This window comes from Nelumbo lutea, chromosome 2, assembly GCF_056320005.1.
Source record: "Nelumbo lutea isolate HS-2025 chromosome 2, American lotus-T2T, whole genome shotgun sequence".
Taxonomy (NCBI): domain Eukaryota; kingdom Viridiplantae; phylum Streptophyta; class Magnoliopsida; order Proteales; family Nelumbonaceae; genus Nelumbo; species Nelumbo lutea.
In genome coordinates, this window is record NC_142685.1 from 33,112,912 (window position 1) to 33,168,350 (window position 55,439).

The following is a 55,439-nucleotide window of genomic DNA, read 5'->3' on the forward strand; positions in this document are numbered from 1 at the left end:
TGCAAGTACGATGGCATCTCATTTTCATCATTATAATAGACATCAATATCACTCTCATCAAAGTCACAGCCGAATCTGCTCTCTTCAACATGCTTAGCTGATGTACTATCACGTTGATCACTTTCAGTAGTAGAAGGTAAGGTGCAAGGTCATCATGTTCTTCTATGGTTGACTAACAATCCAAAATATATCCAAATGTGTTCCCTAATTCTCTCCATATATCATCCCCATCAGCCATTCCTTCCTACAATTTTGTGGAAGGTTCTCACTCAATGAAAGGAGATAAAAATGATATAAAAGTAAAAGAAAATCGCGAGAAGACTACAAATCTGACATTACCTTCGAAAGAAGTTGCCGAAGATGATGCCGGCGAGAAGACTATTGGAAGGCGTGAGAGGAAGACGATGCTTGGAGTTGCTGCTCTCGACAAAGTTTTCTCACTTTCCCTTCTCAGTGCATAAAGAATTTTGAGAACCCGTGTCTCATACCTTTCTTGTTCCATCCCAGTGTTTTCCTCAAAACAAATGCATGAAAATTAGAATATTCCCTAAATATTCTTCCCATCCCATCCACTTCTAAGCAACCAAATGGACTGTTAAGGCATGGGGGGCATGGCTCCCCTCTATGGTTCTACTACCTTGGCTCCGCTCCTGTTGGGGATGGCCTTTCGCCAAAGTCTGTAAGCTGTTTTTTCCATAAGTTCTTGTTTAGGAGGATTGAGTGTTCATTTGAGAGGCCTACAAATACCTGGAAGGCCAAAAGTAAATTACAAAGACCCACCTGTACTATGGGGTCTATGACAAAGACCCCCCCATACTATAACCATGAGACAAAGACCCCCTTTCTATTAGCCTTTCATCCGAAAATGCTATTATAATATTTTTTTAATCCTCATATTACCCTTGTAATAACTAGACAAGAATAACAGTGTTCATCTTCTCAGACCTTACCATACCCAATTTCCATCCCTAATGTATGAAACAACGGAGGCAGATTCAAGCTAAGGGTAGGAAAATCACCTCTTTCTTGCCATATCTATTCGAAGAGCTCGAGAATGATGGATCAAATCTTCCTCTGCCTGAGGATACCGGCCCCGTCGGATGTCTTCCACCTCTTTGGCTTCTATTTCATGTATGGCATGCATGGAGAGGGTTGGAGGTCCGACGAGTTGGTTCGTGCACTATGCCGGTTTGTACATAACATGGCTACTAAATGTAAGGATTGTAAAGTAATTATAACGGAGGTAGGGGGTTGCGAGTTGCGACACAGTAAGACTGGAAGAAATCCCACATTGGAAATTATTATCCTGCTCTGAAGACTTGTGGTGCATAAAAGCGTTGAGAAAGGAAGATCAACATACTGTAATGGGATGGACAAAAACCCCAACCACAACTACAAGAGGACTCTTCGTCGACCCTAGAGAAGTTTAATTTTTTATGATTATTGAATCCAAAGGGCAAAGAGACCCTACAACCCAACCCCCACTCAGATGTAAAATCTATGTGCCCACAGTCCATCTCCATCCCAAACCCTCCTTATGGGATGCCTTGCTCTTATTCCTTTCAATTCCACGACATAGAATCTCAAGAGATCTTTCTTTCCATTACTGCGTACATGAAACGGGCTAGGCCAAAGCGTTATAGGTACACATAGAGATGGCTTGAGCATGCCGATAGGAAGGTAGCAGGAGACTATTCTGAGTCCTGTATCTGGGCCAAGGTAGAGGAGCTCTGCCTTGCTGCTGCTGGAGGAGAACCTCCTCAAGAAGTGAAACCCATGGTGATGGAATTGGAGAAATTAATTTCACTTGTACAAAAAAATAAGCAGTTAAAGGATATGTTTTTGGATGAATCTACCCTTGCCAAGTGGCAGAGAAAACAGGACCTTGAGATCAGGTAGGTGGCTACCACTATTGCAGGACACGTAGATGGCAAAGGAAGGATTAGCAGCAGCAATGGGGTCTTCAAGTCGAGACATGATGCCGGCACCGGCTCCACAAGTGTTGCAGGGGATAAAGGGTTAAATAGGTTTTAAGAAAAAGGGGGCAAAAAAAAAAATAGAAAAAATTTAGTGGGGTATTTTGATAATTTAACTCATTCAATCATTTAACTTAACGGTCAAAAGGGGTTTTTGTCTCATGGTCATAATACAAAGGGGTCTTTGTCGCAAAACAAAGTACAGGGGGGTCTTTATCACAGACCCTATAGTGCAAGGGGGTCTTTGTCATTTACCCAAAAAAAGAAACAAAAACAAAATACTTACATTGAGCTAGAAATAGATTGTTTAATAAAGTTAATTTTGGTAGATTCTTTCAATGTTGAAACCCTCCTAAACAAGCTCTTAAGCTTTGGTTGATCTTGCATTGGAGAAGCCATTGTGCCTATTTGGGAGGACTGAAGAGAAGTGGTTTCTCTAGCTTTTCAAAGTGGGCTCACAAAAAACAAATCTGATTATCAAATATTTTAATATTGATGGGGATTGTTGCCAATTAATCATATATTTATAAACTATGATTACGCTAAGAAAATATGGTTAATTAACTTTGGAGCCTAACCTTCCTAAGCCATCAAAAGATTCTTTGGTCATGGACTGGTGGAGTTAGATATCCGGGGCAAATAGACCCACCCGTCCTCCTATTCTCCTTGACAACCCACTCCAATATTTTTTGGAGATTTAATCTAGTTTTGAAAGTGACGACTTAATGAAGACTCATAAAGCTTGGAATCCTATTGTTTGGTCTAATCCAAAGGTTGGATCTATCAAGATTAACTTTGATGCCTCTTATAATGTTGAGGGATGGTACTCCATTGCGTATATTGTTAGGGACCACCTTGGTAGAGTCGTATTGGTTTCTCTACAATTAATCTAGCTGAAGCTTGGCCTGCATGAAAAACTCTCAACATCGCCATCAACTTTAACAACTCTCATATCATCCTCGAAGGCTACTTAAAGCTCAACGTCACTGTTGATCTGCCTTGGAGATTAAAGAATATCATTGAGAAGTGTCATCAAGTTTGTTCTTGCTTAAATTCAGGTATCACATTTCGTCATGTATATCATGAAGCTAACCAAGCTGCTAATTGGCTGGCTTGTAATGCTATATTTGGTGATTGAGTTAGTTCGAATTGTTTGCCGTGGCCTCTAAATTTTATCTATTTTTTGATGTTTGGGGACTTGCTACCCTCATCTTGTGTAGCATCTTCTGATCTATCAAAAAAAAAAATGTGGGCTTTATATGAACAACCTATAAGTTATGTTTGGTAAAAACCCTAGAGAGCCTAAATTACCTTAAACCAATCATTTGAACGACTATCCACTTCAATCTCTTTGAATAACTGTCCACTACAATCATGATGCCACCACTTTGCCAACCATTCATCAACTTTTCTAGGCAAATAAGTGTCAATTCGTGTTAGTAATGCTTAGCATCATCATCATCATCCAAGCCTTGCTACATTCATGGGATTGGCAACATAAATTTTATTCTCTTTAATGCCACATCCATTGCTAAATTACGATCCCCTATATCATCTCTCACTACTACAATCCATGTCCTTAGTTTTCTCCTAACTCTTCCGGCTATCTAAACTTATCCTTTTTCACATCACTGAACTATGTTAATATGATTCCTTCATTTTATCACCCATCGGAGTTATCACTATATTCCTTTGAATAAGTTCTTTTTTAATTCTATACTTCTTAGCTTTCACACTTGATGAGGGCAGATTTGGCCCTCCAGTGAAATTGTGACATGTGGCACCTCGTGACAATTAGGAAAACACCCAGCCAACAAGCTTATGAAGTTGGTGACCCACCTGGGCACTAGTCTGGCCGGCCTGGTGCGACCTACGCGCGGCCTGACGTGCGCCTGCGCGACCTACATGCGGCTAGACGCGTGGCACACGCGACCTGCGCGTGGCGCACGCACGCGGCCTACGCGAACTACGTGCGGCCTGCGCGACCTAGCCGACCTGGACCAGCCTAGCGCATGATCCGGCCAAGCTGCCCATAAGGCGCCCACTGACAAACCTGGCCTAGACACTAACCCGTCGACTGACACAGGCGCCAACTTGACGACCTGGTCTAGACACTGACCCGCCGACAGACACAGGCGCCCCCTGACAACCCGGCCCAGGCGCCGACCTGGCCGCCTGACACAAGTGCCAGCCTGACGACCTCGAGGAGTTCACCACCGTACCCCGGTTCTGATAGGATGCGACGAGTCTTACCGTTTGAAGGCTTTTCACCCACCTAACCCGCGAGGACTCCGGTATATAAAGACCTCACCCCCCAAAGGGGAGGGGGATGAAAAAAGGGAAGTAACCCCTGCTCTCTAGTTCTCTCATTATTATCTTCAAAGCTCTCTACAATAAGAGTGCTAACTTAAGCTTCGGAGAGCCCCCGCCGGGAAAATACCCCCGGGCCCTCTGATTCAGTTCTCGCAGGTCCCTCAGCTCCCGCCGCCTACAAAGAGGAGGAAAAGATGGAGTTCTCGCAAGTCCCTCAGCTCCCGCCACCTACAAAGTGGAGGAAAAGATGGAGTTCTCGCAGGTCCCTCAGCTCCCACTACCTACAAAGGAAAGAAGACCACCTCATGCTGAGGGCAGTCGGATTGCGCCGCACCAGGGAGCTCCACCATTCTCTAAGTCATCGGCCGCCTAGTAGGGAGTTCGCCACCAGGTAGCTCTCCGCTAGGCAGTTCGCCACCGAGCAGCTCGCCACCAGGCAGTTTGCCACCGGGCAGTTCGCCACTGGACAGTTTGCCACCGGGTAGTTCGCCATCGGGCAGTTCGCCACCGGGCAGTTTGCCACCAGGCAGTTCGCCACCGAGAAGTTTGCCACCAGGCAGTTCACCACCAAGCAGTTCGCCACCAGGGAGCTCGCCACCAGGCAGTTCACCACCACATTTTGCCACCGGGCAGTTCGCCACCAGGCAGTTTGCCCCCAGGTAGTTCTCCACCAAGCAGTTCGCCAGTAGGCAGTTCACCACCAAGTAGATCATCACTAAGGCACGCCACCATCGGGTCAAATGATGAGGTACTTAGCCAAAAAATTTTACATCACAAAACATTGGTACGCGGCCAAATACGGTTACATCAACACTCATTCATCTTCGTGCTTGCATTTCTTCCACCGTTATTTTTGATATGTTGTTTCTTAAACCACATTAGTGGCCCTAAACCCGTTTTATAAAACTTTCCTTAAACTGGATGATATTCTAATATTCTATTCACATGAGACTTTAGCCTATGGCAGCATCCTCCTCATTCTCTCCCATATTATGAACCGGGATAACAACCGAAGTTACAGTGATAAATCTTTTGGTGTCTAATCCAAGGTTCAAAGTACCAATACGTATCATGCCGGTGGCTTCCCAATACGCCCCTACAGGAGTTGTATCGGGTCAGCCACTGGTTCAAAGAGTAACTGGGCCTTAAATCGGCCCATTTGAACTGATTTCAAAAAAAAAAAACACAAGTAAAACTAAAAAAAAAAGCACCAACACAGGCCAATACACCCTACCGGCTTATCGGCCAGTGTGGATTGAATCTTGGTCCAATCTAAGCACACACTAATTTACATAATTTGAGTATGTGTTTCATACGTTTTAAAATGTATCCATATCTATTTGAGCCTTAAAATTTGCATTATGTATTTTGAGATTTATGTGTGTTTTCTTAGCATATTTATGTATCTTAGTTTTGCACTGTATTCATGCACCACCAAGGAATAAAATATGTGCATATCAATATGACCAATATTCACTTATTAAAATTTTTACTTTTTTTTTCATTTTATAATCATTGGAGGTTTAGATAGAGGGTTGAGTTGTTTAAAATGTTTTAAAAAAACTGATGTATCGATGTATCCAAACTGACTTGGGTGCACTGACAAATCTTTTTTTTTTTTTTCCTTTTTGAAGAGAACAGACCATAAGGCAGTGTACCCTATGGCTACACACACCCGATACTTAATCAGTTAAACCTTGTGTATTACATCTCATAAAATTGCCTTGGGGAAAATCTCAACCCCTAATTCCTGGCTATATACTTTGAATCTCAACCCCTAAATCCTGCTGAAGGGGGGAATGGTTCCAAGGTCTCTACTACTACCAGCTGGAGACCTCACAAGCTAATGGTAAGTAAGTTTGCATTTTCATACACATTAACCTGAAAGCCCAATGCGTGGGCTGCATGTAACATGTTGGACAACATTTGGATGGTCCAAACAGCCCCTCGTGGTACGCTACGCCCAAGATCCACATCAAGAGAAGCATGGCAGACTCACAAAGCTTTAGGTGCGTTTGCATCAGATTCTGCCATTTCATGCCATTTGATGCATGCCAGCGGAAGAAAGATAAAAAATAGTCATTTACATCATGATATTGGTTTCTTATTGGAGTAGCCTCTCTTTATAAAAGAAAATATGGTAGTCATGCCTGTCATGGATGCAATTATAAATCAAAATAATTTTATTTCTCTTTAATGCATATTCACACTAAAGAGTTTTAACTTAAGAACAAAACAAACTTAAAGCATGTGAAATCTGCTCATTAATGCTTAACTGCTGCTTCCACCTTCAAACCCAACTGAAAACACGTTTCCAGCAAATTATGCTATCAATGCTTTTCCTGCTGACATTGATTCCATTAGTACTCATCTACTGGAAGAAATTGGAGCACTCGCCAATTCTTCAACTGGAGTGGCATAAGGTGAATTCCAATCTGCATCAAATATTGCTTGAAGCTGTAAAACAATGGCAGGATTGTATGTCCCAAAGCTGATACCTGCTGTTGTATAGAAGTAATCCCAGACAAGATTACTGGTTCCAATGTGTGCACGCATATCGCTAACCGCATACTTCCCATGGTTCACCCTCGTGTATCCAGGGTAAACATTCCCTGTTTTCTTTCCGTTTTCTCTGTATGGCCCAGTGAAGTTGAAACCTGGCACCTTATAATACTTGATCTCAACTTTACCAGTGCATTCATTAAACTGGGATGATGCACAGAGTACGTTGGAGTAAAGGAGGGACTTCAAATAAAGATCTGTGTTTTTGATAAAATGTGTCCAGTAGGCTACTAATATCTTGACTGTTGCACCCTTGGAGAAGACAACCTGGTAATCAGATCATCCATTAAGGAATACGAACTTGATACATACAAGAGGTCTCACATTCTCAGCAAATGGAAAGTGCAAGGGGTGATTAGTTGCAACAATAATCAAAATGAATATGACAAATTTGTTAAACCAAGGATCCTAGGAAAGTTCAGATTTGTCTTGCAAGATATTTTTCTTAGGTTCCAACATAAAAACTAGTTAAAGGCAGATTGGTTCCAAATATCCATTGTCCACTGTCCACATCAAGTTTGCATCAGATTCAGCAATAAATTCTCAAGTAAACAACTTTAGATTTAGTAAGGCTCAATTTGGAAGGAGTACAAATACAAATATGTAGAGTGCAAAACCTTATATTTTGTATGTATTTGTACTCTTTCCAAATTGAGCCTAAAAAGCAAGAAAATATTTCAAGGGTGTGCTAAGCACATCCCAGATTTGATATATGGTACAAATCCTATAAGGAAAGACAACAATGCCGCCATTTAGATTTCAAAATGATATATGAAATTATGGATATTTGTCTCTTCAAATACCATTCCAGAACCACCATTCAATTTTTAAACTTGAACTTGTTACCTCTGAGATTGCAGATGAAAGGGATGACCAATAGACTGTCTGATTCATGTATTGAGATTGACCAAGCCAGTCCATAGTACTGATTCTAATGGTGGCCCCAGAACCAACTGATTTTATTGTATCAACCCATCCCTGTTCATCTGTCTGGTACTTCTTAAATGACAGCTGAAAAAGACATGTTTGAAAAATAAATTACATTAAAAGAAATACTAAAAGAAAATGACCAGAAGAAAAGTCATAAGAATTCTTGGGAACTTGTAAGGGCAAAGTGGAGGCCAAAACTTTATTTCAAATTTTCAAGGGGCTTAGAGAACATCTTGCAGTAACCAGTAAGCCCCAGTAAAGTGGGCAAAAGTGAATAAGATTAATGATCGACACTCAGCTAATGTCCCCTCTCTCTGGTTGTATTTATTTATTCACTTATCTTTCTAGATAAGCTCTTCTTTCTTGAGAGGGCATTTCATTAATGTCATAAACTAACTATTGAATTGGTGAGAGCATTTTTTATGATATACTTATCTTAAAGTGCTGATTGATGCAGGAAACAAAGAGGCTGATATTCAATGTTACAATCTCAACATCATCCAATTCAGATATGATCTAGACAAATTATGGCCGTACTCAGACAACATAGACATTAATAGAGCAAATTATTTACCTTTATTGACCTTACCGATATCTATCTTCAGTCCTAAAATCATGTCAAAACCCTCCCTAGCTCATTATTGCCCTCCTAGAAGCATCCTTAGGTCATTCTAATTCTACATAAATTGGTATCTGAGTGGGAGATCCTTTATCAATTTGGTATGAAAGCAAGTGATCCCACCGGTGTTGCATGGACTCTCTCCTAAATGGATGATGTGTGCATGTCAGACACATTGGAATATGACACTCCGTGTGTTCTTGAGGAAATATCTACATAACAATTCCTTTTTTATGTTATTTGACATAAATGAATAGTTAATGTACAAGATGAATGCAATTTTTCATATCAAACACTACTTAGATAGAAAAATAATATTCTTTTGCAGGTATATAATATTAGAATTCAAAATTATATGAACTATTTTAATAGAATATACTTTTCCATAGACATGTCCTCGGGTCCACGTTTTCTCATCTTGCTAAGTCAGACTCTTGGACATTCGTTGGATTCCCACTCCGACATCTGTGTCCATGCAAAACTAGATTCTATATTAATTGGTATTAGAGATATCAGAATTACCTATGCATCAGACATCTTCTCCGTTTTCCCTTGCATATTCTGTTAGGGTGTCCTTGGATCAGGATGAAACTGAAGTTGCCAATTCAGTGATCTCTGGATTGAGCAGTTTGGGTTGTATTAAAGAGGGACTCAGCAAAATGCAAACTTTTAGCCTTTCAATTCTGCATTTTAGCATGGTTCCAAATGAGTGGAATTGCTAGTTATTCCAATTCTACGGAATTGAGGAGAAATCCAAGGAAAGCTAATGTTACACTACATTCTTCCTTATTGTCTTCTACTATTCTCTATCTCTATTTGCTCATAAATCTTCTTGCAATTTATATGCCCCAAATTTCTATTCTTGAATCTAGTGCTGGTTATTATTATTCATGCATATTTAATATTTTAATTTATATAAAAGGAACATAGTTGTCAAGGTGACGCCTAGGCAACATGGTGCCCTTTGAGGCTCGCCTCGCCTAACCACCAAGCAGTTTTGTACTATGCATTATAAAATAGGCACTATTAAACTAAAATATTCATTTTGTGTGTTTATATGCTAATTTCTTTTTATTAAACTACTACTACAACTACTAAAATAAGGGTTCAGCCCCTATGTTTTTTTAATTTTCTTTTCCTTCTTTTTCTTCTCATGAATATGCTGGTTTTCTATACTTTAACATGAACTCTATACTTTTCTTATGAAAGTTATGAATAGTTTATAAAGGAAATATGGCTATGGTACCTAGGGAACTACCCTAGGATCTATGTTTTCTACATTAAAAAAATCCATCGCCTAGGCGACCAGGTGCCCCCCTGTCGCCTAGCCTCACCTTGGCACCTTGAAAACTATGCAAAGGAAACTATTTTATCAGCCCTAACCTTCATACTCCCCCTCATACATCCTGACCTAAACCTTGCATCGCCAATAATTAAAACCATCCAATTTCACCCTAAAATAGTGCCATCCTCCCTACTAATTATTTTACTCCCTCCTCATGTTAGGTAGTTTTCCTACCTATCTGCCATCACTAATAATGCAAATCCCCATAGTAATGGACTATGGAGGACACCAGGTCCAGCTGTCCAGGTATCAATGTAAATCAAGGTGAAATTGAATGTTTTTAATGATACAAGACAGCCTTGAAGCTAATTTTATGTCTCCATTCTATCCTTTTGCCAGGATGTGAGGTTTGTTGAATAGGCAACAGGGTTCAACCATTTAAAGGATTACACATATGATGCATCAATTGAATAACCATAATGCTTGATCTGTGAAATTCAGTTCATAATTTGCATTTTGAAAGCTCAAAATCATCTTAGCAAGCAAAATGGTAGAAGAGTTTAGCAAGTTACCTCTGGTGGAGCAAAAGAAAGATAACTAGCATGAAGCTGTGATGTTGCGTTAGTACATCCAGGTGTCTCCAGTGGTAATTGAAACATAAAAGGGTCATACAATGGTGGATAACCTGTTACATGGGAAATAACCTGGTGATCAGGAATAGGTGGCCTGCCAACAAAAAGAAATCATTATTGTCAATGTCTATCAAATTTCAGTATTATTCGTAACTGAAACAATTCTACTTGGGGATATGGTTAAAAATTGGAAAGAGAAATGGTAATTACAAATTAGTAATGTTAGAAGTCATGTAATGTGAGTGAGTGTGGCAGTAGCTTATTTTTTGCCCATTTATATAAGTTACTAAAGGAGTAGTTTGGTAACTTAATCTGCAACTACAGATCTGGTTTTTCTCTTCACCATTTATTCTATTTTCTTTCTCTTCAGTTCTCTGCTTTTCTCTTCAATTTTCACAAGTTCAGTAAGTTTTATGACAATTGAGGAGAACAGAGATAACTTTATGGTAATGATAATAATTTGTCCACAACTCCGTAAAAGTGTTAAAAAAACTTATGATTGGAAGAGAACGGACTTGCATTCTTCTCATGCTGTTTGATTATTGTGCTGCATCAGATTTCAACATGGAGAATTTATTATCTAAAGGGATATTGATGGATTCCATAGAAAGTCCACTGGTCTGCCATTCAATGGCCATGAAACTGAAAATAAGGAGCTCTTCAGAAGGAATAAGAGAAACTCTGAATTGTCTTTTGAAAAGGCATGGGACATCCAAAAATCAGGGATTCATGAAGACCACGGAGATCAAGAATCTTGAGTGCAAGATTAGTTATGAATCCAGGATAATTACCAATAGAGAAGGTTTTGGTGATAAGGATAGAAGGGCCCTATTCCAAAAACTTGAGGATTTCTAATTTTTGTTTAGTTCTTAAGAGGTATTTAGAGCTGTGGAAGTTTGGGGATGCCTAGCTTCTGATTGTTGATATTGGGTTTTGAATCACCTTTTATGTCAGAAAAAAAAACCCTAGAGTGGCATGGTGATTGTTAAGTCCTTAATTTTTCTGGACTGGGAGCATGTTATTAAGCTACTTCCCAATCACAGCTTAAAGAAAAAAAGAAAAAAAAAAGAAAAGAAAAAGGGGCTTTCTTTCCAACCTGACTTTTTAAGCCTAGTCAGTCCCATGGATGGGCTGAAATAATTTAGGAAAGAAAGGAGACTGCAGTCCAATTTAGTGAACAACAGACCCTAAGTTAATTGGGCCTTATTTGTAATGCAATAAGCATTTAATGGGTCTGGTAGAGCCCATTTAATGGGACAGCAGACCCTAAAAGAATTAAATCTATATTAATTAATTTTCTTGTGAGGTGTCCCACTTATTTATAAGGGGATGCCACTTGTCCTATTCTAACAAGAGGGCTTTTGTTCCCTCCTCTAACCACTTTAAGTGGGGGGACACATGTCACCCTAGGGGAGAGAGTCATTTTCCCATCTCCAACCACTTTAAGTGGGGGACACTTGTCACCTCAGGAATGAAGAGTTTTCTTCTCCCTCCTTACTCACTTTAAGTGGGGGGACACATGTCACCCTAGGGGAGAGAGTTATTTTCCCTCTTCTAACCACTTTAAGTGGGGGGACACTTGTCACCTTAGGAAGGAAGAGTTTTCTTTTCCCTCAACCTATTTTAAGTGGGGTGACACTTAACCATCTCCCTCCTCTATATAAACCCCTCTCCTACAAGGAAAAGGGGCTAATGCCATTTTATTGGTTAATACTAATTTATTTGCAGAATTTCTAGCACTAAGAAACAAGTGGGAAGAGAAAAGAGAAGAAGATTGGTGTGGTGAGAATAAAAAAAAGGAAGAGGAAGGTACGGAATCTTGTTTTCTTCCTACACCCCTTCAAAATGATACTCCTTTGTGCTTCCCACATAAGATGGAAGACCATATTCTTTCTATTCCTCTCACTCCTTTCTTTCTTCCCTTTTTTTTTCTTTTCTTCCTTGCTTCATATTGAAATACATGTAAGGAGATAACCATCTATAGCCTTGTCTATAAAACTTAGCTAATTATGGTTCCTTACTTCATTTTGACCCTGAAAACCATTACTTTATGTGAGGGAGACAATCATCTACAACATTGTTCATGAAACTTGGCTAATTATGGTTCCTCACAGCATGATAATGCACATAACCACAATTTAAAGGCCATTTGTAGCCTTATTGATAAAATATGACTATTTATAATACCTATTTACTTGTTATGTATAAAAAGTTTGTTTATTTATATTTGCTAGTTTTCTCTCAAACAAAGAGGGAATATATACCAGGACTTTCAAAGGAAAATTCTGTAGAAAAATGCTACTTTGTTTAGTCTATTCATTTGTACGTTTAAATCAAAATCAAAAGGTTTTCTCTACCCCTAGCAGAGATGTAATTAAGGGAACATCTACATGATTTCCTGAATGGGATTTACCCAAACATAAAAGAAAAACCCAGTTATTAGTTTAATTGGGTGAATTATGTTATGTGAGAAATTAAACTAAAAAATTTTCCACTAACAGTGATCAAGGTGACACCTAGACACTTTTAGACTACTATCTCCTAGGCTGCACCCAAGGCTCGCTGTATAGACAAGATGACTGCCCGACACCAATTACTTTTCTTTCTTTAATAGAGGGTCATAAACAATGTTGATCCTGGCTCTCCAGGGTCTTGGGAGAGCATACTGGGGGTGGACAGAATACAGATTTAAACTTTGGCATTTTTTTTGTACAAAGTTGCTGTTCTCAGATTTGAATCCGTGTTCTCATGCTTGTCATCAGCTCATCCCAAGATTTCACCATTGCGCCAAGCAATGCAACCAAAAATTTTATCATTCAACAAGGGAGACATAGAGGTTTGCGGAAAACTTAGCACCATTTAGCGGGAGCATATGACCAAATCAATTAGATAGTAACTTGCATTATCTTTCTATGACCAAATTAATCAGATAGTAGCTTGCATTATCAACTCATTCTTGAGACTCTAGGAGTAACACAAATAGGTGATAAAGTGAGAGAGGAAATGGACTAAAATGGATTAAATGTGCATAGGACACCTACTGTACCAATTAGAAACAATGAACTAATGCAAACTGATGCTTCTAGAAAAAAAAGGACATAAGTTGGGGCCAATGTTTTAAAATGTAGACGCGTGACACGAGGTGTGCATGAGGTGCATGAGGCATATGCCTCGTGAAAAAAGTATATGAGGCGTACGGCTCTTGCATCTCAGGTGCATGCTTCAAAGGTGCCAGTGCCTCTGGCATACGCCTCAGGACATTTTGGGGGTGCATGCCTCCAGGCGTACACCTCCCACACCTTTTAAAACACTGGTTAAGGTAGTGAAGAAATTATTTGAGGGTCACCATTCCACAAATGATATGGTCCTTGATAGAGTGGAATGGCACTGAGAAATGATTTATGAGGTCCCATTTTCCAGAACATATGATCCTTGATAGATAGGAACAACAGTGATATGATTTGAGAGTCACTATTTGATAGAAGATATAACCCCTGATAGAATGGAATGACAAAGCATATGGTCCTTGATAGAGTGGAATGCTGAAACAAGATTCATGTATCCAACCCCATATAGTTCATATAAGGCTTTGTTCAGCTGAGTTCAGTTTGTTCAGTTGAATTTGTTTGATCAAGAGTTTAGTACTCAAATGTTAATTAGTGTTTGCTATGTGCTGAAAATCAACTCTCCTACTACATACCTGCACCTCTCTTCAACTTGGAGAAAATGTGACCAACAAGGAACATTTCTTTGAGTCTGCCATTGTTGATCCAAAACTGTTTTTGTGTAAGATGAATTAAGAGAAGCTAGAGCCCATAGGTTGTTAAAAAAGACATCCACCTTCTTTGCTATTTTTGGACAATCAGCGAGATAAATTCCAAGTTCTTTAACCTACATACAATAAAAAACATTGGCTAGTAAAGTACTGCATATTAATTAGTAAATGAATTTCATTTCTAACTAAGAATAATAGACAATGGATGATACGTGTAAAGCTTACTCTAGAGTAATATTTTAAAGGCATTCGAGGCATATGCCTGGAGCTGCACCACCAGACAAGGTACACTCAAAGCACCCTGAGGTGTATGTTGGAGGAACACATGCTTCAGTATAGATATCAAACACCTTTTGCATGAGGCATACACCTCTAGTATGTTTCATGCAGCTAATGCATGCCTCAAGAAAGAAAGAAAGAAAGAAAAAAGGAAAGAAAAAGAAGGAGAACTCCTCCTCTAGACCTCCAACCTCCTCCCCTTGAGGAGGCTTATACCTCCCTTGTGCTAAGGAGGCTTATGCCTCTTGCATTCTAAACTATACATCATGATTCCAGGTAGTGGAACCCCTCACATCATACCTCCACGTTTTAAAACTTTTCTCAAGAGTACGACAGTGTCCCACCTCCAATTCATTTCATGAATGTTTGACACTTTAGTGGAGGCTATAATCAAAGAGAAACTTAAATACATATAGTTTGAATGTAAAACACTAGAACCATGCATGATATCAAAGATGGTCTTTGATGGCAGCTCAAGTGCTTTTTACTTCAGCATAAGGAAGCAGCATTTTCACACAGCCTTGACATGAATTAGATGGTGCCTAAGGAAATTGTGGCATAGACCTAAACTAATATATTTCCAATTGATACCAATATTTTAAAATGCAGAGGTGTGACACAAGGCATTCCACTATCCTAAGGCATGAGGCATAAACCAAAATGGCATAAGCCTCTTGAGGATGGACTTTTTAATCTATAAATAATTAAAACCAAAGAAATAGATAATAAACAAATATAGTAAATATCCCAAAATAGGAAAGTTAGAAAATACACATTTGCAATTTATAATAATAAATCCATCACATTTAAATACAAAATTGAAATATCACCAATATGAAGTATCATTGTCCATAATTATATAAGTATCACTGGCTATCAACATATCACTTCCAAAGCTGCAAATTAAAATTTTAGAATTAACAATTCACATAAATTGCATATTATTGATAGAACCAAGTCTATCGTATCATATTGAAATGAATGTAAAGCATTGAAAGAAGTCAAAGCAATGGTGCCCACACTTCTATTTATAGTATTTGATTATAAATATGCATGGCAGTTGGGGAGATTGCAAATGTGCATGAGTTGGCTGATATTTTGGGTTGCAAAGTAGGATGTTTGCCTTCAAAATACTTGGGTTTGCCATTAGGGACTAAGTGTACATCAAAAGCCATTTGGAACCCAATTCTAGATAGGATAGACTTGAAGCTGGCAGCTTGGAAGGCTTGGCATCTTTCTAAAGGAGTTAAGGTGACTTTAATAAAAAAATGTGTTGGCAAGCATTCCGGCTTATTATATGTCCATGTACTCGATCCCCTCACAGATTGAATGGAAAATGAGACCTATTTGGAATGGTTGGAAAGACTCAACCAAATATCGTTTCATGAACTGGGATCAGGTTTGTAAACCACAATCACATGGAGGCTTAGGAATCAGGAAGGAAAATCTCTTTAACAAGGCACTTTTGAGAAGATGGTTTTGGAGGTTCTCTACAGAACCCAAAAATGTTTGGAAGAAGGTCATAGCTGAGAAGTATGGAATAACTATAAGCAGTAATGGCTAGGAGCCTGGGATGCAGAAAATTCTCAATTGTCCTAAGGGTGTGGGGTGTGGGGTGTGGAAAGGTATTTCTAGAGATTTTAGCAGTTTCAATGAAGGTTTAAAGATCAAACTGGGAGATAAAGGAAGTTATGGTTCTGGATGGACCCTTGGTGTGGTGAATTGGCATAAAGGGCAGGTTTCCAACCTTGTTTAATATTACTGAAAATAAAATGGCCTGGGTTGGAGCTACTACAAAAGGCACTTCAATGATGGGGAACTTGATTTGGCGGCTTACCTCTTAGCTTTACTACAAAATTAGGACTCAAATCTGAATTCTCAAGATTCAAGGTGCTGGAAGTGGATGTCCTCAGGGGAATTTTCAGTTAAATTCTTCTATAAAGGCTGAGTTGGAGATAAGGGATCAATGCCCTAGTTTGGCTGTTTGGGAAACTTCTATCCCTTCAAAAGTGAAATTCTTCGCATGGATAGCAACTTTGGAGAAGTGTTTGACTAAAGAAATGTTAGTAAGGAAGGGGTTCAATGTTCATGACAGCTTGTGTGTGCTTTGTAATGCTGAGGATGAATCAGTTAGCCATCTGTTCTTGCATTGCAGGGTTAGTACTGTTGTTTGGCTTCACTTTATCAGGGCACTCAATCTGCAATGGTGTTTCCCATTTTCAGTTAAAGCACTCTTACAAGAATGAAGTCTCCCGGATATGTCTAAAAAAGGGAAACTTTGTTGTCCAGTTATTCCCCCTAGCTATTATGTGAGCCATTTGGAATAAAAGAAACAATAGAATTTTTGAACAGAAGTCAGCACCAGAAGCAGGGGTGATAAATATGGTCATCATCATCATCCATGCCTTATCCCAACTATATGGGGTCAGCTACATGAACCCTGTTTCATCAATTTGTTCTATTTATAGCCATATCCACTGTTAAATAATTAGTGCTTAAATCATTTCTTACTACTTCTACCTGTGTCCTTTTTGGTCTACCCCAAGCTCTTCTAGCCCCTTCAATGTGTACCTAATCACTTCTTCTAACTGGAGGGGTGATAAACAAGGTATAATGGTAGTTGAAGAAATTAGAAGCTGGTTGTCTATACATAATGTATTTAAAGATGATACCTTCTCTTCTTTTTTGAAGGTGAACTTTTTAGGAGATCCCTAATGGATTATACATGTACACCATCTCATTGTACAGAGGACCTATTTTTATTTAATGAATTATACTTAACCAGTTTACCTTTTTCAAAAAGAAATCAATATTATAATAAACAAGTTTGGAGGGAAATCCTCACCAATATTATGTTAATATGTAATGGGAAACATGATGAAACAGCTCCCTACTTTTATTTATAATATTCTATTATAAAAAATTGGCTTAAAAGGTAAGAGCATATGAGGCATAAGCCTCCAGGCTAGATGTGGTGCTTCATGTGTGTCCCTCCTCTGTACACCTCTCCACGTTTTCTCAGTGCCTCACCTTTAGGTGCACCTCCAGGCATAAGCCTCCAGTGCCTTTTAACACTGGCTGACGTTGTAAAATTCCACTTTGTTATTTACCCTTCTCACCAAAGGTATTCCTAGTTTCCATGAATTCACCAATGAAAATACTAATTTATCTTCTGGTTCACAACCAAAATGCTGTTCACTACTTGACATCTACTTTATGTCTGTAGCAGGGTAGATTCCCTATATATGTCATATGGCACTGTTATGCCACTGTAAAACTCTCTAGGGAGTAGGGATCTCTTTTTCGTTAATCAACCTCTCACTTTCTTTTGGTATGTTCCGTAAAGATTTTTTGGCTATTAATGAAATAAAATGCTAATAAGTCCAACCAAAGAAATGTCATGAAGCAGTATTCCCATCTTTTGATATATAGAACCACTAGATGTAGAAGTGGCTATTAAGCATACTTGCAGGAATCAACCAAAGAATCAGAGAATTTGAATGACCATAAACCAAGTCAGAGTTTACAAAATCCCTAAAAACAGTTGATACTTTCCAGAAGTTTCCCATTTTAAGGGTTCCAGAACATTTATCAATGAAATTCCTGCAACTATAAAATTTAGACAAATACTTGCAATACTCTGCCAAAAGATTCCATATGTTGATAATAAGGGAAATATAAAAAAAAAAGGAGATTTAGGAACTGAAAATTTAAATGTTCATGGAATTGAGAGAAATTTGACCCTAAGCACATTGGTGTGAATATTATTTTGCATGTCTATCCATCCTACATTACCATAATGGGCAATTTTATTCCTTGATCTTTTTTGAGAGTATTTTTTTGTTAGTTTGTTAGTATTAACCATGTTTATGTAATCTTTCCTCATTTTTACTTCAAGGTTCCATAGTCCATGATGCTTCCATTAAACTTAAAAACTTTATACCATTCTAAAATTTCTTCAAAAACGTTCTATGAAATTTTTCATTTTTCAAGACTGAAATTTCCCTCAAAATCAAAATTGCAAACCTTGCACCAAGAGTGTCCAGATCCAAACTGTTCTCTTGTTGTAATTTAATGTGGCAAGAAAATCATTTACCTATCAGCATCTACACAAGACAAACAGAAATAAAATAAAAATCCATTAATTGGTTGGTACTTGTATTTCCTCAGTAATTGAGGTGCCAGGGCAACTGGATTTTGACAAAGCACTAGCTTTGGGACCATGAGATCCCTGGATAGAAGCTTAAGTGGAAAAATGCATGTTGCTGGAAATTTGGAATCAGCACTAGGAATATCAAGTGGGATTGGCTCTAGAAGTTGGTAACAGTATACGAAAGTGGATCTGAATGAAATATGAATGTGTACCTCATAGCATAGTCTTAGTAACTCAAATTTTCCTTGAAATAAAAATTTAAGTGGTGAAAGCTAGATTAACTAGTATATAGGATTCTATTGATATTAATCCAGTAAGTCGGAAACATATTATACCATTAGTAAGAAAGACATTTTCCATCACTTTGGCGCAACAATAAATATTTAATGTAAAACTGAGGCACTGGGGTATCTCAAGTAGCTACTTGGTTAACCATATTTGATTGGTTTAAATAACAAACTCTGCAACTATAACATAGACAATCAGTGAAATTATCTTAACAGAATATTCAATAATTTTATAGTCTTTCACCCAACAACAAATAATCAATATTTTTTTGGTAAAATTCTATATTGCACACTTTATTTGTTTTCATATTTTTATGAAAAATGTAAAGCAAGAATCAAACTATATTTCTGAAAAAAAGGATAACAATATACAAGTATAGACAATAGAAAGATCATACCTTCTTTAACAAATATAGAAGATTATTTTTCTATTAAATGTATAAGTGAATACCTGAGTGAGAGATTTCCAGTCATTGTTAGCAGAGCCAATATAGACATCTTTATGATCTGATATCCAAACTTTTGCATGGACAATGCCAGATCCCCACCATTTATCAAGCAGCAATGTCACAGCTTCCACATTTGGCCTCCCTGAAGCGAGATCAGATGATTCATTGGTATAGTCAGGATAGACTCCAGAGTGCTGTAAAATCCTATAACAAATCCAATTCCAGGACAAAGACACATGAGTTTAGTTACATAATCCAGAAAGGAATTACATAAAGAAACCAACGTCCTTTAGATGATAGAACATGGGGTACTGCTATAATGGAGTTGACAAGCATGAGGAGGGTGCATGGACCAATAATCCATATAACCATAGTTATCCAAATCATTGTCATTATTCAAAAAAGGGACTAAAATACAATGTTGTAAATTAAGCAGGTGAAGAAGAGAATGAAGAGAAAAAGCCCTTATTAGTTCCTATATTCCAGGCAATGTTGAGGGGAAATCAGGCTTCTAATGTGTGGGACCCACAAGGCTCCTAGAGGTCCAACTGACCTAGGCAATCTCTAAGAGGTTCTAACTAAGAGATTGGTGACCTTTGGGTAAAAATAGGATTGGTAGTCAAGAAGTCATTGAATTACAGATTTTCAGGCATTGGAGGGCATTTCTGCAAACTTCCATAGTTTTCAGATTTGAAGAAATTCTTGAATTTAATTTATTTAGTAGATCCTGGTAAGTTTAACGATGTGCTTTAGGATGCCTAGAAACTTTAGGAAGGGATGTCTTGTGAGGTCCACAAAGATTCTTTGGCATAAGGTTGAAATCATGTCATTTTACCCAAATACAGAAAGGATACAGACAGATATGGTATCAGAGAAGAAATTTATACTAAAAATCAAAGCATCCGGCACAATACAACACTCTGTATAGGAATCTAGCTATCATAGTTCTCATCTTTCCCAGAAAGAGAACTTAGGACCTAATAAGTCATGAACTTGAGATGCAGATCCTGGAAAAAGGAAAGAATCCATGAAGAAACAAACCAGTTTCTTCCATTTCCACATCATTTATATTTTTTTTATGAAACTGTGGAGTATTGTATTGTATTAGATGTTCCAAAAAATACAAAAAGAACCCCTGTACATTGAGGATATAAACCATCCATGTACATCAATCCACCGTTTTCAAGTCTTTATGATTGTACAAAAAGATTTTCCAAAAATAAGAGCTATGGTTTCTTCCTTTAAATAACTTATGATTTGCCAATCACAAAAATAGCATTCCATATTCCTCTTTATCACCTCTTAAACTAAGCTCTTTCCTTTAAATACTCTATCATTTCTTTCATCCCAAACCACCCAAACACTGTCGCAGGTATGACACTCCATGCTACTCTTCCATTCTTACTTATATCTTTCAAATCCCAGCCTCCAAGAAAAGATTGTATGTCCTCCAGAAAGCGCATTTCAACTGCTGCAAACATATTCACCATTTTTATCCAAATATCTGTAAGAGAATTCACAGTTGATCAATAAATCGTTGATTGTTTCTCTATTTCTGTTGCATACCACCCTAAATCTTCTACTTGTATACCCCTCCTTGCCAATTTATCTCTAGTCAAACTTTTATTCCAAATTTCAGTTATTTTTCATGAGGGGCCTTCTACCACACTAGACATCCTTCCTAAAAAGGACCCTTCCTCCATTCCCCACTTCACATCTTATACCCTTTATGAATTGCTGATGGGCTTTTTGACTCCCTCTCCACACTGAGCATCCATATGAAGAGCTCCTTGCACCTACTTCCCAATTTCTAGTGCTACTCGCATACTTAGTCACCTCTATTGATGCAGATGCAGAAGAGTGATTTGTAAAGGGTCAGCCGAGCTCATGTATTGAGTCTATAAAAAGAGTCATTCTAATTGCAAAAAGAGAAGATTGATTTGAAGAAATAAAGTTTGGTTTAGCGAATTCTGGTTGTTACCATAAATTTCTCATTTTTCCCCTCTTTCACCTGTTTCTTCTTCCAAGTGACCTATCTCATTGTTGTTTACCCAACAGCAAGCATTCTACTTGCTTGAGTTGCTTCTCCATCCATATTCTTCATCTTAATCACTTACCCCTTCATTCACCCCCACAAATCCCACCACTAGATCCTAAATTAGTAGGATCCCTCAAGGATCAAAATATCAATATGCATGACACCCAAAGTTGGCCATCATGCATATCAATATGACCAATACTCTCCTTTTTTTATTTTAGAATCACTAGGGGTTGTGAAATAATCCTCCAAACTTTTAAATATAATATTTTAAAACACTGTTGTACCAGTGTATCCATGCATATCTGGATGCACCAATATGGATATGATACGCCCAATGGGGTGTATCATAGCGATATTTCAATCATTGGAACCCCTATCCCGTCCTATATCAACTACCCTACCTCGTAGACTATTTGGCTGGTCATTAAGGCGGTGTTTGGCACCATGTTCATCTCATGGACGGGACCGTTTCGGTCCAGTCCACGGGATGAACACCTATTCGGTTGGTTGTGGACGGGACTGGTCCACACTATATCGTGGACCAGTCCCGTCCACACCCCAATTTCTCATCCACGGAAAAAACTCGTGGTTAGGGCCCGTCCATAGTCTATTTTTGATCCCCTACTTCACACTCTTCCTGAAAGGCTGAAACCCTATTGCTTGCTTCACATTTTAATATTTTTGTCAGTAAAATATTAATCATTTTACTTAATTTTTATTTTTTTAATTTTTAATGTTTTTATTACTAAAATAATATTTTTAAATATTTAAAATATATTTTTTTAAATTTTAATTATTTTACTATTGTTTTTATAAAAAATAATATTCATTGGTTAATATTAATTCATTGATGCATTTTTCAACATATTTATCATATAAAATGAAAAAATTAGATATTTATGATTAACTGTGTAGATCATTCATAAAATGTATATGAGATGCATGGAATCAAAAAGTGTGGTGTGGACTGGTCCACACCACTCCTACAGAAAGCCACTGTGGGTGTGGACTGGTCCAGTCCATAGTTCAGAACAGTCGTGGACTGTGGTGTGGTGTGGATAGGTCCCTGCCACAGGGTGTGGTTTCTCATCCACACTACAGAACACTCCCTAAACCTCCAAAGCCAAATTCCTAATAAAGAAGTGTTCACCTGATCACCTTCATTCTTATAATCCCTGCTCCACCTTGTTTCTTACCCATGCAAACTTAGCTTCATCCTTCCAAGCTCTCAACAAAACATCCCACATCTAGCAGCCATCCTTGCTGGGATTGGGAATAAAGAAAGGGCACAATGGAAGGGATCACAACATACTCTTAATGAGTGTAATCTTCTGCACTTAGCTTCATCCTTCCAAGCTCTCAACAAAAAATCCCACATCTAGCAGCCATCCTTGCTGGGATTGGGAATAAAGAAAGGGCACAATGGAAGGGATCACAACATACTCTTAATGAGTGTAATCTTCCCCCATTTAGACAAATATTTCACTTCCCATGGTGCTGACTTCTTGTCTATCCTCTCCAATATTGGTTCTCATATAGATTTAGAACTACATTTAGCCCCTAATGGCATTCCCAAATATTTTGTGGGGAGTTTACCCACCTTGCATCCTAGGGATGTAAATGGGCTGGTTCTACCCGATAGACCTGGACCAACTGAACCAATTATAGTGGTTCTGGTTCTGTGGTTTTGTCCCAACTATTAATTGGGTTGGTTCTGGTTCTTGCTTGTTCTGAACCAACTCAGACCTTGATAATAAATAAAGGTTTCCTAGTTTCTTGTATTTTTTTATTGTCTTTTATGTGTAAAAATATAAATTTTTGAGAGGTCATATATAAGATAATTTTGATTAAAAACACTTGATTTATTAATTTATAAATAATTTATTATTTTACTGTCATATTTATTAATATTAGTTTTTTTAAGAGTAAAATGAGAAAACTATTAAAATTATATTATCAAAAACCAATTTTTAGGTTGTTATTTATTTAAATAATTATAGCTATCAGTATAATCAGGTCTAGTTGGGTTAGACTTGATTATCCCGATTATTAATCGGGATGGTTCTGTTTCTATGGTTTTGTTCTGATTAATAATCGAGACGGGACTGGTATATACAGACTGTCCTGAACTAGACCTGACCCATTGACAGCCCTATTGCGTCCCCATCATCAGTACAGTCATCTGACTCAGCCACCTCACCTAGTGCCTTTAATTCACTTTTTTGAATATTTATATGACATCTTGTAACCACTTCAAAACATCTTAGGACAGCCTTAATGTTCCACAGCTGATCTTGTTAGGTGTCACAAAATAGAAGAGTATCATTAGCAAACTGCAAAAGAGCTGCTCTACCTCACCATCTCCCACCTTAAAACCTTCAATGAGACCCCCTGAGTAAGCTCTTTTCACCATTCTACTAAGTGCCTCAGCTATGCAAATGAAGAGAAGGGGTGACAAGGGTTCACCTTTCTACTGCCCCTAGAACTTTTAAACTTCCCACTAGAACTTCCACTCAACACTACCGAAAATGTAGGTGTTGTTATACACACATTGATCCAATTTCTCCGCCTTGTTCCAAAATTTGTTCTTCTTAACAATATAATCCAAGAACTTCCAACTTGCATTATCACAGGCCCCTTCCATCTAAACTTTGCATAGCAAACCTGGGGCCCCACTTTGTCTCCTTGAGTCTATAATTTCATTTGCCACCAGCACTCCATCTGTAATCAGTCTACCCATTATAAAGGCTCCTTGGGTCTCGAAAACTAAAGATTCCATAACCCTTCTCATCCTCTTAGCCAATATTTAGCAATTATTTTGTTCAAGCTCCCCACAAGACTGCTTGGCTTAAAATCAGTCAATTTTACTGCTCCCTTCTTTTTTGGAGCCTTCGGCTGCGTTTGTTTGCAGTGTAAATACCGGACTGGAGGAGTTTTACACTTCGATCTGTCAATCCGTTTTGTAGCCATTTGGATGAAATGTAAATGACCACTGAAAATCGATGCAAAACTCCTCGCGGGTCTAGTTTTACATCACTAATCAAGGGAAATTTATCTCTCATAAAAACGATGTAAATCTTTACATCGATAATCGCCTCTTTTAAACCAATGAGTGCAGAGCTCCTCTGGTCTGGTATTTACACTGCATTCAAACGCAGCCTTCATGGTGAAAGTATGGTATAGACTTCTTTCCGGAGCTCCTTTGTCATGGAATTCCTCTATAACTTTTTTTTGAAAATAAATAAAAAAGAAAAACTATTAAAAAAGAGGAGAAGTGCAAATACGTGATAAGACATCGCCCACCAAGAAAATCAAAACAGAAACCATTTTTCTTCACCAAATTCCCTTGGACCAAAAACCATAGCCCAACGCAAAAACTTCTAAACTTCCACAACAAATCCAAACAGAATTTGAACTGAGACTCGAATTTACCCCCCTACGTCACCAAACCTAAAAACCTAAAACCAACACAACTTTCCATCCCAAGAAATCAAACTTAGAAAATCCCCCCAAAGAAACCCCCCCTTCATAGTTGCAATTAGATTTTCCCAATCACTCCAAACCTTTGTTGGTTGAAAAAAGAGCCCCTTTACTTTTCTTCAAAACTCTTTGTCTTCTTTGCCCTTTTGTTGAGTCCAACCCCAAATAATCCTCCCTTTTGTCTAGCAAAAACTTTTGAAACCAGGATAGTCCAATTATTTTTTTATCTTTAAACCTTCATACAACATTAGGAAGAGGTGTACAGTTCTTTGTATCCTTGTGAATATCAGTGATCCTTTCCAACTCTAAAACCACATTCTTCTCAAACACTTGCTCTGCTACCACCTTATCGTCCTCCTTCAGCATAACCCTAACATCTATTGGTGATTTACCTTTATCTTCTTCAACCATATTTATCAATGAAGTGTCTAAACAACTTGTCCTTTTCTCTGCCCTCAAAAGACCCACCAGACTTTTCCTTCAACTCCTTAAAGACTTTCCTAGCAAATTCCTCTGCCCCAATGAAGGATAAGCCCAAATTTTGACTCACCTCTACCACTGTATTGACCACCATTTCCAAGTCAACAACCCTACCAACTTCATGAATTTCATCCATCAAAATTTTGTCTTCCCTTAAGTCCATATCTTCCTCCTCTTTATTTTCAATCTTCAAATCTTCACTGATTGGTTTTGTTTTGTACTTTCTCTTTTACAAGTTGTAACTCCATTAACCACACTACCTTCAATACCTTCACATCTTCCCTTTCTTTCCAAAAGCCCATCTTTTTCTTGGATCTCTTTCGAGCTTTCCCTTTCAAAATTTTCATCTTTTCTCAATACATTCTCTACGTTTTCTTTTTTCCCCTCCAAACTCTTTGTACCTTCTTAACTTTTACTGATATCAACCACTTCATTCCCTACCCTATTCTCGCCCTCAATGTGATGCCATTCACTAGCTTCAAAATGAACCTATAACTCGTCCAAAACATCAGTTGTAATCCCCTCCTCACCATTTTCACCTTTTGTGCTCCCCCTCCAACTTCAATACATCCCCCTTATGTCCCAACAATTTTTGTGGAAAGTCATTGTGAATCCATGAGGACCAGATACCTTTTCCAAACTAATTGGCTACAAAACTTCTTCAATAAACACTTTTTCCACTTCCTTAGCCTAATCCTCCAAGATACCCTCAAAATGCAAACCATCTGAACCAGGTGTTTGGGTCCAACCTTCCTTATACAATCTGAATAATATTTAGTGATGCAATCCCTCATTTGACCTTCATCCTCATTTACTTCACCTTCTACCTCCACCCTTGTGATAAGGTTTTCTCTCCTCCTTGCATTGGCCATTTTATGAAAAGACTTTGTATTAGTATCCTGCCCCCTCCTTCAACCAAGTGCATCTTGATTGTTGTCTCTATTTAATTTCTTCTTGATATGATAACTTGTTATGCTCTAACTTTGCTTTCTCTCTCATCATCCTCTTTTCTACATTTATCATTTGTAATATTTGGGTGCTCTTAACTTTGGTTGACATGAGTTTTTCTACATTTACCAGAGTTCTTAGAATTTTGAAAAGCTAAGTTTGTAACCACATCCTTTTTCTTGCATCCAAAGTTTAAGTTGAGCAATAATTGACTCTACTTGACTTGATTTTGGTGTCATTAAATAGGTTTTTCAATTATCTATCTAGTCAGAAGAAGATCTTATGAATCTAATGTTTGCAAAAAGTTAGGGTCATTTTGGTAATAGACTTTTAAGTGATGTAACAGGATTAGAAGGTTTCTAGTTTTCAGGTCTACCTAAGATTTTCCTCTTGTTTGTTTAGTTTTAGTAGAATAGAATTAAAAATGGGTATTTCCAGTTGGTTTAGGAATTAGGAGTAAGAGTTCATATTCAAGTGTCCCTATGCATTACATCCGGGCCTGTTTTTTGTAAAGAAACTAAGAGTTGTTTCTGGTTACTTTCCAAAGTTGGAATTGGAGTCTGTAAAGGGAGATTTAATACAGGATGTTTCCAAGCTTAGGTGAATCTCAGGAACTGTGCTGCCATAAATCCCTTGCACAGATTGGGAAGCTTTGACTATCTTCAATAAGAGTGTAATATGCCTCCTCAATTAGACCCGGTTTTGCATGGACATAGGAGTCAGAATCTTATGCATGTCTAAAAGTTTGACTTGGCAATATGGGGAAATATGGACATTCATCTTTTACATTAGCTATTCATTTATGTCAAATAAGCTAGGAGATAAAAAGGAAATGTTACTTAGAAGTATACTCAAGAATCCATTTGTGTTGGACTCCGACATGTTCCCGACACAGACACGTCCGCCATTTAGGAGAGTCATGTAATACTTTAGACCCAGTAATTCATAATTATGTGAAACTTAATATTCTGGCATTTTCACCCGACTCTAATATTATTGTATCATCAGCGGATTGAAGATTTCTGTATGCAGATTCTCCATGAAGTCAATTCGTCTTTCTAACCATAATTAAACAGCAACTAGCAAAACCAATAGAAATGAAAGTATGAATGAGAAGAAACACAGAGAATTAGCAAGTGTCATGTTCTATAAAAGAAAAGTCTCTTATCAATATTTAAAACCATATAAATCAGATGCAATACCAATAAAGAAGTTAAAAAAAAAAAAACAATGGTAACAATAACACAATTATCCAATAAACTCGTAATTATACCTGATGCTGACGTTACGGTCAGCTGCACTTTCGATAGCGCTATAAACGGTGAAACCCTCGTTGGCTCCAAAGCGCTTCATACGGGACTTAGAGTAGCCAAAATCTCCTGACCGAGGATCATCAGGATGCGCTAAGAATTGCCAATATTGTGCAATTATGTTTAGTCCCTTAGTAGAATTTCCGGCCAACCACCGGAAAACATCAGCTAATAACGTTTTTGAGTGAGGTACCGGCGAAAATGAAATTGGCTAATCAGATAGGAAATAAAGAAAGAAAAGAAGAGCAAAGACAAATTAGCTTGATATTGATGAAGGTTCATTACCGGTGGAGAGAACACCATTGATGCGAGGGAGGTCAGGCATGTCTGTGGGGATTGACTGGACGAGCCATGCTTTGCACTGAGAAGCAGGAACAGAGTGGAGCGGTCGAGCAAATGAGACGAAGCAGAGATTGGATACGAGAATAAGCAAAGAAACGATCGTGGTTGGCACTGTAATCTTCACTCTCTCTCTCTCTCTCTCTCTCTCTCTCTCTCTGCGTCTCTGCAAGCTTGCTTGAGACTTGAGATTGAGAGATGGAGATGGATGAAGCCTAGAGTCGAAACAGTAACGTGTGGATTGAAGAAACGAAAGATTTCGAAATTCGAAGGGATCGCGCGTGGTCTGAAACAGAGGGAGCTTTTATAGGCACGGGGGGCCTGTCTTGACCCGCTCCAGCTCGGGCTGAGGCGTAGCGTAGACGAGTCGAGGTATCTCACCCAAGAGCCCGATTCCAGGACAGAACTCAGGAGAGCCACGGCCCACAAGTGCGTTACATGGGCCCCATTATGGGCCCCGTAATCCAATTTGGATTGCAATGCGAAACTTCCTTTCCATCCTTTCCACAGCCCATCCATCTCGGCCTGTGGCGGTATCTTGCATTGCGATTTGCGAAGGGGATACTCGGGGCCAAAAATAAAACTACTAAGATGGAGGGGCAAATGCCAAGGGAAACTCGTCCACCTTCGTTAGTGTTTCGTACTTCCTACTTCCCTAGTATTGGGCGTACACCCAGAGTGGAGAACCTTACTTGCATCCAGGGTTATAATTATATTAGATAGCTACATCCGCATTTGATTCAATTATTAAATATTTGGATCTAAAGTTAATTCGAAATCAGATATTTAAAGTTCCAATTTATTTTACATCAATTTTATTGTGCTTAAATTGACAAAAGGGTTTAACTGTGATATCGAAAAAACATAATATTAAAAAGACTTGTAACCAATCAAATGATATCATAAAAGTGATAACCATGGTTCAAAGTATAGATACCATCGGAGCTATCATATCGTATTTTTTGAAAATGATATGGTCCAAAACGTCTGTTTCAGACTCTAAATTTTTTAATAATAAAAAGCATGCTAAAAGCTTTCCAAAAAAAAACAAAATTTAAAAAAAATATATAAAAAAAAATAAAATACTAAGTGCCAATAGGATACGGCCAAAACTCGTATTGTATTGATACTTTGAACCTTGGTGATAACCAATCAAGTGGGGTGATTGATTAAACCCCTTCCCTATCCTCTCTTAAAATATGTTTTTGATAAAACTAATTATTTTTAACTTATACATATGAAATAAATAAATATAAATATAAATATTAATTTTATTAGTCATAAACTTATTATAATTATATAATAATAATAATAATAATCTATAATATATATATACTAAAATTGGTCCTAACATGTAGCATAGCTCACATTGCAGGAAACCCCTTCCTAATTTTCTGTTTTTTTTTTATTTTTTATTTTTTTAATTCTACATAATTACCCATTAAACCAATAAGGAAATCACATATACCTAACTATTTCTAACAACCATAAAGCTTTTCTAATGTTTAGCCAAGTGGCACCACTTTGCCCCACTCCCTCCTAAATTGTCTCTAATTCCTATTTATCTCCTAAATTATCTCTAACTCCTATTTATCTCCTAAATTATCTCCAACTCCTATTTATCTCTTAAATTATCTCTAATTTAATAGAGAGATTCTCTCTTAAACTATCTCTAATTCCTATTTATCCTCTCCCCCACTTTTTTATCTATATCTATCTAAACAAAGTTTCAATTAAAAGAAAATCAGAACTACTTAAATGTTATAACGAAATTATATGCTAAATTTAAAATATTTATTCAAAACAAAAAAAAATAATAGATTTAATTATATTCATATTATTAATAATTCAATATTTTACAAAATTCATCATGAAATTATGTAATAACAAAAAAAATTATAATTTTACAAATAATTGAATTTAAATTTTATTCAAATAATAAGAATTTAACATTAAAAAAACTTTATTTAAATATTTCAATAACTACAAATCTTAAATAAAAATATTAAAAATATCTAAATATTATAACAAAATATTTAATATTACATAATAACATTAAAATAAATAAAATTCAAATAATGAAAATTTTTAAATATTTTACATATTATTTAAATATTTAATACAACAAAATTTTAAATAGTTAAAATAACGAAATTATGTAATAAATTTAATATTTTAATAGAATTCATGATAACAAATTCTGGATAATAATTTAATATTTTACAAAATTAATTATATTCATATTACAATAGAATTCATAATATTCATAATTATAATAAAATTATGATTTCATAATATTCATATTATGTAATAATAGTACAATTATAATTTTATGGATTATTAAATTCAATAAATAATTAATATTTTAAGAATTTAAATAACAATATTATTTGAATAAGTAAATAATATTATAAATAACTAATTTCACTTATATCAATTAATAATTATAGAAAATAACTATCAACTAAGATATATTTATTAGTAATAATATTACAATAATAGTGTATATTAATTATATATTTATATTTACTATAGTTAATATCTATTTTATTTTTAGTAATTATTTATTTATTTAATAAATATGCTTTCAAAAATTATTTTTAAATGTATTTTTATTTTGTTATTTAATAGAAAATTATCAATAATTATTGGAGATTAAAAAACTATTATTTAACTTTTGAAATTTAATTTATCGTATTTATTGTATTTTTGTTATAAATTTATTTTTAGTAATTATATATTTTATAATTTATAGATTAATACTTATTAGAGATTAAACTATTATTTTAGATTACACTATTTATTGACTAACTTAGTATATTTTTAGTATTTATTATATTTTTTGTAATTATTATATTTTTATTATATATCTATTATATTTTCATTTATAAACTTATTTTCAATGATTGTGTATGTTTGTTATAAACTTTCAATAATTATTGGAGATTAAGCTATTGTAATTTATTAGAGATTATACCATAAATTTAGTTGAAATTAGGAGTGTTCAATGATTGGTTCAGTTCAATTGCAGACTGCTTTGCCAAGGCCAAGTTCGTAGTTTGTCACCTCGAAACCGATTGACCAATAGCGAAAGCCCACCAACTCGGGTTGTATCGATTTGGGTCTATTTAAGGTTTAGTTTGTTTGTTCAAAATATTTAAACTTTAAATTTCATAAATTACAATGATATTATTAAAAAATAAATTACAAAAATTAAATCTATGATATAAAATATTTTAGACTAACAAATATGGAAATTTTCCTACTTCCCCGTATTACAAAATTAAATTTAAAATATAAAATATTAATATATTTATTAAACCAAAGCAAATCTGAAATACTAGAAAACTGACTAACTCGGGTTGAGTTTGATCGGATTGTTTATTAAAAAGTTCAAATATAAAACAATTATATACTCTTATGTATTTCTATTGTTTAACTTTCGCTTAAAAAAGCACGGGTCCCCGTCGTCATGCCTCTCCTTCTCCATTACCCCGTGCATTCTCTTTGACTTTCTCTCCTCTCCCCTTCCCACCACTCTCATTAAGCCATGTCACCCAACTACCTAAAAATATTCCTATAATATCTCTCCTAAGATATCTCATTTAAACCAATAGGAAAGTACCATGTTGCCCCACTTCCTAATGAATTCTTAAAATGCATCCCCCCCCCCCAAACTATATCCACACTCCCTCATTTAAAATATTCATATTAATTAATAAATAGTTAAATATGATTAATATTTAATCCCACCCATATTCAATGAGTATTAAATAGTGTTATTATCAAAAGTTAATAAATATGGTTAGTAAATTACCAAAAATTAATAAATATTGTTATTAATTAACTCATTAATAACATTTTATAGAAATTGAAAACTCTTTAACTAATTTCTAGAAAGTTGAGAATTATATTTAAGAACTATAAAAAAGTATAAAATTTTAGTTATTGTTACTATTATAATTAATAACCAAATACAAATGAGGGAACAAAATATTATAATGTTAGAAAATGAAACTATCAATTAATTTATATTGAAAAATAAAAGATAAATTAGTGTAATTTTGTTAGTAAACTACCAAATAAAAATATATATTTAATAGCAATTTAAAAAAAAATTCAATAAATCCAAATAGTTACACAAATGTAATAAATATTTCAAAAATTGTCATAAAACTACATTTTCATAAAATAACACTTTTGAAATTAAAAGATATAAAGTATTTGAAAGTTTATTTAAAGTGCATTAAATAATTATTGAAAATTATTAGAATATTTTGGAAAATTTAGGAAAGTTTATTACATTTGATAGATTTTGGAAAATCATTGAAAAATTATGTAATTTTTTATTGCAAATTATTGAAAATTATTAAAGATAAATGACTATGGGAAATGAAAAACTATAATTTGTACAAATAATTACACAAATTATTAAGATGAATTAGTATAATATTGGAAAAAGGAAATTATTGGTTAGTTTATATTAGAAATTATAAGATAAATTAGTATAATTCTGTAAGTAAACCATTTAAAAAGAAAATAATATATTTAATAAAAATTTAAATAAATTTGATTAAACTTTCAAAATTACACAAGTATAATAAATTTTCCAAAATTTTCATAAATTACATTTTTGAATATTAAAGACAATTTAGTGTACTTTTAGAAATTTACCATGTGGTTGATACTCAATGTATCATTTTGATCATTTATATCATCAAATTGAATATTGGGTTGACGGGGATAGTGTTTTCAAAACTAGATAAAACCAAATGGTTAGATCGAAAAATTGGGAATTGAACACCGTTTCTCCTCAAAACTTTTTTTTGTCCAAAAACCATTTATTTGGTTAGTGAACCGCTGACCTAGGTGGTCAAATCGTCAACTCGAACAACAGTTTTTTGTCCTTTTTGTTTTTCTATTTTTTTTTTGTCAAAGCGGGTCATCCGTTTGACAAGGAGACCATTCGACCCCAGAAACGGTTCCCTATGCGATCCAATTTTAAAAACCTTGGATGGGGAGTGGGTGCCTTGCCTTGAGTGTGTGGCATGGCTTGGCCCAAGGCCCAATCCAACTCATGGACTAGCCCGACCCACGGCATGGCACAGGCCCGTGTGGTCTCAAGCCGTGGGTCGTACCGAACCAACCCCCCAAATTATCCTAGAGGAGGGAGGCACATCCCGGGATGCCTTGTGGGCCAGCACGACACAACTTGCACTTTGTGCTGGCCACATGCGGGCCGTGTTGTGCCGACCTAGCACGACCCAATTTACACATTTACTTAAACCTATCCAATATTGGGGACGGGGCAACGAAATTCGAGGATTTTCCATCGTTGATGAGGAGTGGGGTGCTTTGCCCCTGAACTCACTCGACATTGAGGAGTGGTTACCTTGCCTTGAACCCGCGTGACATTGGGGATGGGGTGCCCTACCTTGAATCCACCCCATTGTCATTCCTATATAATTGTTAATTATTAGTAGAATTAATAAAAAATGTTAGCTTTTATAATTATTTTTATTTATTTTAAAAGTAATCAAAAATTCATTTAAAAATAATAAAAATTATTAAAATTACTACAAATTATTAATAAAACTAAATTTATTAAAAAATATTTATTCATATTCAACAATTATTATTTTTTTATAAATCAACATTAAATGAAAAATAAAATTATTAAATCTTTTAGATTTTTTCCATGCATCACACGGGTCCCTACTAGTAATAATAATAATAGTAGTAATAGTAATTTTTAATGAGATAGGATTCAGTTAAATCTGCATCCAATCCGATGTTAAAGGCGACCTTCGAAATCTATTGACAACCCTACTTGCATCGCCTCTTTTATGTAATGATCAATCTCTGGTTGAATCGAACCGAGTGGTCAAACGACTCAAACCAATGAACTGGATGGCCAACTGGATCGTGGGTTTCTATGGTTTTGATTCATTTCACCAGGTGAGCTTCCTAGTTGAACTGTCAAATGTGCCACTTGGCCAGCTTTCCAAATTGATATCAAGTTTAATTTTCAAAATATTGATTTTATGGCAAGGAAATAAAATTTGTTGACTTGCTATCCACCAGTTGCTCTCGCATCCCTACCCACGGGACAATACAGCTGTGCATTAAAATTATCTCTTTTGTAGTTCTCAAAAGGGTGGTATAGTTAAAGAACCATATCGTTTTCTTGAAGTAGACAATGCAAGTTAATATATGTTTCATTTATGAACAATGGTAACAGTATTGATTGTGTGATTTATGTGTATATGTACTTTAACTATTTATTTGTAATTGCAAAATCATCACTGGGTTCGACTATGCTATGAAAAACCATATCATATCTAAAACCTCGTATACAGCAATTACCTGAGTTATGTATGTAACTGGTAATTATATTTTTTTATATGTTAATTAAAATTTAACACTTTAACCCATCCGTTAATCTCTAATCTTCCGTTACCCATTCTTATATCCTTCGAGTTCACTCTTCTGGTAAACTTCTTCGAGCTCCCTCTTCTAGTCGAACTTCAAGGGAACAAATTTGCTCTGAAAAAAGAAATTTACAATACGTTTTTTGGCCTAAAGATCAATGGCTAATTCATTCTTAAGAAGTTTTGCCCTTTGATATCAGGTTCAAACATTTTTAGCTGAATAAATGGGCACTTAGATTATTCAGTATTTGATCATGACAAGTTTCATCCTGAAGGGTATAGGTACTAATGAATTTCTATTCTGTAAACTTACTGCACATTAACAAAGTATGAATTGAAGTTTGGCAACTGCATGAAATTGACATTAAACGAGCAATGGAATTCATTTCCAAGCTTCCAAAAAGCAACCCTAACAATCAAGAATCAACCTACAAATATACATGTATCCCAAGTTTCTTTTTCATTAATTCCATCAATACCTCGTTGTGTAGATCCCTGCTGCAAGTTCTGTCACTCCGGCACTTATTCTGGTATGTCAATATCACCCGCAAGCCACCTACAAGAGAACAAGACTCATCATTCCCACTCCAACATATACACAAATGTAGAGAAGAGGGATCTAATAACAGTGTCCAGCGAATGAGATAACACCTAGAAATGTGCTTGCCGTTGCCGGTTGGTATTGTCCATGGAGAACATAAAGAAAATCAAATATGATATCGAATACAGAGAGAGAAGGAGAGAAAGACAGAGAAAGAGGAGATAGAGATTTACCGGTGGTTAGATGCCGCCGCTGGTTCCATCCTCGCCGGTGATGTGAAGTTTGAGTAAGAGAGAGAAAGAGACGACTGTGGGAGAGATTCATTCGAGGAGGAAGAACGAACGGAAAGACGTTAACGTCTTTATTATTTGAAATGAATTTATTTTTTTCAAATGTGATTTTAATTGTTGTTGAAACCGGTTACCTGTGATACCCAGTATTCATCGAAACAGAAAGTCGAAGGTGATTGGTCCATCTCATCCGATATGATATGGAAAAGATACCCATAGATTTTCCCATCATCATTTATATGAACATTAATGGCGGAATTATGTGGGCGCATGGTTTTTAAAGGCATCGTTTTTCAGTTCGGCGGTTCAGCCGTCCTGGTTGAACAGTTTGACTCGTGATGTCATAAAAAAAATAAAAACTAAAAAATATTTATATATAATAAAAAAATATCGTAAAAATTTAAATAAAATACAGAAAAGACAGGAAAAAAAAAACAATTATGAAAAAAAATAAAAATGTCTAAATATAAAAAAAATAAAATACAGGAAAATATAGAAAATTTTCCAAAATAAGTAAGCAAGAATATGTAATGTCCAGTCATAGAACATGAATCTGTGCAACATGTGAATTACTTATAACATTTTTCAGTTGTGCACCATTACCAAAGTTTGATTTTCCAGCTGGGATAGGAAGAACTTTGGAATCACTAATGGGGTCGGAGACAGGATCTGTTGGAATCTCATCAGTTGATTCACGAAGAATAGCATTAAACATGGCCACATCTAATCTATTCATGCATTGCTCCATCACCTGGATATCGAGAAAAAAAGATTGTCATGTCATATTTAGAACTTAGACCTGACTATATATTGATAGGGCGAAGGAGAACAACTATTAGAATATCATTGCAGAAAGACTGATACTTGAGTATGATATAAGAAGTGAATTCTAGAAACATATAAAAAGGGGGCTACTTATAAAGGAATTCCATGTTCACTCTACATGTAAAAGGGTCCATGCTTAAACTATCACTGAACAACATCCATGCAATGGTATCCCTACAATGCTTAATGCTTATGCACCGGATAATAAAGGCCAATTACAAATGGCAGCTGGGGCACTTGATTGGTGCAAGTACATTAGTAACAAATAATAAAAATATAGACTACCAGTCTAGCCAACAAAGGCAAACAGCTACACTCATGGCCTCCAGCTCGAACAGGGCAAAGCTTTTCACAAGCATCTCTGAAAGCTTCTTTCCAAAGGTGTAAAGAAAAGTTCCCCTGCTCTTGCTCACCCAAACTCCCTGATTTTGATGCCATTACTTTATCATTTGTTATCCCGATGGCGGATTGCATATATGGTGTTAGAGTCTGGAGAAACAAACAGAAAGCTAGCAGTAATTCATTAGAAAAAACAAACTTTTATTTCTTGTTCAGAGAACTTTCATTCCATTTTAATGGGGAAGATTTCTTTTCGTTTCCCACTTTACCACCATTAGCTTCAATTTGGGGATCAGCACAAATTGATAGTTGAGATTCCCCAACAACCTGGCTAATAGTTGCCCTTAAAACAACTAAATTCGACAACCAAAAAGTTAACCTACATTCAAAGGAAAGCAAAATCAGGTGGAGCGTGAGAGGAAATAATCAAGTTCCCTAGTGTACCCTAAGTAACTGTATCAAACAGTTAAAGAGAGTTGCAGGCTCTGCAAACAAGTTCAAGAAGTTGCCTAATCAAGTTCCCTAGTGGGCTCGGGCAGTTGGGCTTGGTTACAAGCAAGTTGCCGCTGTAAGCCTGCAAGTGCTGCTCCAAGAACTTGACAGTGGGTTTACTCGCCAATGCCCAATGCCGAGTACTGAGTGCCGCTGCAAGTTTGTCATCCACCGTTGCAAGTGTTGGTGAATCTTTTTGCTGTCGGACACCGCTGCAAGTGCTGGTAAGGGTGACTTTTTGCCACTGAAAGCTCGCCGGTCGCCGTTGGTGTGTGTCACCGTTAGTTGCCGGAGGTGATGGTCGCCGCAGGTGGTCGGTCGGTCGGTAGGGTGTGAGGGTTGGACTGAGGATGGAACTTGGGAAGGGTTAGAATTCTAACCCTAAAGCTAAAGGAAATAAGCGATTCAAACCGAGTTGGGATATAATAGGAATTTTATTTTTTGTTTTTTTATTTAAAACATTAAAAATAAGAAAACTAACTCGCAAACCGCTGTTGGGGTCGAACGGTTTAGCGGTCCAACTGCCTGGGTCAGCATTTTTTTGACCTTTTCAAAGTTTTTTACCATAAAAACCGGACCTGGAGAGCTGACCGGTTACCAGTTTTTCCGGTCCAACCGTCCGGTCCGGTCCAGTTTTGAAAACCATGTAGGCGTACGAGATACATCATATATCTACTATGTCATATTTGCATCAGAAAACCATGTATTATTTGTTAGTTAAAAAACTAGTAGTAGGTGCCCTTTGGTTTGGCTCGTTAGTGGGTAGGTGTTTGAAATCGATGTCATTTTTAAAAGAAACGATGCCACATCAGCGTCATGTCTGAAATCCGTTTCAGATATCGCCTGATGTTTGATTATGTATTTTTTTGAAAACTTTATCCTAGGCCACGACTTTTAAATCAGGAAAGGTATAGTCTGAATAAAATATCATTTTTTGTGTTATTTCAATTTTATTTTACCGTTGTTAACAATAGTACGCTGATTAATTAGGCACTGAAAAGCGCCTATGTGGCAGCAATAGGAATGGCACCATGCAAATAGAAAAAAATATATATATATATTTTTTGAGAAAAATAACATGTCAATGCATCACCATTTTCTCAAAAATACCTCTAAAGAGATGGCATTTGTTCCAAACACCACCTACATTGCCTTTTCAGTGGTGTTTTTTTGGCTTTTCAAGGTAAGATGTTCCTGAAACCCAAAATTGATTATCATTCAGTCAGTTAAGTAATTATTCCAAGTTCTTTTTTGGTAGCTCATTCAAAGCAACTCCATAAAAATTAAAGCTTAATGAGCTTTCACACCACGGTTTATGGCTTTGTAGGATGGACCCCACATGGGAAGTTTTGAAGCTATTCTTGGTCAAAAACCCAGAAAACCACAATATGCTTTCATTCACCCCAAACACAACATTCTAGTGAAGCTAGTTTTAGTAGCTTTTTCAAAGAAGCTTAATCAAAGCTGAAGCCCTTGGAGGTGTTCAGGAAGTATTCTAGCATTGCAAGGTGCGCCCTATACAGAAAGCCTAGAAGCTATAGCGGTGAAAATCAAGTTGGAATTTTCTGCTAAGAAAATACATTCCAACCCTAACCCTCTGCCAATTTGATCTAACACCGCCCTATACAGAAAGACTGAGATTCATCATAAAAGTGAAATCTGCCATGTATGAGATATGCAGTGTGAAATCATATTGGTAGAGGATTGGAATATGTTTTGTTGGCAGGTGATTTGGATTCTGAAAAACCAAGAAGGTAGGGTACATGTTGGTCCAACTAGTTACTTTTCATAGCTAGTTTGAAGAGCTTCTTCGAAGTGCCTTAATCAACAAAGCTCAATCAAAGCTAAAGCCCTCTAAATTTCTTAAACACAATCTAAGACACATGAAACATGCCTTAATTAAGGGTGTCAATTGGACCAGATTTGGTCCAATCCAACATGAGTCCGTTACAGATGGACCAGGTCCAATCTACTTTGATGGATACTTTGGACCATTTTGAAGCAGTCCAATTCAATGTCTACACCGTCCAATATGTTCAAATTGGTTCCAACCCAAGCCTGGTCCATTGACACCTGTATTCTTGTTTTCCATCAATGGACCAGATAGTAGTTCAATCCAACCCAATTCAGTGTAAATCCATTATGGATGGACCAGGTCTAATACAATCCAATAAATACTTTGGACCATTAAGTCTGGACTGGTCCATTTCAATATGCCTTATTGGTCCGGTCCATCCAATTTGATTTTGATTTGGAAGGGGTCCAGTCCAAAACCGGACCACCCGGACCATTGACACCCCTACCCTTAACCTCAGCATGTTTAGCATGAAGCGGCCGGACTCGAGACTTAAACCGGTGTCTTCACTTTACAGAAAAGAGTAGTCCACTATGAATTTATTCATACCAAAACTAATTCTCTGCAAAGTAGTTTGGAACTTACAAGAGCAAAGAATCACAAGTTCACATTAATGGCTTCTGGCAGGAGGCCAAGAAGGTGATCCTGGGCAGTTGAGTCTGAAAGAATCCTACTAATCTCAGATCATCACACAGGACGATGGATGCTCCAAAGGAATTAAGGCTTTTTTTAGGGTTAGCTGCATTAGCAGAGAGCTCCTGTATGAAGATTCAAGCAGGGAAATTGATGTTAATGCACTGTACTGACTTGTGATTCTGCTCAACAACTGCAACTTTGGTTGCTGAGATGAATGCTAAAGGAATTGTTATCAAGCTATTCGGACATCTTTGGCTCCACTCCAGGTAGGAAACTTAGAATTAGAACCATCCTATAGGACAATTGTTTTTTTGTTGATGGACAATTTCTTTTAGTTTCCAGTTTCCGCCACCACCAGCTGCTTCCCTCGCTAGTAGACAATTGATGAAAGCTTTCTGTTTCTTGTATTTTCTATCAAATTTAACACAGCATAAATGGTATGACTAGTTTCCACTAGGTTATGTTTGGTTTGAAGGAAAAGGTAGAGAAAGGAAGAAAAGCTCATACAAGGTTTGTAAAGGTTTTTCTACATTTTTCTTCAAACCAAATACAGCCTAAAGGTAAAACTATGCATCTATGCGGGTTAATACAAGGTTCAAAGTATTAATATGCAGCGATGAATATCATATAATATGTATCGATTTTCAGGGTCACTTATATGCATTATTTTAAGAGTTTTCACATTAATTTTAGAGGTATCAAACATTAACAATGAGAGTGCATGCGTAGTCGTGAACGATTTTTAGGGGCACGAATATGCATTATCTTAAAAGTTTCGACATTTTAAAAGTATCAATCGTTAATGATGAATTTAGGATATATACTGTTAAATTTTCAAAACAAACAAATAAAATGAGAATCTTGATGATTCAAAATTCTTTGATACACAGTCGATACTTCACCTTGAGTGCACAGGCAAGAATAAGTTAAATGAATAGAGTGGGAGAAAGTATAGGACAGAAAAGGTTAACGAAAAATGGTTTTGGAGTGGAAGAGAAATATGGGGAGGAGTTTAAGGAATTGGAAAAGTTTGAAAGAGAGGTGGACTGTAGTAATTGATTATATCTTAGAAAAAAAGATGAATGGCGAAAACAAAATGTATAAAAAGAATAAGAGAGAGATCACACATCTAATCCTACATTTGAATTTGACTGTACTTTTTTTTGAAAAAGAAAATATGAAAAATCATAAAGAAGGCCATGTGGTCCATGTCTCCCAGCAATAAAATGTCTGTGTGGGGTGTTTATGAGCTTGTTTGAGCTATCAAGAGGCCTTTAGTTAGAGTCCGGCTTTGGTCAGTGCAAAGCCCGTTTCAACGGTTTTTACAGTTTTGTATTAGAAATATCTTCGTACTTATTTGTTTTATTTTATAACGGGATATTTCCATTCCCAATGCAAGGTTGTAAGAGACTGTTTGAACGATACGGGCTTGCACTGACCGAAGCCAAAATTTTCTATTTAGCCAAAAGAAGCTATCAAGAGGCTTCAAACCAAGCCCAACCAACCTACAGCCCCAAATCACAACTCAACCTGTACAAAAAGCTTGGCTGGCTCAAGCTTTGTTTGGTCTGGGTTTGGATTAAGGCTGCAAGTCAGGTTGCTTGATTTGAAGCTCGGTTATATTGGGTTTGGGTTAGGGTCCAGGCCATTGAATATGTAATAAATCCTCAATTCAACTTGACCCAAGTTGCGCCTCTAGGCTGTCTACAAAAGTTTAAATCACTTCAAAAAAGCAATTTTTCCTATTTATCAAATGAACTCACTTGATTTGTCAATATATGAAATCTTATCATTTATATTAAAAAAGTTCCATATAATTTTTGCAAAATATTTTGAAATTCAGCAAACCTCTCTCTCTCTCTCTCTCTCTCTCTCTCTCTCTCTCTCTCTATAGATAGATAGATAGATAGATATAAGTGTGGATGCAATGCAAATTTTTTTTACCAAAATTATCCTCTATTTATTTGTTTGAAAAATGATATAAAAATCATTTTATTATGGTTTTAATGTCAATTTTAATGGCTGCTAAAATGCCTATATTTGTATATTTAATACATCTCTAATTGTAATGGTTGAAAATGTGACTTCAATTATTACTTTCCGCCTCATTTAATCCCCTCTCATTAAGTCTTATACTTAAGGTATTAAATCCAATTTTCCCTTATTAAATCCTATATTTTTAAATTATTCTTAACTAATAAATGCTACTAATTAGATATATGTCAATATTTTTGACAATATAAATTCATATACTTTAAAACTTACTAAAAAACAAAACCATTTTTTATCCAAGTGGTGGCATCTATTCAACCATCCGAATCAAATTGGTCAGCCTACAAAATCATAGTTATGTAATAAAATTTTTAAAATAGAAATAAATATAGAAAATTACAAAATAAATAAAAAAATTAGACACACTTATGATATTTTTATTAATAAAATTAAAAAAATAAGTGAAATAAACACAAACTGTTTTTTATTGATAATGAAAATGAAGTACATAATTTAGAACTAAACAAAAATAAAATATAAAAATTAATAATAAATAGTTCAACTTTTGGGTTAAATATGTTAACCTTTAATGTCATAAATAAATAATAAAAATTAATAAAATATAAAAATACAAAAAAAATAATTTTTGTAAAAAAAAAATGCATTCATGCACATGTATGATATCCTATATTTATTATGTTAAACAAAAAGTAAGTATGATATGTCAAAATTATTTTTACACACAAAGATACAAAAAAATGAACACATTTATAATTCTATATTTATAATACTATTAAATATGAATAAGATTGTGGAACTTTCTTTTAATTAAGATACTCATTTTTGAATTTAATCCCTATTTAATTGTAAGGTTTAAATTGTAAATTGAATTACTACTTTTCACTTCATTCAATTTCCTCTATTTAAATTTTATATTTTTTAATAAATGAACAAAAGAAAAAAGATAAAGCACTACAAAAAGAAAAGTCTAGTCAAGCAAGTAGGCCTGCCAATGACATTCGAAACTTCACAATTTGATCCGATTATCTTTTGATGGGGCGTTTATATAATTAGATTTGGATTTTGTAATTTGCATCTAATTAATAATAAAATATAAAAATATAAAAAAATTTGGATATATTATTACTATCATTATCAAAATCTAGAAATTGCCACATGCAAAACACATGCACAATTACTAATAAAAAAAACATTGAGGCAGATCACATACTCAAACTCACTTGGAAGCATGAAACTCAAAGTCCTCGTTTCGTTGTTATAACCAAAATGAGAAAATTCTTGGGATGTTGAATGGAGATGGAAGAGGGAGGAGACACATTTACAGACATGTTCTCTGTGACTACACAACAATTAACAAAATAAAAAGAAAAGGTCATTACGTCCCAACTATCTGAGGTCTTGAAAGGGGTAGATTGGGTATGATCCATGGTTCAAAGTATCAACATGCTCAATATATATTTTTTATATATCGAACTTTTCAAAGCATCTAACTCCCCTCAAGAAAAAGGTTTCACATGTTAATTAAATGCAGAATAAGGCAATAGAGAATGTATTAATGCTTGAAAATATTCATTAAGCCAAATTCCTCATATATGGTTATGGCTACCAGAATCCTCAAATATATATGATACAGTGTGATATATCGACTAACTTTTGACTTTTTTTTTTTTTTAGTTTTTTTGAGACTGTTTTCGAACTCAAATTCATCTTATTACCCCTGTCAACCCAAAGTTTTATCATCACACACCAAGTAAATGCACAGAAATAATAGGTGGAAATTGGACAATACATATCGATATGACTAATATTCATTTTTTTTTAGCTTTTTTATTTAATTGGAATAGACATGAAATGTCTTAAAAGTTTAAAAATATTTCTATATCAAAAGTCATGTTAAAACTAGGTTGAATCGGCAATGTTATAAGACTTGGATCAGACTAGATGGTCGAACCAATTACCTGGTGACCCAGTGAGGTTTTCTGGGTCCCTGTTAAACGATGGTTTTCACGGGTTGAACAGGCTAACGGTCCGGTTAAACGATGGTTTTCACGGGTCGAACCAATTGTCCATCGGGTCCCATTTATTAGCAACTTCCGGCCAAACAGAAAAAGCTCCCTTCATAAACTCATTCCATCAATTTAACTCTAGGTCTCTAGAAATGTTGTAACACTCGAGCCGGAGTAATAGCTGGAATGCTTCATGGGTCCCGGTTTTTTCGGTTAACCGGGCGGATGTAAAAACCGTCATTTAACCGAGATCCGGAAAGGCCACCGATTCCGGTTTTCATGATCCGACTGTTCAGTCGGGCCGAATCTTTCCGCATTGCTCTCTAGTCCGACCGTACTTGATCCTGTGTCCAAACAGAAGAGAATTTTGTTTTTTACGCGGAAAACGTGAGGCGGGAATGAGTGGAAGTAGGTTATCCAACTCTCTTCCACACATTCAAAATCCAACGTCCACTTTTCCCAACAACTTCAGAACCAGAAAATTGAAACCAGAAAAGTGAAGGAACAAAACTCACTCACTCGCTCCCATGGCTACAACTTCCCTGCTACACAAATCCATCTCACCTTGTCTTACAAACCCGCATTCAATTTCATCAACCCACTTCGCCCATCTGTCATTTTTCTTATGTCCAACAGAGAAGCCTCCGTCTTGTAGAAGACTAATTACAACAAATGCCAAGAAAAAGAATCCATGGCTCGATCCCTTCGACTACGGAGATGACCCAGAAATGGAGTATGGTTCATTGTTCTCTGAAGGGAAACAGGAAGAAGATCCGAGGCCTCCCGATAATCCCAACAACCCATATGGTTTCCTCAAGTTCCCTTTTGGGTTCAATGTCGAAATTGCTTCATTGGGTTTGAAGGTGCGAGGGGATGTGAGACGGTGTTGCTGCTTTGTATCGGGTGGTGTTTATGAAAATTTGCTCTTCTTCCCTGCAATTCAATTGATCAAGGACAGATATCCTGGTGTTCAAGTAGATGTGGTTGCATCTCCAAGGGGGAAACAGACGTATGAGTTGAATAAGAATGTGAGATGGGCGAATGCATATGACCTGGATGATGATTTCCCTGAGCCAGCAGAGTATACTGACATGATCGGAGTTCTAAAGGTTGGTTGGTATCTCCTGATAATTTTTGTTCTTCTACAGTTCTACTTGATAACATTCCGAAAGAATACTGATTGGCTTTAAGCCTTTTTCTTTTCATGTTAGACTGTGAGGTTGCCATATAGAAATGCCGAGTTCCTTTTTCATATTTATGTTCATTCGGATGCATGAGCTCTTTGTCCACCATGTATTTCTTTTTTGTTTTCTACATATAAAAGACAGCTATATTAGTTAATTGTGATTTTCCTCTTTTTCTGAATTAAACATGAATTGGCTGTTGTCCTTTTCAAGTAGATAAGAAAAGATCCTTGAATTAGTGTGTGAGTTCACAGGGCTTATTTCTTTGAGGTAGACCTAAATGCAGGTGGCTTTGGGGTTATTGACAGGGTAGGTACTATGACATGGTGTTATCAACCAAACTGGCTGGACTTGGGCATGCATCATTCTTGTTTATGACGACAGCCCGAGATAGAGTAAGCTACATCTACTCGAATGTTAATGCAGCAGGAGCAGGGCTTCTGTTATCAGAGACATTTACACCAGACGGATTGAATTTGTCTGAGGGTGGATACAACATGTTAGTTGAAAACACGTTTATCATTTATCTCCTGAATCATTTTCTTTTCTGTCAGAATTGAATCTGAGGTAGACTGACATGAGTTTGCTAATGTAGGTATCGTCAGATGCTTGATTGGTTAGGGAGACCAGCGCGAAATGTTCCAAGGCAGCCTATTCCTCCACTAAAGGTATCAATCTCAAGGAAGCTGAAGGAAGTTGTGGAGGCTAAGTACAAGAGTGGAGGCGCCGAGAAAGGAAAATATATTGTCATCCATGGTATACAGTCTGATTCACAGGCTTCAATGCAGTCCAGCGGAGATCCTGATAGCTTGCTACCCATCCAAATATGGGCTGAAATAGCAAAAGCCATAAGGTATAATGCTGTATTCACAGAATATTCTGTTAAATGTTGTATGACATTTCTCCCTGAAAATCTTCAAGAGAAATAGGAACCATGATATGGATAGATATGGGGTCTGTTGACATTAGATCTCTGCTGAGCACGGAGTGAAACAAGGTTTATATCTGAGATGGGAAGTAGTAGGAGAAACTGATAAGGCTCCAAGTTCTGAAACACTAGAAGAAGCTATTCTAACTTGATAATCTAATTGCTGGTCTTATTTGAAAAATATACTTAAAGAGAAAAGAGAAGCAGTGTAGATATATAGCACAAGCCAGAGAACCAGAGATGGAGGTTTTTTTGGCACAGCTCCTTGTTGTGTAGGTTTGGGGGTGTAATTTTTTGTTATTAATACAATACTTAATCTCTTTTCAAAAAAAAAAAAAAAAAAATCCAGAGAAAACCACAGAAAGAAAGCAACAGCATAGAGAGAAAACAAGATTTAATGTGGTTGGATGGTTGCCCATATCCATGGATGGACCCCTGCAAATTTCACTATAATCTCAATTGGCATTACAAATCTAGCTTCCTCCTGTGAGTTTCTGAAGAAGAGTTTCTTCTCATTAATCCTAAGTTCACTCCCAATGAGAATATATGTAGCCACCAGGAGACAGCTCCCACATTACTAGGCTCAACACCCCATGGCTTTGACTTGTTTTTGGGATAGGGTTGTTCTGTGAACTGGTGAACACAACAAATAAAATATTTCCTAAAATTCCAATTGTTATTAAGGCACAATTTCCTCACCAACTAGCATCATTTCTCCTTCCAATAAAATGACTGTAACTTTTCCAAATCAATCAGAACAACAAATCCTTGTTCTGTTTGGATAGGTAACTGAAAAACTATATGACGACATCAAGATCAAGTCAAACTTTGTTGGGAAGAAAATTGACACGATTATAACCTAAATTTTTCTAGAAATTAAGAACTAAATATCACTCTTTTAACCTGTCTTTTTCTTCTAAAAGTTTCTAGCAGTATTGTGGTTGCATTCAGCAATTAGTTTCTATTTTGTAAAGAGCAATTTTGTTGAATCTCTCCCATATCACACATGATTTTTGCCTTTGTATTAGGCTGTTCCCCATGAACTACAAAATAACCTTGAAGATCTATAAAATGCCTGCCAATAAGTGCTATGGAGGTAGACTTAGGTGGCATTTAGTAATGTTCCAATATAGCGAATCTGGTATTCTGAAAAAGGAAATTAGTGTCCCAGAATAACACAAACTTTTATTGGAATGTAAAAAAATTGCTGCCTTAGTTTGCTGATCCATCAATGTTAATTTGACCCATCATAGAGGGGTTTCAAATTTGTTTGATTGGTGCTGTTTTGATTTGTCCATGCTTGACTTAATTAGTTCTAAAAATGAATCCCATGGATTTTCCCAGGCTATACCAAATACCTTAGTGCTGTCCAGATTCTGGTTCTAAAACATATATGCTTTATGGTTTTCCACCTCTGCCAGCATATATGGTGTGTATTACAAATATGGATTATGGACACAGACATTTCTACGAGGAGCAGAGGTATGATTCCATTTCCTAGGGTCCTGGTCTTGGAAAAGGTAGAGGCATCCCATTTAACATCTTATATATTATGTTTTTTTACCAAGTTTTTGAAGCTAATTGTCATTTTTCAGTAGTAAATACTAATAGCTTGCCGTGTCTAATTAATCTTCTAAAATATACAGGTTTATAGTATGGCTTCTTAAAATATACTAATTTACATATTTTAAGAGTTTTAACTTTATAAGGTGTTAGAGAACAAAAACCTATTCGGGGACCTCACCTGACAACTTAATATTTTAGGTTTAGCGTTTCCTTGAGATGGTATCAAAGCCTCTTTGACCAAATGATCTAATATTCGGTCCTTGTCGCCCCCATTATAATTAATTAAATTTCAGCACAAGGTATGGCTAGGCCTGTGCTTGTTCACACTTCAAGCCTGATAGGCTTTCGCATGAAGGGCATGTTAGAGAATAAAAACCTATTAAGGGACATCACCAAAGAACTTAAGCTTTTAGGTTGAATGGTTCCTTGAGTATAAAGTATACTCTGAAAGTGATAATCCAGTATTTGAACTGGTCGAATGGGAATTCACAGATATCTGGTTGTCATAGGTGGGCAGTCAAGGATATCCTCTCTGTTAGTTAGGACTTAGTAGAGTTATTATTGAAAGATAAGAGAGTCTGGGAGCTGATGCAAGCTGGGACAACGTAAAAGGAACTTAGTTGATATGCTTTTTTGCTGAAATTCTTGTGCATATGAACATTTGAAAGATAAATCATGCTAGCTTACGCTTCATGAATCTGCTTCGAATTAATTTGAGAAAAACCCGAAGGCAAAATTTCATAGTGGTTTGTGAAATCACTATTGGGGGTGTGGGGGTGCAGCCCCCACGGCGGTATGGACCTGACCCATATTCATCTTATAGGTCCGAACCGAATACGAAGAGTCATGTATTTTTTGGGGGTTTTCTCTCTTGTATACAGAAGGCAGAGTCTTGAGAGATATTGGGTGTATTTTGGGGCTTAGGGTTTTCTGTGAGAGCACAACTCTGTATTTCTTCTCCATTACCTACTACATAGTGGATTTCTGTTCCTTCTTCACCTGTGGACGTAGGCTATAAGCTGAACCACATAAATCTGTGTGTTCTCTGTGTTTGCTTTCTATTTATCTCTATTTTATTTTCATTTGAGTGCCATTTCGAATCTGTTTTCTTGGGTTTCTCTTCAACAACCTTTACTATGGTTTCCAAACCAAATTCCATCGTGAGAAAGAAAGCAAATGTCCAGATATTCTGAGATTGGGGAAGCTGCCAAATTTATTTTCACTCTTCATTCCTCTATCCTTTAGTGCCTTAAATCCATCATATTAAGTTGTCTGTTAGTTCCTGCAGGATGTTCCTTAAGGCTCAATTTGGTAGGAGTACAAATACAAATATATACTGTGTAAATACATACAAAATAATACAAAATACAAGGTTTTGCACTCTACAAATTTGTATTTGTACTCCTTCCAAACTGAGCCTAAGTTTTATGTTGAGTATGGGCCAATAGAAAATTAATTGCTTTTAGGACAGCTTTCAAATGATGGTTCAATGTTGAAATGCATATCTTTTTCAAACGTTTTCTATTTTTATATTTATGTCAACCACTTATTTGATAGGTTTAGCCAAAACTTAACAAGGGATTTGGCACTGAATAGAGTGGAATGGCAGAACAGGATTTATAGTCTAGCCTACCCCATTATAGTTGGGAACAAGGCTTAGTTGAGATGGGTTGTATTATTTGATATATCTAACCAAAGCCAATGAGTAAAGTTGTATCTGATTGGTCTTCACTCTTCAATATCTTACACCAGGGGTGTGAAGCCTATTTTTGTCATTCCACATGAGAAGGAAAGGGAGGATGTGGAAGAAATTGTTGGAGAAGATGCTAGTATTGTGTTCATCACCACTCCTGGACAGGTATCTCTTCATTCATGCATATTCTAGTTTCAAATATATGAAACATGTCCACACCCCAATTAAAGTGGAAGCTTTTAAAATAAGTATAATTTTTGTAACAATTAATGAAGAATTATGTCCAGCAATGATATTTACATTACTCTATACTTCTGTCTGCTCCAGATGGCAGCTCTTATTAATGATTCAATTGGAGTAATAGCCACAAACACAGCAGCTATCCAACTTGCTAATGCACGAGATAAACCCAGGTAATGTTCTTCAATATGAGATTCTGGACCTTTAGGAGAAATAAGGGTAACTGACAAAGCAGACAACCCATACATATATTAGAAAATTATTAACACTATTAAAAAGTCTAGGGTTAACATCGTGTTCCTTATCATACCATTAAATACCATCAAGAAAAATCAGTTATATGGTTAGTGTAGTGCCACTGCAAGCGCTCTTATAATATTCTATATGCAAATCTTAATTTCTATACTACTACTGTTGTCTTTCTGTATTGCATTGTTTTCTGAGAAGGGGAGACTATTTGTTCCTAATGCAGAAGAAAAGAGAATGTGCAATTGTCTCTTATAGTTCTATACTTGAACCTTAATTTTTATGTATTTCTATACTACTACTGTTGCCTTGCAGTATTGCATTATTTTCTTCTGAGGAGAAGGGGAAGCTATTTGTTCCCAATGCAGAAGAAAAGAAATGTGTGGTTGTCTCATCCAAGACAGGGAAGCTGATAGACATTGACGTTGAAGCTGTGAAAAAGGCAACCCAGAACTTTGAAGCACCCTTGGTTCCGGCATAGAAGACGCCTCACTTTGTTGTCCATTTTCCTTCAGGTGTACATTTGGAAATTTGTTACTCTTGTCTTAAGAGTTAAGATCAAAAGTGTATAAAAGGAGAACCTGTTCATCCATTTCTCTGGATAGCTCTAGCATATATTTTTACCAAGTGCTCAGTTCAAAACTAGTATATGATTCCATTAAAATACCCAGTATCAGTGCTAAGAACATGGTGAGGGACCATAAGGCAAATGTCTGAAATATGCTATAGAAATTAAAGGTCAGGTTTTGATACATATTATGGGCTATCAACAATACATGGTTTAAACGGGTGAAGTTGTTACAGAAAGCTGATGTAGTCAAACCAGTCCTAAAAGGGCAGAGCTAAGGGTAACTAAAAGGGAAAATAGGGTGTTCAGGGGGGTTAAATATAGCATTTAAGGAACAGCCATTGGAAAAAACAATGAACTGTCACCACAGTCCATATAATTGCCAAAACATGGGCTTAATGGGTTTGGTTGAATGTATCTCGTGGAAGAAAAATTCTCCACTCAATGTGAAAGCAAGTTAGGAAATCATGTAGGTTTAAATTAGCTGAATTCTATTTAATAGTACATGGAAGGATTAAAGAAGATTAGAAGGAGAAGAACTGACTAAACGATAGAGCTATGGGAATTACCGACAGTAGCTTCTCTAAGAGTGCACGTGAATAATGGAAAACCTTTAATTTTCTTTTTCATTTATTAAGCGTGTTAAAAGGGTGTAGAGCAAAGAAATTTTGTTCTTAACAAAGAAATCTGTTAAAACGTATCCAGCTCTTGAATATCCTTCCATTATGTACCATGCCTTGAGGACTCATCAAATCTTGAATGGAAAATGTTTCATATTTGTTTGAGGAGATCTTGGGCATTCCACTTTGGTCCTATTTGAGTTGAACAATTGTTGTGAATGCCCACAAGTTGGGTTTTCTAGCTCATGGCCTCACGAGTTTTGAGATTAATTCAGTGATTTCTTATTTTTGTTTCTATGGTTGTAGACGTTTTGATATATGGTATTACATCAAATTCACATGGATCTGTGAAGGTCCAATTGCTAGCCTATAGTAAGAGTCACTTGGAAGCTCAAGAAAAGTATGCCTTTTTTTCCCTTCCTCTTGGCAGCTTCTTTTCCTACATCATAATTCATAAAAGAATGCTGAATTTTTTACACCTTGAGTTGTTTAAGTCTCAGCTACAGGAGAAGATGATGGCACTTACACCTTATTAATCTAACTAGTTACTAACCGCCTGGTACTGGTACTGGGTATGGTGCAACTATTCCTAGTTTCCTACTTATTTTGTTGGGACCCACTATGCCCAATGCACGAGAAGCTCCTGCCAATATGGGGTCTGGGGAGGGACAGGTGTACGCAGCCTTACCCCTGGAGATACACAGAGGATGTTTCCAAGATTTGAACCCTAGTCACAATGGAGCAACCCAACCATTCGGCCAAGGCTGTTGGGATCCACTATCCACTTGGTAAATTTGGGTTAATTTTTTATTTAATTTAGGAGACTAAATAAAAAACCCACTTTATGTAAAAAAATGGGACCAACTCTAATATGAAAAAGAAAAAGAAAAAGAGTAATTACATATTATCATATGTTTTCTGAACAGGAGGCTAGCCTTTGTGTTTGAAGGAGAAGCCCTCTTGTCTGTGAGGTCTTTTTCTATATATATGTATTAGTTATGTGGAAGCATAATTACATATTAATCATATTTATTTCTTATATAAACCTCATTTTTCTTTAACTTTTCCTTTTAGCACTTTGACTCGGTAAGGGATCAATATGAGGAGATTCTTTTGACCATTGGATATTTGAATTTCTGCTAAATATGAGCAATGATAGGAGTGCACTTGCGTTGGGTTGGGTTGAAGATTTATTCAGTTTAGGATAGGCCCGACCTCATATGTGTGAAACCCAATCAATTTTGGAGTCCTCACTATATATGTTGGTTACATGGTGGGAACTCCATCATATTCCAGCCATGTATTGGTGAAACCATTATGACAGTAGACCATATCAAACAATCTCCATTTGAAATACTACCTGTTTTCAAACTTCCAAGTCATCAATAAAGGTTTGTGAACCTAAAGATAACATTTCACTGTTGGAATTGGAACTGAATATTTTTGCTGAGAAAAAAAATTGAGTACATGATAACAAGGAGTAGTTTGCTCTTTGGCATGAATTTTCTCAACCCAGAAAGTAGTAAAAAAAAAAAAAAAAAAGCAATACTCGTTAGAATCTTTGGAAGTGGCAAAATCAAGAGAGTGGTTCCATAGAAGGATTGGGGCCTCATCAGCATTAGCATGCAAGAAGATGGTGCTTCCTAGGTCCTACTTACTGTGGATCCCTCTGGCCTTTGGCTATATTTGGTTTTGTAGAAGATAAGAGAGAAAAAGAAAGTTGAGGGTTCCTAAACTTCTTTTGTATCAAACTAAGTACAACCTTCATGTACCCAAAAGGGAATTATGTTACCCAAGAAGATGTCCTTTCCAGAAGGTACACCATGCTTTAAGTACCAACCTCAACCTCACCAAACAACTGATATATCCTCTTAACTTGAATTTATATTCCAGTGTAATAATCCAATGCACAAATAGCTTACAAATGCAGCAAAATAACCACAAAAAAAAAAAAGAATCAAAGGAAAATGAGTGAACCTTCTAAGTATAGCCGTAGCCATGGTTCGAAGTATTGATACATTCGATACCGCAAAATCATGTATCACCTGATTTTAAAGGGGTGGTACATTTGTGCTGATTCTTAAAGTATCAACCTATTCCAAAATATAATATTTAGGAATGGTATTAGGCTTTGAAAATGGCCATATTCCCCAACTCCTAGTATTTCACGTAATGGCCATATTCTAACTTTCTAAGTATCGCATAATACAGTATGATATGGATCGATGGTTTGAACCATTATTTGGGCCTTTGTCCCAGTTTGAAAAGAGTATAAATATAAATATGCATAATATAAAATAATATAAAAATACACGATTTTGCACTTTACATATTTATATTTGTACTCCTTTGTCATTAATATAGATTATATTACATTTATGTTATTCTTCTATTAGTCAAAGGATGAATAATATGTTAGCCGGCCAAGACAAAACTGACAAATACAAGAACAATGTTGTATTTAAGAGTGATGAACTGATAATTCAGTAAGAATAGTGTGTGTGGGAGTACATACATTCTATGCATGAGGCTGACGGAACTCTGTTTGCTCTGCAGATTTGATATTGCCTCAAAAGGTCTCAGACATTTTCCGTGTAGATGGGGAGTTGTTGATTGTTTGAATAAATAAGGTTAGTTTGGCTGCTTCTCCCTTTATACTAGATTATATATTTGTATGAGTGATCCAAAACAGATAAAAGTAACCTCTCTCTCTCTCTAGATTGTATTGTATATTTGTATGAGTAATCCAAAACAGATAAAAGTAGACCTCTCTCTCTCTCTAGATTGTATTGTATATTTGTATGAATGATCCAAAACAAAGAAAGGGGATTCTCTCTCTCTCTCTCTAAATTGTATGAATGATCCAAAACAGATAAAAGTAGACCTCTCTCTCTATATATTGTATATTTATATGAATGACCCAAAACAAGGCAAGGGGTCTCTCTCTCTCTAGATTGTATTGTATATTTGTACGAGTGATCCAGAACAAGGAAAGCAGAGTCTGAGTAAAATGTGATTATTAGTGGCCAGCATGTGCTTCACTTGGTGACCTTTTGAATGCATGTAACCATTTACATGGCTTCATACATTAGACAATTTGGTAATTTGAATTGCACAGTATTCTAAGTGCATGGTCTAAATAATTTGAATCGCACACTATTCAATTGCTCATGACCAGGTGACCAGATTCACATAATCATGCTGTTGTTAATTAACGATGATCACAGCTTAGAGTCATGATCCCTTTGTCATTATATATATATATATATTTCTTGCACCGATAAAAGATTCAAATCATGTTTATATTCATGGTTGATTTTCTTTTATTTTTTTTAAGTCGCCTATACCTATTAAAGATCCGACTAGATTTAAGAATAGTCCCTATATTTGATCCTTTTTAGGGTTAAGAGTCTAATCGGCTTTGGATTTGCTGCTAACAGATGTGTGGCATTCACTTGTAGGTGGATAAGGTTCAAAATATTGATACAATATAATCAATACATATGGTGTAGGTGGAATACTAGAATATCGATGAATAATGATCGACACAGATTGATACCCATCCATTCACTATCAATCAGAAAATTAAAGCAAAAAGAAGAAAACCAAAGAAAAAAAATATGATCATTAAAATTATTATTTTTCAAAGTCATGATTTTAGCCTTGAGCTTAGCATTATTGATATATTTGTGAAATTTATACAAATTGTATGATGTATTGATGCTTGTCCTAGTCATTCCATCATATCCAAGAATTTTATCAATATATATCTCGTCATATTTCTTAAAATTATCTTTCTTATATTCTTTGTCACTTACAACTTTGAACAAACAGTCAAGGGTGCAGCATACTGTTCAAGATTAATGATGCCTATTGAACACTTTTGTTAGTAGCTAGCCAATATTAGCAGCAAATGTTGATGTCAGATATGGGTTTTACATGTAACTCGTGTTTCATGCAATTGCTGTTCTACTTTAAATGTTTTGAGATGATCAACACAATTTGTTGTTTTTACAATTTTACCTACGAGCTGATTTGACGTTTCAATTATAAATTTTAGTGATCGATCCTATACATGGATTTTTTCTAGTGGTGCAAGTCGGTCGGATTGGGCCGGGTTTATGGTCAACCCAGGCCTGGCCTTAAAACTTAGGCTTAAGTTTCGAGCCTGATTTTCCCAACCCAAATCTATCTTGCATTTGGTTTGGTCAATTAACTCACTTTAATATTATACATACATAAATGTATTTATACAAATATATATACATATATTTATGTATGTTTGTAAAAATGTATGAATGTACTGCATGGGGTTCGGTCCAGGTTCGAGCTACCTAAGGGCTAAGCCTGAGCCTGGCCCAAAAAAATAAAAAAAACCCAACCCGAGGGCCAAAAATCCAAACTCAGCCCATGTAAAATCCTGGACTGGACCAATTTGAGCTCGGGCTGGGCCTGCCCAAGTTGCACCCCTAATTTTTCTAACTAAGTGCTTTTCATATGTGTAATGCGACAACACATTTTTCACCAATTTATATTGATCAACCATTTCAATAAAAACAATAATTATACCAAACACAACCTTGTGTGACTCTGATGATGTATAAACTTGCCTCAATCTTTTATATTTGAGAAACGCTAGATTTTGATTATGTGATATCAGAAAACCGTCCTGTAAGGCTGTAACTATGCTTGGTTCACTGTCTCAAATAATGTTGGTACCAAAGACAACTTAGGTCTTTATCAACTGCTCTAGTCCAAAATCTAAACTAGCTAAACCTTATCTTCTTGCAGCCCATTGTACACATAGCATCCAGCTGCATATTAGGCTGTATATGTATGTTAAATTCATGGAGAGATATTCCTAAGACTCAGTTTGGAAGGAGTATAAATACAAAAATACACTGCATATACATTCAAAATAATACAAAATATAAGATTTTGCACTCTACATATTTATACTCTTTTCAAACTAAGCCTAAGACTCAATTAATTTGGAAAAGATATACATACAAATACAAATACAAGTTTTAAAATACAAAATACTAGTTTTTGCACTGTATATATTTGCATTTATATTTTTTTCAAACTTAGTTTAAATACATACAAAA

General features: G+C 36.0%; 4 protein-coding genes across 5 annotated transcripts in view; 1 reads left to right on the plus strand and 3 right to left on the minus strand.

Moving 5' to 3' along the window:
- Positions 1 to 450, minus strand: part of LOC148869704 (Pentatricopeptide repeat (PPR) superfamily protein) — a 16,205-nt gene extending 15,755 nt beyond the window's left edge. The window contains exon 1 of the mRNA XM_088969184.1: positions 340 to 450. The gene's annotated coding sequence lies outside the window, so the exon portion shown is untranslated. The remainder of the gene's footprint in view (positions 1 to 339) is intronic.
- A 5,921-nt stretch (positions 451 to 6,371) lies between these two features.
- LOC148869705 (uncharacterized) lies at positions 6,372 to 28,410 on the minus strand. The gene is made up of 7 exons (XM_088972533.1): positions 27,805 to 28,410; positions 27,483 to 27,687; positions 19,263 to 19,464; positions 14,018 to 14,208; positions 10,258 to 10,411; positions 7,698 to 7,862; positions 6,372 to 7,118 (listed from the first exon to the last, which is right to left on the minus strand). Exons 1-7 carry the CDS (start codon positions 27,842 to 27,844, stop codon positions 6,657 to 6,659), a joined length of 1,419 nt encoding a protein of 472 aa, XP_088828659.1. The 5' UTR covers positions 27,845 to 28,410; the 3' UTR covers positions 6,372 to 6,656.
- Positions 28,411 to 34,558: 6,148 nt separating this feature from the next.
- On the minus strand, positions 34,559 to 37,141 carry LOC148869706 (uncharacterized). 2 transcript variants are annotated; one of them, XR_016108065.1, is made up of 3 exons: positions 35,724 to 35,846; positions 35,064 to 35,435; positions 34,559 to 34,845 (listed from the first exon to the last, which is right to left on the minus strand). XR_016108065.1 is itself a non-coding variant. In XM_088973482.1 (3 exons), exons 1-2 carry the CDS (start codon positions 36,417 to 36,419, stop codon positions 35,659 to 35,661), a joined length of 402 nt encoding a protein of 133 aa, XP_088829608.1. In that variant the 5' UTR covers positions 36,420 to 37,141; the 3' UTR covers positions 34,570 to 34,845; positions 35,064 to 35,658. The 2 variants fall into 2 exon arrangements, 1 of the variants encoding a protein (XP_088829608.1); XM_088973482.1 differs by adding an exon at positions 36,231 to 37,141 and having other exon boundaries at positions 34,570 to 34,845; positions 35,064 to 35,871.
- A 6,559-nt stretch (positions 37,142 to 43,700) lies between these two features.
- Positions 43,701 to 49,735, plus strand: PNSB1 (NDH-dependent cyclic electron flow 1). The gene is made up of 6 exons (XM_088972449.1): positions 43,701 to 44,395; positions 44,779 to 44,969; positions 45,066 to 45,323; positions 48,717 to 48,822; positions 48,985 to 49,070; positions 49,459 to 49,735. Exons 1-6 carry the CDS (start codon positions 43,814 to 43,816, stop codon positions 49,622 to 49,624), a joined length of 1,389 nt encoding a protein of 462 aa, XP_088828575.1. The 5' UTR covers positions 43,701 to 43,813; the 3' UTR covers positions 49,625 to 49,735.
- The last annotated feature ends 5,704 nt before the right edge of the window (positions 49,736 to 55,439 follow it).

Bases quoted from the DNA above. Each gene is read 5' to 3' on its own strand.
- LOC148869705 (XM_088972533.1), bottom strand. From the start codon at position 27,844: ATGCCTGACCTCCCTCGCATCAATGGTGTTCTCTCCACCG. The intron at 19,465-27,482 runs GTATAATTACGA...GATTTGTTATAG, and splicing joins GACCGTAACGTCAGCATCAG to GATTTTACAGCACTCTGGAG. The intron at 14,209-19,262 runs GTATTCACTTAT...TATTGTATGTAG, and splicing joins ACTGGAAATCTCTCACTCAG to GTTAAAGAACTTGGAATTTA.
- LOC148869706 (XM_088973482.1), bottom strand. From the start codon at position 36,419: ATGCAATCCGCCATCGGGATAACAAATGATAAAGTAATGGCATCAAAA. The intron at 35,872-36,230 runs GTAGTCTATATT...CTCGATATCCAG, and splicing joins TGCCTTTGTTGGCTAGACTG to GTGATGGAGCAATGCATGAA.
- PNSB1 (XM_088972449.1), top strand. From the start codon at position 43,814: ATGGCTACAACTTCCCTGCTACACAAATCCATCTCACCTTGTCTTACA. The intron at 44,970-45,065 runs GTTAGTTGAAAA...TTGCTAATGTAG, and splicing joins TCTGAGGGTGGATACAACAT to GTATCGTCAGATGCTTGATT. The intron at 45,324-48,716 runs GTATAATGCTGT...ATCTTACACCAG, and splicing joins GAAATAGCAAAAGCCATAAG to GGGTGTGAAGCCTATTTTTG.